The following is a 67066-nucleotide window of genomic DNA, read 5'->3' as shown; positions in this document are numbered from 1 at the left end:
AAGATGTCAACCTTATACGAGTCCTCGCGGAGATAATACCAATTTAGATAACCTTAAAATGCAAAACATTATCTGCATACAAAATTTCATCAAAAGAATTGGTCGCTTAATGTAATAAGATATGTTTCCGAACTATTTTGGAGGGAATTTTAAAATAAAATAAATTTTATAATTCCGGTGGGAAAAGCCCAACTTTTTTTTTTGGTGATGCACCCTAATTTACGAACATATATATGTACATATATATGTACTCATAGTATACTCGCACTTTCAAATGAACAAATGGAAAATTGGACAAACATTTGGCAATAAATGAACCCAACACATTCATGCATACACAACTGAAAGGAGTTCGAGGTGGTCAACGGCGGAAGTGGGTGGCAACGGTTTGTTGTTTTTCTTACATCTTACAACTATCTCGGTCTACCCGACGTACATTGGTTGCCTTTGGAGCTGTCAACTGAGCATGTATACAACTATCCCCGTAGGGACATCATTAGACTGTCTAGTACAGACCGCTTAAACCGAATGTTTAGAAGTGCATAATACCACAAGGTGGGACCTAGATTCGACCTATTCCGAGCAATGTCTAAAATCTAAGGGGTTTTTTTCCAACAACAGTCGCTGCTAGGTATCCAGACGCACCCAAAAAATTGGATGGAGGAGCTCGGCCAAGTAAACTCTGGCTTGAGACAAATTTGCTCGACAAAAACAACAAGTGTGGTCTAGCAGGTCATATATGTCCCAGACAGACAACAGAATCCACGCTCTTATACAATTGGCACGCTCCCAATTTTGGCTGGTAATAGGGATCAAAATAGGATACCGCCATGCGGGAATGTACGCTAGAAGAATGGGTTGTCTTGCGAATGACTACTGTCGTAGCTGTCGAAGAAATCGTGAAGTTGAGAGCTTCGAATAATTCCTTTTCCACTGGCCAAGTGTGGCTAAAAAAGGGAGGCTAAAAGCTTTTTCGACTCTCTGTCGAATTCAATGTGTGAGCACTCCACAAAATGAGCTCTAACCAGTGTTATGGCTAGAAAAGATAGTGTCAGTATCAGAGAATCAGGGTGTTAAAAACGAGGTGATTATCAACGAATTGCGAGTAGGAAACGCGATAGACTAGTATATGGAAGCCAGCACTGAGCTGAACAGTAACGTACAAGTGCGATTCACATCCAGAAGAAAATGGAAAATATATCGAGTGACCGATAAAAAGGCTATCTCTATCTACACGGACGGATTCAAGATGGACTGCAGTGTAGGAGCGGAAGTCTACTCTGAGGAAACCGGTATCGCTCTGCCCTTACGCCTGCGGAGTTTATGTTTTTCTTTGAATTCTATAAAATCTAAGGTAATAGAGTCGCGAATAAAGATAAAGCAACAATGGGTTTCCGGTCGAAGATATATTTGGATGAATTTGAAGCGATGCACTGGTCTGCACTCTTGGAATAACTAAAAGAGAAGTGAATCATCTCCTTAGACTGGCGGAACTTCGGCCTGACTACAACAGTACGAATATCAATGACAGAAGTAGTCAGACTTGAGCAACCGACACGGCACACTGGCGCCTAGGCAAAGATACGGCTAGAATCTGACTTCTTTACAATATAAGTTGTTGCAAAAGTTAGCTAGAAGTAAGCGAAGAAAGTGGTCGGTATTTTCTGTGTTAATGCTCAACCTTTATGAATACAATTCTAGGAAGACACAAACTAACACAACTAACGGGATCTATTAGGAGCTCGTTCCATAGGCAAGCTGGTAAATCCATCAGAGAATCTAGATCAATCAATAATCACGATGTTGGTGTAAGTTTTTGTTCCAGCAAGCGAAGTATGTGGGAGTCACACTGGATCCTAAGCTAAGTTGGACAATAAATATTAAAGGGAGAGTAAAGAAAGCTAGCATTGCCTGTTACTCATATAAGCAGTATTTTGAGGAGTTATTGGGTCTTAATCCAAAATTGGTACTCTGGATGTACACAGCGGTTGTACGTCCGATATTATGCTACAGTTATCTAGTTAACTAGTTAACTAGGCAGAGTTCAGAGGGCAGCTTGTATCGGGACCACGAGGGCAATGAGAACTTGCCCTACAGACACCCTTAATAATATTACATACCTATTTCCTACACTGAGCCAAAAGCACAACGGTTTTTTCAACCAAGTTATGGTTTGATTTTTTCATGGCAAATAAGCCGATTATAAGAAAAATGTGATTTAAGTTGAACATTTGAGTACAAATTCGTATGTATGGCAGTGGCTGAACGAGCAGAGGTGCTTGCTGTTATTTGTTGGCTTACAGCAGTACCAATGCCGTCAGCGCGATAAATATTTAATTTTTTTTGTTTTTAGTTTTTCTTAATTACGAAAAAGCCTCTGTGAAGTGCAGAACCAAATCAAACGACAAAGAAAATTGATTCAATTTGCACATTTGAAGACACATTTATAAAGCGGCTGTAGCAGAGTGTGTAGAGATGCTTGCTGTTAGTTGCTAATCCCGTCAGAGGCAATATGTTAAAATGATAATAAAATTTTTTGTTTTGTATCTCTGAATTTAGAAAAAGCATCTGTGACGTGCAGAACATAAATCTATTTAAACGAAAAATCTCCAACCAAAAGTTTGGTTAATGTAAACAAATTTGTGGTTAATATTACCAAATCATTGTTGAAAATACCAGCCAACAATTGTTAATATTATCCAAAAATCACGTTGATTCCTTTTCAAGTTTGAATATGGAAATATTAACCAATTTTTGGTTGATTTTTCTCTCGAGTGTATAGACCTCCACACACCGTATCACTATCGGTTACAAGACTCAAAGAACTGGGTATATGTAAAGAAATAACGATCGGGCATAGCAGTCTAATTTCCCAAATGTCATCTAGGAAGAGGCTGGCTACTGACTACACACGATCTGAAGTAGAGTTTCACAAGCCTTTCGGGGTCATTCGGGACCTTCTCTGCCTGAATACATCATATGTACGCCGATGGCTTCAAAATGGAATGCGGTATTGGAGCAAGCGTTTACTCTGAATCCCTGGGATAAAGAAGATCAATATATCTCCCCGAATTTGTAAGAGTTTTCCAGGCAGGAGTATTCGCTATAGCTGAAAGTTGCCGTCTCTTAGAACGTAGTGGTTTACATCACGGCGAGCGCAAAGCCATTTTCTCAGATAGCCAGGCAGCCATTAAGGCCTTGGCATCTTTTATAACAAGGTCGAAACTAATAAAGAGCCCTACACTCTTTTAAACTCAGCAAGTAGTCAGCTCGACCTACATTTAGTTTGGATCCCTGCAGACAAGTTATTCCGAAAGGGTTACACATTGGTCTCTACAAAAGATCGGATACCAAACCCAAATTAGAGAAAAAATTATAGAGAGCTGGGATGAACTAACAAATTCAATAGAAACTTTCAAATAAAGTTTGGTAATAGCTCAAATTTCCTGCAGGGCTATGCAATGATTTAGTGTTGGTATGTTTATGTCCGGTTTTTGGTCCTGCAACCACATAAATTATGTTAATACTCTCGGCATTCAGCACGCCCACAAACTGTACGTGGCGATTTGATGACTGGACAAAAGGACATGTGTGATAGTCTACAAATGTCTAGCAATTTCTTAGAGCAAAGGAATATGTGTACATATATTTATTTAGTACGTACATACATACGTACATATGTTTGTAAATTCATTTGAATGTGCATATGTATGTATGTTCATTTAAGCAAATACAAAACCTATTGGTTTGATTGGGCATTGTTATTGTCTGTGAAAAAAGGATTTTAAAGCCAGCGACAAATAGGGAAGGAAAAACCTTTCTAAAATAAATCCAGCGAAAAATATATTTTCGGCGTGTGTGCTTATAAAAAAAAATAGTATACTACTTATATTGGCGAAATAGCTAAAAATCAAGCACACTTAATGGTACAGGATACCCCTCAAACCGGATTTTAGGACAAACTAGTTGTGCCCAGGCTAAACTAGTTCTATCTATCTACATGTCATTGGATAAACTGGTGTAGCCTGAACCAAACTGTTCAGGCCTAAGCTCGATAGGAGAAATCAGAGTTTGACTGATGAGGGTTATTTTTTTGCAGCTCACATAAGTATAAACATTCAGGGTAGGTTTAAGTGGTTTTTACTAGGGGCTAAACAAAGTAAAACTGCGTTTTAGTTTTCCACTTTGAAGTCTGGATTTCTTAAAGGACTTTGAAATTTCCAAGATATCATTAATTAAAAAAAAATAATATATAAAAAATTTTGTGCAATGTAGAAAAGCAATATGAGTACCAAATGAAATATAAAATTCTGCTGAATACAAAAAAAAACTTTTTTTGGGTCGCAAGGACGAATAGGTATTGAAAAGGCCCTTTTAACTATTTTATTTCATTTTTTAAGGAGGTTGTATATATGGGTAATTGACATGTAATTTCTTAAAAATAAGTATTGCAAATTTTCAAGAATGTTCAATGATAAAATTTTTAAAGGACATTTCCTATACTTATTCGTGTTTCTGCACCAAAAAATGTATCTTTTTCATTTTAGCAGACTATTCTCTTTTATTTGATACCCATCTTGTTATTCTATAGTGCACTACATTTTTTTTTAATAATTTATTCAATTAATCATCTCTTTGAATATTCCAAGTCCTTTAAAAAATCCGGACGTTAGAGAGAAAAACTAAAAAAGCTGTTTTCCTATACCTGGCCTTTAGTTTTGCGAATATATTTATTTCTTGTGTGTAAAATTTACTGCCGGTAACGGTAACGATAATGGTAATAGTAATGGCGATTGCGAGGGTGATCTTAATAATGATCGCAATGGTAATAGTATAAAGCATGTGGTATTTGTACCAGTAATAGGATTTATTTAATAGTAATGGTGATTGTAATGGTAATGGTAATTGTAATGATGGTGGTAGTGGTAATGGTATTGGAACTAAGGCTGTGAGTTCTTTCCGGGCTGTTTGAATATCCGGATAGTTCGAATATTTGAATGGAAAATCCGTACATACGGATATTCGAATCTAAAATTTAGCAATAAAATAAAAATTGGTTTTGTTTTAATGAGAAGTTCAAATACCGTTAAGAATATCCGAATATCCGGTTAACCAAATGAACGAATATTAACCGGATAACAAAATGAACGAATACTAACCGTATATACATACTATTCAGTTTTTATCCGTATACACGAATGTCCGAACGGATATACGAATAGTCCAAGCGCCAATGGGAATCAGTAGAAGGAATAGCAATGGTAAAAGAGATGTTAATTGTAATGACAGTGTAATGGTATTGGTACCAATACTGGCAATGGTAATGATAATTGTAATGGTAAAGGCATTCGTGATGGCAAAGCAAGTGGTAATAATATTAATGTTGGTAATGTCAATAGCAATGGGTATGGTAATAATGTTGATGGTAACACTAGCGATTATGGTATTGGTACTGTAGAGATAATTATAATGATAATAGATATACCCTGGTAACAGGAGGAATATTTATTCTTGATCGGAATTTACTTAGCAGCCTTTACTAAAAAGATCTCAGATACCACAAAACAGTATTTATGCTTTCGATTTAGAGCTAAAATAAGGCTAATCCTCACAAGCTTTTTATTAAAAAAAAAAAAAAACGATATACTGCATGCAACGAAAGCAAATGAGACTTGCTGTACCAAAAACAAAGAAGCTTCATTCATACCAAGGCCACTTGCCAAAATAGCATCAGGCCAACGTATGTATAATCTTCGGTGCCCATTTTGTTGCTTCCAACTATCAAAGTCTATGGCGAGCACAATAGTTTCTGCGGACGTGTACAATACATTCAAATGTATGGATATGTATCGCAGCGTTAGTTGACAACGCAGGACATTGCAAATTAAATCCATAAAATGGTTTTGCCTATAAAGTTGTTAACTGCTGTTATGCGGTCGAAAAGTGAACTGAAAAGATGGAGGCAAAGATTCATTTAAGCCGGCAGCCAATTTCAAGTGGGTGTGGGTGGGTGCGCTGGTCAGCACAAACTGTCATTGTCATTGTTGTCGGGATTTTTATTGTCCGCTTTTGATTATTGTCTGTCCGTAAATGTCGTTTCGGCTTGCTACTGATTCATTGTTGTAGTTGTTATTAAAGTCATTTTGCCATTTTGTTGTTGCCTGTTTGTATGGGTAATAAAGCTATTGTGCTGATTATGCTTATCCTGTTACAGTTGGACACTCCCTGTAATCCGCTGGCGTTCTTTGCCTGACAGAGCAGCAGCATTTAACTTATTTTAACATATGCTGGTACGACTAATACATTCATACACTCGTAGGTGTAGTACACATTTTTGTATTGTGCGTTTAAGCATAAAAAATAAAGATAAGCAAAGTCGAAACGAAATAATTGAAACCAAACAATAAAGAGCATGCGGAAAGTTTTTTATTATTCCTAGGATGGTATTTATTGTACCAACGTGTTTGATGCACTTATTTCATAAATGGAGACATGCACCTACTTGCGCTCAAAATTTTCATTCACGGCGCTGACATAATATATGCTCTTAGGATTTAGGAGGGAAGATAAACATGGACAAGTAAGTTTTAAAGGAGGGCGTCAGTAGTGTTTAACAGAGACATAACAATTATAAGAGAAAAGAATAAAAGTCAATCAATTATTATTATATCAAGATAAACATTTTTCAAGTCATCTATAATTATTATTCAAGGACTTATATTTTAAAAGTCCTTCATAATAATATTTTTAAGTCTTCAAAGACGTTTATTTTGAGACTTATATTATAAAAGTCGTTTCATAATAATTATGAGTGCGAAAAAAATGTTTAAGTCTTAAAAGACGGGGCTTGCTCAGGACCATTTCGGGATTAGTTGAAGACCAGCTCGGGGCTAGTTGGGACCAGTTTGGGACTATTTGGGGAGTAGTTTGGGGCAAGTTGGGGTTTAGTTTGGGATTAGTTTGGGACTATATATATACTACACCCCAACTAGTACCAAACTGATCCCCAACTAGACCCGAACTGAGCCCCAACTAGACCCGAACTAAACCCGAAATGGGCCCGAAATAATAATAAAATCCAGTTTGAAAAGGCCCGGTTGGCTACTTGGGTATCTAAAAAGATAGCTATAAAGGCGTCCTTCAAACACTTTTCAATGTTTAATTTTGCGTTAAAATTGCGACTGTTTCAGCCTGGAACACCGTTGGCTAATTGCCAATAGGAATTGCAAGTTTGGTGCTAGGTCCAAAAATACTTGCACCTGCTCTGTCCTCCAGCCTTGAACCGTCTGTGTACTAGTTCATCCGGGATTAAGTGCGGGGAGCCCATTTGCCCAATCTTCGCGATCGGGGTTTATCACTTGGAATTTTCTGTCAAAGCAAACCTCTTTAGCCATGAAATCAGAGGTTCCACTTATCTACAATCCTGGTATCTTCCCAAGAATACTTCCGTTTTAGTGAAGCTGTTGCTGTTTCCTGGATAAAAATATGGAGAGGAATCCATCCCAGAATCGACTCTAGAGCCGCAGTTGAGCACCTTCTTATAGATCCAGTGAGGGATAGACATGCCAATCACAACAGTTTGTTAAGGTGAAGTACTATGTATGCATAAGACACAATCGGACGGACGATCATACGGTAGAGTCATTCTATCAGTCTTGAGCTCAATTTCCATGTTCTTATAAAAGGTCTTATCTAACGTAATCCCCAGATATTTGACCTCATCGAAGTATTCAAGCACTGTAAACGGTACACAAACAGCCTTCCGAGAATTTATGCAGAGGCTCTCATTGGCACACCAGTTTGACACCACGCAAAGAACTGCACCAGTAACCTTCGAGATAAAACACTGATCAGACGATCGACTGTGCTCTGTACTGACAAAAAATGATGTGATTGAAGCGAGAGATTACGAAAAAACGGCCGGAATGAGCAACCAGACAGGAGTCCTTGATCTTCCACCATGACAATGCTCGGCGCATGTCGCACAAGTGGCCAAAACTTATCTCGGTAGTACCGGATGGGAAGTTCTAATCCACCCACCTTATAGCCAAGAACTTTTACCCTCAGATTACCATACGTTCTGGTCGATGCAGAAGGACCTTACTCCTGGTACGCTTCACTTCAGTTAAAGGCATCAAAAATTCGCTTGATACTTTCTTGCTCTCCAAAGACGAGCAGTTTTAGTGGCGCGGAATCCATGCAAAACCCCAGAAAAATGGGGTAAAGTTATAGCTAGCGATGGGCAATACTTGCAATAAAATTCATTTTACCAATTTTGCACAAATAAAGTTGTGGAAATGGAGAAAAATCTCCTTTAAAACTTACTAGTAAAAAAACTTTAACCACTTATCGGTGTGTGGTAGAAAAAATGTCCCTGCTCAGAAAAAAACTCAGCTTTGCCTCAACTTTTTCCAGTAGGTAGTTAAGCCGATGTTGGTCTTTACCCTAACAGTAACGATAGCTACGTTTTGTTTAGATTGTTTAGTTTATAGGAGTTTCAAGACCTTATCACCTTGTCTCTTAAGGATTTCACCCAGCGTTCGCTGAATTAATCCAACCCCATCTGCCCAGAATAAGACCACACAGGGGAAAATGAAACCTCTAAATTACAATCAGACAATGATCAGTTAAGAGAGATATGATTTGTTTAGCTTTAAGAGCTATCCAGACCCCTTCCCATCATTCGCGGAGCAAAGTAGACGCTCATCTGCAGACCACAGCAGCAGACCACATGTGGCCAATAGAGCCGCTAGATTCTTTTTACCTAGCGGCAACTTCTCAAGAGTACCCTGTCTTGCCAGCTCACCGACCATGCAAAATCGCTTTGGTCTGAAACCTGCTTGCGCTTGATTTGTAGTGAAGTTTTCTGGTAATGTGAGGCGGCAGTCGCTACTGACAATTTTCTAACATATCATCATATCAATGTCGATTGGTTATAAGAATATACATAATTTCGTGTCCTTGAATGGTACTATATCTACTGGTAAGCATCCAATCCACTGCATCTTTTATGGCTGCTGCCTTCATTTGGAAACCACTGCAGTGATTCATTTCGGTACCGGGATACCGTATCATACAGGGCAACTTAACGGCTGAGGAGATGGCCTGAAATGGGAAGGCACAGTATATTTCAGGGGCAAGAAGTTTTTAGTTTCAGGCGGTTGAATATTAAGAATTCAGAGTTTTCAACGAAGTTCGGGCACATATCCCTGAACACAATGACCTACAATCGGGTTGAGCGAACTCCACTTAATGGGATGTCCCTGCTCAACTTCATTGAATGGATGCGCTGCTCCACTCTGTCGCAACAAATTTGTCATAAAGTATACGATAAATAAATCAGACCAGATTGGCCTCGACGTCCACTTAATTTAATTAGCTTACGATTACCTTAGCTAAACAATTAAAAATTGTAGCAGATTTATCATTCAATTAGGCCGTAAAAATCGTTGGAGATTTCCTTACTTTTTTCTACATAAGTTCCATTCATCCCACCCGCCATAAAATCCCGCTGAAAATGTTGCACAGTTGCAACTTAATCAGCAATCCCATTCTTTTCAAACAATTTTTATTTTGTTATTATTTAATCAAATGAAGTAACATTTAATAAAGTCAACAAACATTCAAGTCCATCTAGCACCAAAATAAGCAATCAATTCATTTGTAAATTTGCACCGTAAATCTGTTTGGCTTGCACAAAAACCAACACTTGCATGCTTTATTATTGGCATATTTTTTTCTTTCTCTCAAACCGTCTCTACCGTCGCACTTGTGGCATATGCAAAATGCACGCAACATCTTGTCGAACATTTCCTGAACAACCTCAAAAGGGCTAAACCCACCCACCAACCATGTATCGTATCATAGCGTCCGTCATACGATTCGAATTGCAGTCAGGACAACAGGTGGCCAGTGGGCTTTTGTCAACAACTCCGTACCAACTCGAGCTGTCCATTCAGCTGCAGCGTCGTTGGTTAACAGCCTATCGATGTCGCAAAATGTCCACAATGAAGTGAAATGCATACAGCAGTGGGCGGAAAAAAAGATGAAAAAATATGAAACTGACAAAACGTCAAAAAAAATTGCTTTATTGTTTGCTCAATATGCTTTTTATTGTTGCAGATGGAACCTTTTTTCGTGTCATTGACAATCAATGTTGCTGTTTTTTTGTTTTTCGATATGTTGCGTCTAACCAACTCACTAAATGGCGACAGTCCTAATTTTTACTGGATTTTTGTACATACATACGTATGTATTAAAAATTTTGCTGCAAATTTCGGCATTGTTCCTCAGTATGGTGGTGGGTACTCTTTTATCTGATGCAAACGTCAAGAACTGGCAACATCACCGTTATCGCGTACAACATTTCTAAACTTTCTATTTATAATGTTCTATTTGTATTAGGCGATACTCCAATACTGATATATATTGTTTTTTTTTTTTGTTTTTGACATTCTGCGATAGGCACACAGCCGTTTGGTTTATGAAGGATTTCATTTAGTCGAAACAAATTTTGATTTTTTGATAGCCAAATGTGTGTAAAAAAAAAATAGTAGGTTTTACCTCAGTTTTTTAAATCCGTACGGACAGAATAGAAATGGGTATTGATCAAAAATTTATATTTTTATTTGCAGGAATCGGAGAACGAGTCGTTTTAGTTAGTCTTATTTTGAAGAGCAACCAACTTTGGAGCAAGGTGGTAGAAACAAATGATAAGACCATGACTTACCTAGTTTTGGCGCGGCTTTTTACTAAACCCGATGAAAAAAATAATCTGCAGACTTTATTGATTAAATTGAACAGGCCCATATTCATTTTACTCACGAACTATGTGTCCTCAATTGTGACTCGTCCCCCTCCCCCTCCCGTCACAAGCTAAAAGAGTTTTTTTTTTTTTAATTTGCAAATATAATAGTGCCATCGAAGCATAAAATTTACCTTAACATTCCATTAACTACATGCATGAAAGGCGCCATGAAATAAATATTTTTAGTTTGTCTAAAATTGGACTTTATTGGTTTCGTATTAAACCGATATCTGACTGCATGTGCTGACAGTTTGAAAGTTGTAAAATTACTTAAAGTTTGAGCAAAAATGTGTTAAAATGTTCCAACCGTTTCGTTGCGATGCCCCATATACTTATGACTTAGACCAGTGCTGACGAATTTCGTGTTTGGCAAACAAAATGGCAGTTTGCGACACATATAGCCCAAGCCTAATATTAGGTACGATTCAATATTCGGCCGAACACCGAAGCCGAAGCCGAAGCCGAACATGATAATTAAGTTTCAAAAATACTAAGTCTGTGATTTTTTATTTCGTAACAAAGTGAGGTTTCATATCTGTGTTCGTATGGAAAAGTAGCTTATTTATGTCGAAAGGCTTTATACGATATTTCCACCATTCGTAATTCGCTCTCTAAGTAATTCGTGAATTACCCTGTTTCCACGACACACGTTAGTAATTCGTTTCCAAAATTGCCCATGTTTCTACAAAATCACAGCAAAACGCAATTGTATCACTTTTATGTATTTTTTTAACCGACTTCCAAAAAAGGAGGAGGTTATCAGTTCGTCGGAATATATATTTTTTTTTTTTTATGAATGTTATCGCATAACTATGGACCACGTCAACCGATTTCGATAATTGTTTTTGCATCGGAAAGATAGTGTCTCAGAGGTGGTCCTGGTAATCTGGTTAAGATCCGATCAGTGGATCATGAGATATATATATATATATATATTTTATATGAGAGTTGAAGTCGGTTTTTTTTTTGCTAAAAATTACTTGTTAATATAAAGAGTTCTTACATATTCAAAAGTGTTACGTAGAGATACGAAACAACAACAAAATTTTAACAAAACACCTTGTGAATTGCCTAATGGTTCGACATTTGCGGCCGATGGGCGAAAAATCAGCCGAATAGGCCGAATACCGGAAACCAGGCCGAACCTTCGGTCGGACACTAGTTCGCACTTATAAGTACTTTTGGTAAATGCTGCTCGATGAATAAAAGTTAATGTTTTTCTCATTCATGTGGTGTTTAACAAATTTTCTTTTAAATAAATGTGCACACAAGAATAACAGTTCGCGTAAACGTGTTTTGTTCATATGTTAAATGATTCTACCTACGAATTAGAGCTTGCTATAAATGTAGACTTTTGGCCGTCTACGCAAGTTTTCAGTACTCAGAACACCATGAGAGTTAAACTCCATCTACGACTATCTACATAGTATTAATAGTTTAAATAATTTATATTGAAGCACTTAACGGGTAAAAAGTTTTAGTAATTCGACCTAACCCAAATTGAAAATAAAATAAAGAACAAAATAAATAAAAAAAGAACACATTTCTCTAAGCGTTACGAACATTGATTTACAAACGGTTTTTTCATTGTTCAGCCATAAAGTTTAAATGAGATAAAAAATATGCTTTTCCGTTGAATGTAAAATGTAAATAAAAAAAATCTTCGTAGTAACTTATTCTACGAAAGGCCCCGGCGAGATTCGAACTCACGATCTCCTGTTTACTAGACAGGCGCTTTAACCAACTAAGCCACGGCGCCACGGTGACGACCGCTAGCTGAAGTATCAAGCATGTTTGCTCATGAGGCGGAAAAGAATATACACAAATGTGAAACATAAATAAGTAAATAGGACGTAAATGAAATGAAGAAACTACCGAGATATTTAAAACTAAAGTTCGGTATAATGTATACGAAAATATGTGGAAAGATATGTGCTAAAAATTTGATACAAAATTAGAAAATTCTAAATATGATAAGAAATGGCATGCATTGATTTTTATTTGCTATCAATCGATAGGCAAGACAATTTTGTTGTTGGCAAGAATGGGTGTACAGACATGTACCGGTATCTAATATCCCTTACCTCGGGTGGGAGGTGATACAAGACAGACAACAAGTTTGTTCTGTACAAATAAGAATCTAATTTAATTCTGACAGGATTTATGTTTTACAGCTCCTTATATACTAAATCTTAGGACTAAAATGAAGTTTGTATATGTATATATATTTACATGTATGTGTATGTATGTTGTGGTTATTTATTTAGGTGTGCATATCGATATTGCTGCATTGTTGCACTTACATATGTACATACATACATATATGTGTACCTTTTCTGCTGAGATAAGGAATGCAGCTCATGTCTTTTCATGTTTGCTGTTTAGAGTAGTTTTATCTACTACAATTAATATATTTATTTTGGTACGTGCATATGTATGTCTATATGTATGTGCACATATATGTTTACATGTGGATTTGTATTTACATATATTAGCCTGTTCAAATATATTTTGAACAATGGGTAAAAATAGTAAAATTATGTTGAGACTCGCCAAATGAATTTGATACATTTATTGATGCCCAATCGATGTTTTTCCGCCGGAATTATAAAATTTCTTAAAATTAAGGCTTCCATAAAAATAATTCGGATAAATCTTGATATTAACGTGAACTGGAGCGATTCGAAAATAACTCCAAAAATCCATTTTATTTATAAATAAAATTAGTTTTTCGGAAAAAAAACATTTTAATTGATAAAAGGTCTGCATAAAAATGTTTAAAAATTGTATCAACGGAATCGAAATAATGCGAGTTTATTATATTTTGTTGGAAGTCTTAAATTATAATAAATTTTATATTTCCTATATATAAATATGAGGCACCCTAGTACATAACTAAATAGTACATCAATCAACATTCCAGGCAGTGTCGCTAACTTATTTTGGTGCACTCTCCAATTTTGCTGAGAAAACTCAGATTTTTCATAAAATTCGCCGCTCAAAATTGGTTCCAAAATAAATTAAGGTATATATATTACTTTCTTCTTCTTCTTTTATGCACAACAACAATGCATGCCGGAATCACCAGTATTCGAGAGCTGCCGGCCAAAACGGCAACAAATTCCAGCAAGGTAGGCGCATTCGGAGGAGTGGATGTACATGGATTTGGTCCCGTCGAACAATTTGGCCATGGTCAGGAAAAATACTGAACGCACCTGGACCTCCATGCAGCAGGAAAGGCTCAAATATTGCAATCCAAATCTTCTGGGTTATTAGGAAGGTCATCAGGCTCCAGAGGACCGAGGAACGCTATTGTCAAGCTCTGAGTTTCTCGGTCCTATCGCCGATATCAAAATAGTTATCAACTATGGATTCAATATGGCAGCCCTCAAAGTTTTCGAATGGGTGGTCAAAGGGGAAGGCCTTTCGCCACCGGAGGCGGCGAGAAAAAGCCCATATTTTTTTACAACAACTACAATAGACAAAATTAGGGGGAAAGAGATCCTCATGACCGTGGAGGTGGACTTGCCCTGTTCTTATTGTAGCGGCATTACTGTTGACAAGCTCATCTAACGGTAGGCTGTTTCAATAGGGTCGGACCAAAGGGAGAAGGGTGTTAGCTCAGTGGGATTAAGCTGGCATTTGAAAAGGTGTCAGGGGTCATACGGGGACACTCATGCCGGACACTCATTACGGATATTGGGGCCGAGTCTGGACGAGTAGCTGTTTTTTTTTCTAGTATCCAGCTCGTAACTGGGCCAGGGTAACGCGGGTCTCTCTTGGCAGTTGAAGCTCCGTCTCTGCTTCGCTGTATAGGTGGTTCTCAGGCAACATCCGAAGGCACCCTGTCACTGTCCGAAGTGCTGTCATTCCCACGACAGCCGGTTCTACGTACCGGAATGACGCGGGTTTTACCCGATCAAGGGCTGTTGTTTCAGCCACCAAACCCCCTTTAGATCGGTGATACCCATCAATCATTTTACGTGGACTTTCTCTCGGACCTATCGCTATCGACTTATATTTTTAAAATAGAGACTCTCAGGGTATTTTTTGGTATGCCTTCTGCATAGGCCCAATTTCCGTTGACTCACATTGTCTTATTGCTTTTGTTTGCTTTTTGTTATAGTTGCTCTTGGTGACTGGGAAGCACACCGATACGAGCAGACCAACAACAAATTGAGTGGTTTACATCGTCTTAAATAAGTAGTTGAGTGATATTATTAAAATTATTATAAACCCAATTGGGGATTTTTCTTATACATATGTACATACATATATGTATGTATATCTACAACTACAACTTAGGCTCGCATTAATATTCCCCTTATGAGAAGAAGAAAATTTACGATATAAAAGAATGCAGCGAATGCAATTGCAGAAACAGTCGAAGAAAAGTCAGCAAAGGTAGAACTTCAAAAAATAAACAATTCATCTAATTTATGTATAAGAATAATTAAAAACTTTCGCTTAAAAATGGATATTAATGGTGTCAGCTCGCCAAATCCAATTGGTGGAAATGATATTCGTGTGCAGGCATCCAAAACATTCGGTGATGAAAAGGCCAATGCGACAGTAGGCGCCTTTGCTGACGGCAGCACTTTGGGCGGCCCAGTGGTGACGGGCACTTTTGCGCAGGCAAGTGCGTAAGTGATAAAACAAAAAATATTGTATTTAATACTCAGTGTAAGAACTTATATATTTTGCATAATAGCAACGGCCATGGCTTATCGGTGCAACGCGCGCATACGCCCGGCATTGGCAGCACCTTATCTGCTGGTGCTCATGCAAATCTCTTTAAGAATGATACACATGCCGTCAGCGCTACTGCTATGCACTCTCGAACACAATTGCAAAATGATTTGAAATTCGATCGTTCCAGCATCGGTGTGGGCTATAATCACGCACAGGGTCATGCCGCCACAGTGACCGCTTCTCGGATACCACAATTCAATATGACTACCATCGATGCGACTGCTAAGGCAAATTTGTGGGCCTCGCCGAGTCGTGCGACCACATTGGATATGACTGGCAACGCCACGCATCACTTGAGCGGACCATTGGCAGGAAAGAATAATTTTTGTGGCGCTTTGGGGTTTACGCATCGTTTTTGAATGCCAAGCTCTTTGGCCTTGAAATGTTTGTGAATTTTAAATGATCTGTGGTGGGGCAGTGGTCACGATTCGGGGCTTTTTCATACAATATTTAAAATTTGTTTTTTTTTTTGTAATGGGTTTTAAAAGGGTTGCCACCTGTTGAAAAATGTAATCCTATAAGTACAATAAAGTTTTACAATATGGATGTCAATCGAAAGAGTTATAAGAAAGCTTTGTTTCGAAATAATTTTTAAACCGAGTTGCCACCTGTTAAAAGGTTAAATTAAATTTAATCAATAAATAGAATGCAATATTTCAAAAAGATCTCGAGTCAAACAAAAAATTTTTATTTAGAAATTGTTTTCAAAGATATTAGCACCTGTCTAGATGTGTAACAAAATTTAATCTGTTACTTGAAAAAAGCTTTATTGCGTAAACAGTTTTGGAGAGCGTGTCACTTGTTTAAAAAATAAAATTAAACTAAATGAACATTTGCAAAATAGACAGCAACGATAAATAAAATATAAGAAGGAAATGAAAAGTGTTGTTTTGACAGCAGCCGAAAACAACGGTTATTTTTTCGATGTTATGAAAGTCTGGGGCAGAATATTGTTGTAGAAAAAAGCTATCAATGTTGCTTTAATCTTCGGACCTCCTAGACCAGAATCCTCTCTTATTTTTATTTTTCGAAATTTGTCCAAATATTTTTTTAAGCTCGAAATAAAAGTCGTTTCCTAATATTAAACATACCCTTATCCCAATTAAACATATTTGTCATAAAATGAAAGAGGACAGAAATATCTAAAGGAAGATTCAATACAAAAAAATTCATATACAAGGTTTTTTTGTTACACAAGATGTTTAGTTACACACATTTGATACACAATTTGTTTAATTTGGTTAGGCGGCTTGTTTATTATTAAAAAGGACTTTTATTCCGGCCATAAAAAATACTTAGCCAAGTTGAACTGTTATTACTGGACTAAAAAAATAAACGTCCGGGTTGAACGATTTTTTTATTTTAATTAAAATAAAAGTACAAAAATAACTTTTTTCTAGCGATTTTTATTATTAAAATTATAAAAGTCCACGCTCCTGTTTTTTTTAGTCAGACACTTTTTTTAAGTATGGCCAATTAATGGAAATTCGTCTTGTTGTATAACTTCCTGACAATAAGGACTATCAGCCTTTTTCTAATTTTGACATACTTAAACCCAAGTTAGATATGATTACCTTCTTACTATACTTTGTAGTAGATTTTGTCTGAAATACTAAATATTTACATCTATACATATACAAAACTTCAGTTAGTCTAGACTTAACTTAATTAAACGTACCGTAAGATATCATCAATGATTACCCAGAGGCGGAAATGTTTTGTTTCACAGAAACTCAATCGGGGAACTATTTTGGGATTGTAAAGATTTTCGGGATTCTCGGGTCTTATCGATATAATAATCGAAATTTTTATCGGTTTTGTTATCGGTTTTGATACCAATATTTTTATCGATTATTCTATCGAAATCTTTATGGAATTTGTTATCGATTATTTATCGATTTTGTTATCGATGATATTTATCGATTTTGTTACCGATTTTGTTATTGATATTTTTATCGATTTTCCAATAAATCTTTCATCGATTTTTATCGATTTTGTTATCGATATTTTTATCGATTTTCTATTCGATTTTGCTACCAATATGATTGTCGATTTTGTTATCGATATTTTTATCGGTTATGTTGGATGTTACCATCGATTTTGTTATCGATAGAGTATAAAGATAAGTTTCACTTCTCCAGTGTAGCACAGGCGCACTTACTTTTTTGTTTCTATTTTCTGTTTGACAGTTTGCCGCCTAAAATGTCACATCCAAAAAAAAATCATGCAAAAAAATATGTTCGCGTTCATTGAGAAATACAAAAAAGAAAACCTGGCGAGCCTGATTCTTTCACCGCTACCAATTTCCGTAAGGCCATAACTTAAGATTCTAAAATCTACAGGTTCTTAAGTTGCATACGGTAAGTTAAGTTTTAACTAACCGCCAACATAGTTTCTCAGTCAACAGGTTGGCCAAAATATTAAGTTAAGTTACGGAAATCAAGTTTAGACTAACAGAGCTTTAAGTATTGCTATATGCATACCAGCAATCATAAAAAAAATATTTGCATAACAAAGCAATTTACACACTAATAAACGTTTAGACTTGTCATGGATGCAGGGATAAGAAAAATTGCGAATAAAAATAAACCACCAAAGTTCACAGTTTCCGCCAAAGATAACCACCAGAGAAAATTGTCCGACACGACAAGTTGATTATGACCATAATTACATGACATAAAGACGCGATTATCTGCGACCAAAGAAAAAGTATAAAGGAAAGAAATTTGCATAAGAACTATAAGAGACAATACTTAAGACGTGCACGACAGAGAAAAACAACGCAGATTTAAATACTGCAAATGTGTAGTAAATGTGGGTATGAAAGAAGGCAAGAGATGGACAAGAAGGATGTAAGGAATGGATTTGCGCTTTTTAAGCCTAAATATCAACAAAAATCTTCAGCTATTGAGTTGTATTGAAAGGACGCACTATTATTTAACTGTAAAGTATGCGCGCACCTCTCGACTGCTTTAGCTACTTTTCAGCTGAGTTCTGTAAAGGAATGTAAGCAATAACGTGCGTAGTATGTGTAAATATATTAAACAAGCGGCTGAACGGTTTGTATTAAAAAGCTCCTTTCTAGCCCTCTTAACGTGTATTAACTGTTTTTATTGACTTTTAAGATTTCACACAAAAAGGTAAATAAAAATACCCTTCACACCGATCCATTGAAAAAACCCTCAAATTGTGTTGGATTACATTGAGCTTACGCCAGCTGACATGACTTTCACGAAATTCTCTGATTAAGTTATTTCAACTCCAGGCGGGCTAAGTCAACACCAACACAACACCTTTTGCAGTTGTTGGCAGTGTTTACATATTTTGCTCACCTTAAAGTGACGCGTAATTTTTTATGGCTTAGTACATACATAAAAAGCAGTACATAGCACTAAGACGCTACAATCAAACACAACTATGTACCTCACTTTTGGCTTTCTTCATTCAGCAGCCAGCCACTAAGCTATAAATTACTTCGTATTTTTTGTTATTGGAAAGCAGAAGAAAATTATTATTACAATCTGCAGCTAGCCAATTTGGGCATGAATGGCGTTGAAATCCTTAACATAAAATTAATAACGTCGATGAATTTTCATGATGCGCATTATTATTGCCAAATTATACACCTTACGAGCCACAAAAAATGATACATATCCTCCAAATAGCTGAGGTGTCTCGTATCTGTAACCGTAGCACTCATATTTCATAACGTTGTTCAGCTTGACTGCCAGTTTGCAAGTGACTTGCGGTATAAATACATAAAAGGACATTTTCAGCAAATTTTATGGGGTCGTACTTACACACATACATATATACATCTATTCTTCCTTCTTCGCTTATATGTACTTAATTTTTTTTCAACTTGTAGTTGCATTTTTTATGCAAAGCAATTTATTTTGAATTATTTTTATGGCACTTAACGTCTCGATGCGTAAGCATATTATGATACACAGGCCAATTTGAGTGGCACCAAATCTAGCAGGAATGCATAGACATTCACTCAATTCACGTACATACATACATATGTACTATGTACATACATACCCTGCAGGAAACGGGGCTAGTACATAGCTAATTTTTAACTACCCAGCAGTCAACTAGTTCTAATTTTTTATTACAAATTTCCTTCTACTACTACTACTATTTTTAAATATTTTTGAAGCGCGATGCACAGTGACTCAAAACTGGGCGCCCCGAAACGAAAAAAAAGTCACAAAAAATACCAAATTTTTTTATTTTTTTCTTTTGGGAAAACCCTACAATTGTTTTCAACTAGTTTTTATTACGTAACATTTATTAGCCGTAGCAGGAGAATCGAGTTTCATCAAAATTGCTACTTTTTCTGCACTTTGCACTAAAAAAATAAAACAAACAAACAAAAATTCAAAAATCGGGCTCAACTGGTCTGTTGGAAATTTTATTAGCTTTCATTAAAAAAAAATAATAATGAAATTGAGTGAAAAGTGAAGGCTTCAGTAAATTGTGAACACAAAATGCTAATCTTGAACCACTGTGCAATGACCGCAATAAAGAGAGAACTGGTTTCCTCTGCATTATATGCCAACTAACTTATAACTAACTACTTTTGGACTTGAAGTACCAACAAGAAAGATGTTTTTAAATTTTTTCCACTTTTATTTATCTTATTACTACATTTAACGAGCAATACTTGTATATAAATGTATGTATATCGATAGGTTTCTCGGAAACAGTTTTGATGAAATTTCGTATACAGATAATGTTTTGCATTTAGGGTTATCTAAAGAGGTATTGTAACCGAGGATACTCGTATAAGGTTGCCCCCTATTCGAAATTTTTACAAATTAAATAAAACATTAAAATATGGGTATCTAATGGAAGCAATTTTAAAGACCCCAATTCAAAAATATTTTTGAATGGGGTTGACGCCTATTTTGAATCGTATTTTTGTTTAGAAAATAAAGGGACAATATAACTTCATGCTTATATAACAAGTGTTTCAAAATTTTACTAAACATCGCAATATGGATATCAAATGAAAATTTTTTTTTAAAACTTTAGTCCTTAAATATTTTCGATGAGAGTTGCAACGTTTTTTATAATACAAATTTGTATTTGGTTAATTTCCATAAGCTTTATTTTGTATGTGTACACATCCGCTTAAGAACTGCACTATTTCATTTGAAGTCGACATCTCTGCTTAAAAAATTGTAACAACTTCCGTTTGAGAGACCGTAGCCAAATTATCTCAAGCAGTAAAGCATCTGTAGATGACATTCAACTCCAGTTTATATTCCAGTCTTGAAGCTGTCGGTATACAAATTTTACCGACAAATTTTAGGAAAGCTATCGACTTACGGAATACAGACATTAGTTTATCAGTTGGGCTAAAAACAAAATTTTGATCATCCTGTCATAATCCCAAGAAAGCGGTTTACACATTGTCTCCATTGCCTTCTCTTATATTGCTAAATCCTGAGGTAACAAATCCAGCAGAGTATTAAGGACCAGTCTTGGCGTTTTACTCATGATGTCCGTATTGCCTAACTATTATACACACAGTCCTTTGTAGCTTATGGTCTTTACCCTCGGAATAAGCCATAATTTTTCTTCTGACTACAGCTATATATGTATGTGTGTATATCCAATATATTATAGCCGGTCTTGAATTCCCTGAGGCTGAATGTAGGTGTAATACCAGCACTGAAACCGGACTCACGCATTGTCGAATGTTCCCTAATAGCTCCAAAACTGACTATGGATCTGGGATTTACATCCAAGTTAATGGGGATAAGCTTCACTTTTCTCTTGGAGAGTATGCTTCGGCCTTCCCGGCTGAGGTATTTGAAATCCTCACAGCTATGAACTACGTGGTGGAAAATAGGTGGAGGGGAAGGCGTTTACGTGTCTGCAGTGACAGCCAAGCTGCACTTAAGGCAATGACCAGCCCTCTAACTACTTCCAAACTAGTTCGGCAATGCAAGTCTTAACTAAATTATGTTGGCAAACATAACGAGCTTGCTTTACTCTGTGTGCCAGGTCACTCGGGAGTACCTGGTAATGAAACATCTGAATACTTGACCAGGGTTGCTGTGGTTGACAGCTCTGTACATGGAGTCAAAGTAACGTAGTAAAATGCCTACTCAACGTCAGCAAAGGTTCCATTCCAGCTTGAAGATCACCCGAAGAATAACTCATGCCAACAGATGCTATTTTTGGTGCGGTAGGTAATTGAAAAACTGAGTCGTCTCCCGAAGAACAAAACTCACGCTCTACAAAGCTCTCATCTACAAATCTGTCATCCTACGCGATGACAAACAAAGGTGACAAGGCTTTGAGTGCTTTCAATAGCACTTTCTATGTAAGATCTATGGCCTTGTTTGCGTGTGCGACATAGTCAGCGCATAAAAAATAACAACGATTGCGATAAACAACTGGCGCAAATCAGCAATGGAGAGAGGCAATTGGCGTGATTTTTTGGCCTCGGCCCAAACCAAGTGACATATACATAAGAAGAAGAATTCCTTTGAAGCGCTGTTTTCCATGAGTTAATAATTTTGAGGTAATTTTCGATTCTTAAGAATTTTGCAATAACTCGGCTATTACTTGACGTATCTTGTCCGTCAATTGCAACAAATTTTGTTGAATTATTCGCACAAATTCAGACTTTGGCATAGCTCAACAAAATCAGTTCCAAAGGCGTTAAATCGCAGGATCTTAGTGACCAAGCCACGTCACCAAATTACGAAATTACGACTCTTGTAAATATCTCGAAAAAAGAGCCCTGTTTAGGCTTTGTTGAAACCACATTTCGTGTAGATCAAAATCTTAAATTTCAAGCCAAAACAATGTCATCGATCCGAGCGGAATAACGCTGAGGTGGCTCCTTCGTCGTTCTCGAAGAAATATGTCCCAATGACGATGCCGATGGTGCAGTGAACCCCAAAGAGTCCCTCAATAACTCACCTCTTCAGCTCCGAAAAATGTGCCTATTAACAAAACCGCCAAGCGTGAAATGTGTCTCATCACTGAAGAAGACTTTCTTCGAAATGAGCGAAATCCATCCACCGAAGATTCATCATTTTGGTAATACATAATATCATCGTCTTGTTCAGCCGTAAAACGTTTAGCTATTCAAATACCTTTTTGGATGCCAATAACATTTCACTAATGTCAAACTTCTTTTTATCTGTAAAAATTTTAAATATTCGTCCATTTATTTATCATTCATCATTCATTCCCAAACACCGGCTTTGTTAGCGAAAAGTTACCCTGGCAACCAACTCGTTAACCGTTTCCCAAAACTATGTATTTATTTACTTTACGTAAATAAGTTTCTCTACTAGTTAGACAATTTAATCCGAGCCGAAAAGTAGAAACATTTTTTAATTAACACAAAACGCAAAAACAATGAATTTCTCATACGTCGAGTTCCCCTTTACTGTCGATGCAAACACCTTTAAGCCATATTTCAATGCAAGCAACGTAATACTACCACGACAGCGCGACAAATCCCTGCTTGTCAGCGATGGCCAGCGTGCAACAGATAAGGAGGGCCGGCAGCAGCAGTCAAATCAACCGGAATCACTGCGTCATTTGGCGCTCGATGCCATCATTGCCAATTGGAATGGTAATAATTTCATTACGAATACTACAAGCAACATATTTAAATGCAAATAATATATCGCCAACGTACTTGTATACGCTTCCTGCCAGACAATCCCATCTTCGAGGAGTTGACACGACAAGAGGATCGCAACTACCTACTCGCACACCTGGACACACAATTGCCACTCACGCTGCTCAGCGAACGCATACGTGACAACTTCTTTTGGCGCCGTTGTTGTCAGCAACGCTGGAAGCCCCACCACCACACCAATAGCTTGACACAGGCACAGCCATGGATTAGCATCTACATGCAGCGACATCTGCAGGAGTTCATCGAATGCATGGAGACGTGCGATTACGAACAGGAACAGACGCAAGCGGAGTTGGACATTTGTGCGGCATATGTAAATCAACTGGAGATAAAGTGTTTGCAACCTGCCGCCGATGGACGTAATGGTGAGTGGGAGATACGAATATACAATGTACGACCATTTATATGTGGGTAGGTTGAAAAAGAAAAACAGATGGCAAGTGTATTAATATTGGCACGCATGTCGACCAATTTCTTGCTTTTTGTCTTAACAATACAGATCACATTCCACTCGATTTCATATTGAGCAACTTGCCCGAACTGCAAACGCTACGCTTGACTTACGCCACCAAGACGGTGGGCAGTAACTTTTGTCTGGGCAGTAATACACTTTCGCAGAAGGACGTAATAACGTTGTCACGCGGCCTGAGTCAATGTCATGAGTTAGTTACATTCTGGTAGGTCGCCAGGCAAGGGGTGGCAACACAGCTCGCCTTCTCACGATGGGGTTGAATGTGGTTAGCTCTGCTGATATTTTCATTTTCTCTGCGCTTTTCTTATGGCAGTTTGCATAGCACCAAACTTGAATCATATCAGCTTCCGTTTCTGGCGCGAGCTCTGGATAAAGGCTGTCACAAACTGACTTCGTTGTCTATAATTCACTGCACTATTCGCGATGCTGGGATTAAGGAATTTTTGAGTACATGCAACAAGGAATCCTTCGGTACACTGGAAGTGCTCGATCTAACGGATAATAGAATCAGTGAGTGTCACAGTTTAAGCTCCTCTCTCTTTAATTCTTCTAATTGCCTTCTTTTCAGCCTCCGAGGGCGCTTACGTACTTAGCCGCACCATTAAAGGCCTTTCGTTGCGCAAGCTAATTCTACGCCTGAATCCAATTGAGAGTGATGGTGTTGCCGCAATTTTCTCGCTCATGCAACGCATGCCAGTGGAAGCGCTCGACATTAGCGGCTGTTCCGTATGTCCGTCGATAACAAAACTATTCATGCAATTGCTTATTCAAAATAAGTCACTTGTGAACATCGATATTTCAAATAACGAATTAGGCGAGGTAAACTCGGGATCTGGTAAACTTCTGTAATACCTTATTAAATATTTTTTCTTTCAGGAATTCGGCAAGCAACTACATAAAATTATTGGTTTCAATAAAGTTCTACAGCATTTGGATTTGCGCAACACTGGCATGAATTTGGAATTACGTACCAAAATAAAAGAGGTTCTCAAAAGTAATAGACCGAAGCCAAAAGCATATCTGAAGGCAATATTAAAAAAATAAGAAAAATAAATTACATTTTTAACTAAGTATTAGTATTGCTTAAAAGCGTGAAGAGATAGTAAGTATATGAATTTAGAAGACGAATTAACAGTTAGTTAAATAATTGGGTTTAGCAACACAAGGAAGTTAATCGGTTGTGACCAGTTATAAACCTTTGATCTCAGTTCTACTCCTATTTAATAAAATAATATACATTCCGCCGAAGGATAACCAAACAGTATGGCCCTGCTAAGGACGCGGCCACAATGAGCGGTGGAGCGGTGAGCGGCTGAAGATTAAAGCATATTAAATACTTATTGAAGTGGCCCCAGGTAGGTCAAATGAGGAAAACTTGTCAACACACAGCAGTCATTACAAAAAACTTATGTACCAAACAAGGTCTCTAAGTTGTTATGGCCACCGTAAGATTGGAAAAAATGCGGAAAACTCACGATACGAGTCTTCCCCGCAGAAAGTACCGTAATGAGATTGAGAATATGTAAATCAATTAACCACTTTATGTATTCAAATTTTATGGGCATGAGAATTTTTTGACAGCCAGAGAACGCTGACGTTTTTGTTCACTTATGACAGTAAGTGTCAAGGCAGTGGGGGGCTTCGGATAAAATTTTCCAACTGATTACTTTCTTATCTTGGACTTGCATTAGTATTGAAGTACGATTTTAGATAAATACTCCAACTGTCAGATCCACTGGACTTATTATAAACACTTCTGGATTTGGATGGATTTCTTCAAAGGCGGTTTTTCTCTTGTGACAATTTTCGCGTACAGAAGCCAGAATGGTTCTGGAGTTGAAAAGATTTTATGGAAAGTGACTCAAGCTGAGCGGTAAGAGGTGCGTGCTATCACCTGGTAGGTCAGAGGTTGTATTGCAGCTCAGCGGAATACTTATTTGAAATTTCGTTTTCAATGGCGACGGCTATTAGCTAACAAATTTCTGATTGTGTTTCTGTGACAAAAAATCATTTTATAAAAGATCATCTGCCATGACGGGTTATGTAGAACTGTAATACATCGAGAGCATATTTCAATTTTTGGAGATCTCTATACATATGGCAGATATGTGTATTGGTTTTTTTTTCAGAAATTTTACCGAAGAGAAAGTACTTCCTTATATTACTATAATATTACCATAATGAATTATCTACATGAAAACCTGTCTTAAACAAATTTAAAAGTAGACACCACTCTCCTCAAATTAGTATATGTTACATACAAAACCGTGCGAACTTGCCTCAAAAGCTCACCTCTCCCACCCTTCTTAATAAAATTTGTGGAAAAAATGAAATAATCCCATTACGATTGCGGCCAAAGTGAATGCTCTCTTTAATCTCAAAAATCACTACAACATTTTTTTTTTACACTGCCTAAAAACCATATTTGACGTTCTTGGCGCCAGCTTTTTTCTAATTAGATTCCACAACACTTTTAACCCTCTTAAAGCCATTAACAAAGAAAAACACCTTTTCCCTACTCTTACTCGAAGGTCTTAGCTGGAAAAAGGAGAAAAATGTTTACAAAAACAACATCTAAAAATAAAAGTACAAAAGTAAAACAATAACAAATTTTCAAATAACAACAACAAAAAGAGTGCTAAGAATAACAAAACATCAGCAACTTTTCGTTGAAGTGGACAACCGCTTTCACTTAGCAGAGCTACTTAATGTGTTTAGGCACTGTGTGTCCGTTTGCTGGGGGGTGGTGATGCTTTTTTAAGGCATTTAAGAACTACCATTAAAAAGGATACAATACATACATACATATTTGAGGGAACGCCCAAGTATAGGGTATGCGTTGGAAAAGGTAACCGTAGGGTGCAGAAAAAAAAACGAATTGTTGAAAAAAGTTAAGTGCACCCAAGTCAGCAGCTAAAACAAATCGACGCTACAAACGCATCTGACAAAATGTTGTTTTTGCTTCTTTCTTCTTTTTCGTCTTTCGCTTAATGGTTGTTATACAAATTGCTGTAGGGATCTGAACTTTGGTCATCAGTTTTAATTGTTGTTGCAGCGCAAAGTTTTAGAGGAAAAGGTGTGTAAAATTTGCAGATTAGATTTGAGTTTTAAATTTGTGGATATTTGATGATAGGAAATTAAGCAGGAATGCTATTAATTTTTGTTGCTGTTTTTTACTCAGAATAAGCTTCGTCAAAGTTGACATATGCGCACATATGTACATTCATAAGTACATATATGCCTTAAATTAGTAAATATTTGATTTGATTTTTATAGTTTTATTAAAAAAAAATGGATCACCACAAGTTGTAGGGTGTTGAACATTGACTTCTCCTTCAAGATTTTAAAGACATCAATGAGGGACAATGCATCCAGTAGCATTTGTCAAATTAACTTTTTAGGTACCTAAACTGTCAAATATTCAAAAGTTGTTTCATATTTTTTTCAAAGCTAAAAAACCTAAAACAATTGTAGCAAAATACAAAAGAGCTTTTTGAGATTAAAAAGAAAACTATGAAAATTTTTGTATCTTTGCTTCGGAGTCTGACTCAGTCGCCCATAATGACCAGAATGTTATGCTCTTCAGTAGAAATGTTGGACGCCACTATTTACAGTTCTTCTGAAGTGATGTAAATATAGGGTCATACAAGGGTACGGTGACCATCCGTCCTTTATTTTAAAGGACAGTCCTTTATTTTAACCCCCTGTCCTTTATAATTTTTTCTTCTTTCTTCCTTTACTGGCATTTAGAGTTCGTAATTCAATTGAGGCTTCATTACAACGTTTTTTTTTACGTTTTACAGTATTTGCAAGAGACCAGTTGAGCCTGATTTCTGATTTTTATTTGATAATAGGGGTATTCTCTGAGTCTTGCAAAGCCCTTGCACGGTGCACGGATTGCACGGTTTGCAAAGCTGTCCCATACGAAAACCGGTTTTTATCATGCAATCCGTGCAATATGAGCACCATGCAAGGCCTTTGCAAGACTCAGAGAATACCCCTAATATTAAATTTTTTAGTGCATAATGCAGAAAAAGTAGCAATTTTGAAGAAAATGTATTCTCCTGTTCCAGTTATTAAATGTTACATAACAAAAATTACTTGAAAACAATTGTATGGTTCTTCCAAAACAAAAAATTACACAAAAAAAAAATTTGAAATGTTATAAAAAAATTTTCACCAAAATAAACATTCTTTTTTGGTTTTTAGTAAAAATTGGTGTTGAAAAATGAAGGCTCCGGTGCATTATGAAAATTCAATTCCAATTTTGAACCACTGTGTGCTGGCTTCGTCGTGCAGTATGAAATATGGTAAAAGCATTTTGGTAGCAAAAAATGGCGAAGTCCTTGAAAAGGATTTGGCTTCAGCAGGGGAACTTGTACAATTAAGTAATATAATTTACTGGTAAATATTTGATTTCAATTACGATATGGGTAAGGTACTCTTATAATACAAGTTGTATGTACGTATTCCCAAATCATTTTGAAAAAAAATGTCCTTTATTTTACGTTGGTTAATATGGTCACCGTATACAAGGGTGGTGTAGATTTATGGCCGCGATTGTTTGTGATAAGTTGATGTTTTTTTAAGGCAATTGGTACTATAGGTTTTGACAACCTTAGTCATGGAGCGATACTTACAGCGTTTTCTTTTCTCGAAAAAAGGCCGCACTTATTCTGCCTTGTGTTACCGCTGTCAAATATTCATGTTCTTTTCTCAGCCCTTTCACAAGGCGTCGTGTTCTTTTCTCAGCAGGTTGCGCTCTGATCCGGCACAAGTGCTGCCTTTTCAGCCCTCAAATAAACGTGAGGGTGAGAGTTGCACGGTTGATTTTTAATTTACACTTGTAAAAATACAATTATTTTAGTGTGTTTTGCTTTAAAATTACTAAAGACTTACAGGCCAAGTGAATAATTCAGCTTGATTAAGTTCTATAAATAATAGCGTTTTCTTTTCTCAAAAAAAGTTCTATATGGGAACTCTTGCTTTGCGTTGCCCTGAAACCTGAGAAAATGTTGCGTTCTTTATATGAGAATGAAACAGAAAATATACTACTCCAGCACAATTTATTTATAGAACTTAATAAAGCTGAATTATTCACTTGGCCTGTTAGTCTTTAACAATTTTAAAGCAAAACACTTATTTCTGATAGGGAAAATAATTGCATTTTTACAAGATTAAATTAAAAATCAACCATGCAACTCGAACCCTCACGTTTATTTGAGGGCAGAAAAGGCAGCACTTTCGCCGGATCAGAGCGCAACCTACTGAGAAAAGAACACGACGCCTTGTGAAAGGGCTGAGAAAAGAACATGAAAATGTGACAGCGCTAACACAAGGCAGAATAAGTGCAGCCTTTTTTCGAGAAAAGAAAACGCTATAAATTTTGATGGAGTACTATAATTTCTGTTTCATGCGGATACGTTAACAAGAAAAACTAAAACCACTGTAAGCAGAAGCTATCGATGCACCCACGACAAGGTACTGTTTGGTGTGGTTTTTAGGCTATCCGACTTATCGGACCGTACCTCGTCGGAAATGATGCCGGCAACGCTGTTACGGTGAAGGTTATCTTTGACATGATAAAATACCTTGTATGGCCTGAATTATATGACATGCACTTGGCTAATATGTGGTTTCAACACTTGCCACACAGCGCATGAAACAATGGCCCTATTGCGAACATTTGCGCTCCTATTGAATCCCCGATATTTAAGTAAAATCCTAAATTGCAAACATTTATGACAGTGTCATGTTGAACTAACGACATCCAAAGTTTTAACATCGTTCTGGCAAAGTAAACTGGTAATTGATAAGGCGTTGGGTCTGTCACCCGTAGAAATCTTATAGGAATTCACCTCTGTGATAAGATCAATTATCAGCTATGCTGCTGTGGTGTGCTGTATCAGACTCTCAATCAAATGCTTGAAATACAACGGTGAACGGCAAACTTCGCCGAATTGGGCGATGCTGTCTTTCACCGTTCGCCCAGCTATTTCGCCCACTTAAACAGAATTAGAGCGGTAGCGAAAACAACAACAATACAACAAAGTAGAACCCCACTAATATCTTTGCTAAATACCAAAGAGCTAAATAAAGATGATATTTGTAGATGTAGCATTTGACCCCCATTTGGGGCGTAGATTGGAACTTACGCCAGAAAAAAATAGTCAACTTCAAAAGATCGGAAAACGTCCTCCTCAACAAATCGGAAAAAACTATTTTGGTATTAAAGGAGACAGCGGAAATATTAGTTCAACGTCCAGGTTTTACAAACGAAGTTGCTGCCGACTGTTTGCAAACAAAAAATTATCGCATTAGGAAGAGCTATTGATGAACTTTTGGAATTTTTATAAAGAATGGATAAACCTCAAAACTGTTGAGGCTCAACCGAGTCGCCCAAAGCCGCCTTCAAGAAGATGAAGATAAACTCTAGTACGGGCATTCAAAAAGAAGGTCCTTCGCAGAACAATATTTCAAAACCAAGCGAAAAGAGTACATGATTGTGCTAGGTCGGATCCCATAGGAGGGGTCAGGCCCTAAAGAAATTATCAGTATAACAATCAGCATTGAAAAACATGCGAGCGGGTTACGGTGGAAATCTGCTTTAACAGTCTTATCTGTGAATGATGATAAAGCTTTACTCAGTACAAAACGACTTCGCATAGAATGGGTATCATGGCGAGTTAGAGAGCTCCAACATGAAAGGCGCAATTTTTAATGCTCAAAAGTGTGCAGAGCCGTGGACCGTTCTGCGTTCTGCAGAGAGTGTATCTAATCAAAGCGAGCCCATGAAAATATTACAATTGAACCTAGATCAATGCGAACCGGCACAAGACCTGCCAAACCAGAATTTCTATGAATGCGACTATGCGATTGCACTGTTACTCGAACAATATAAGATCAGATACTCCTTGGTCTGCGACTAATTTTAGCATTTCCATATTCGGCAATCGTAGGCAACGTCGAATGCGGGCTTAAGGCATCGAGGAGCTTCCGTTGGACAAAACTTATGTCGCCCTCAGTCACAGAAAGTCTAGCTAAGTGTTTGTTTTCATTGTGCAGATAGCAATACACAACAACTTGCGAGAATTTTCGACTAGTTAGTAGCTTCCCTTGCCCTTCCTCCATTGGGTGTGTTAGTTGAGTGGATTTAACAGAGCAAATGAAGAGGTGCCAATCGTGTGCGTTGCTTTCATAAGCCGTACATGTGTTGGGAATGTCGGGGTCGCGTCAGAATAGGAAGAGAGGTCTGCTACCTTATCCAGATCTTAGTTGTGCTAGAATTAGGCGAGTCTGAAGCTCTTCATTTGCTATCGGTGGCGGTTTAACACTGATAAATTACGGCGTGCCTCGGGTGAGAATTTGTGAAGAATGGGGTGATTTCGTTTATGGCTTCTCGGTATTCGGTATCGGGACCAGTGGATATTCTGGGCCATGCTCCTTGTAACATTTTCTTAAACTTTACTAATAAAATAGATTTTGTAAATAAAAATGATCGCAGAAACTGGACGCCTCTCGGTTTTTTATTGTCCATATTTCAAGCTTAAGTTATTACCTGACCGCAGTGTTGCCGTTGTGCTACTAAAGGGGCCCTTGGCCCTACTTTCTAAAAATTTTGATTTTTTTACTCTTTTCCAAAATTATATGACTTTTGCACCTTCTGTTTTAGAAAATGTTAAAAGAACTATGCTATTAAAAAATATTTCCTCCCGTAAGTACGAAAAAATTCACCACTTAAAACTTGTATAGCAAATGCAACTCTTTTCCTTGCAGCAATTCGATTTCTATGTTTTCTTTAAAGCTTGTCCCGCTTTTTTCTTCTTAAATTTAACAGCGGAATATTCTGACAACGAAAAGACTTTATAATACATGTAAATTTGACTTTCACTTTGGATCTCAGATTTATTTATAATTTGGTGGCCCTTTTTTTCGTCAATTACCCCTTTTTTGCGACTTTTTAAAAATTCTCAACGGCAACACTGCCTGACAGTAACGTTCTGACAAGATATCCACTTATCACTTGAATAAATTCACCTCTCATAAGCTCAATACATACAATATTCCTCATTCTCAATCTCTACATAAAATATTGGACGGACAAAAAAAATTTTCCGCGTATGCTATTTTTCAATTAAAATCAAATTGTTTTCTTGTCTGGCTTGTGTTGAGTGTTGTTTTTCTTTTGCTGCGACTTTTGTTTATTTAGGATGCTCACAACAATACTTTGCCAAATGTTTAAATGTGAGGAAAAATGGGAAAAGTGCTAGAGGAAAAGTGTATACGTACATACATTCGTTTATTTGTACATACATACGTAGGTACGTGTGAACACGTGTGCATGTTTTTATACAAACCAAACACATTACACGAAGAATACATTAGTAACAAGTACCTGCGAGTGAAAATATTTATTTCAATTTTTCCAACGTATAAAAGTGTTAAATTGAATTTAAAATAAAAGCTTGCAAAAATAATAGACAAAAATCAACATTCTGCTGCAGCAGAGGTACTCAAACTACGTATAATGAAATGTTATGAGGGTACGAGTATGTTTTTTGAGGAGATATGGTAAGCGCCATTACCGCTGCGTTATGTCAGTCCTTGCAGTGAGTAGTTTTCTGCTTTTGTGTTCGGATCAACTTCCTTCCGCATGTCACCACTGCTCTCGGTTAGTTCCTTGAACATTGTTGGACTGTGGCTGGTTGGATATTTAGCACCACATAAATCTTTCACGGATTCGCAATGTGATTTATGTCGATGTAAAGTTTTTGCACAAAAATATGCAAAAATACTTAGGCTAGGAATTTTTGTATGTACAGTGAGTCATAAGAGTTATTTGCATAGTTTTTTTTTTTAGAATATTCAAAATGTTTTTTCGTGGAAACATTTTTTTTTTGTTACGACTGTCTATAAAAATATAGCTCATTCTACAACAAAAATATGTAAATTAAAATTTGAAACTTTGGAGAAAAGTTCAAAAATTTTCATCGAAATTTAAAAAATTGTAATCAGATTTTTTTTACAAAAAATTCGAGTATGTAGTTTATAGCCGATTCAGTTTTATAACGATTGTTTTTTTTGTGCTCAACACCGTAAAAAAAATTTTTAGAAATGAACAGGATTTTTCAGCAAATTCAAATTTTGTTATATTACACACTATATAACAGGCTATAAAGCTGCATGCTATTTTTTTCTTTGCAAAAAACCTGATTAAAAACTTAAAGTTCTTAATTTTCTCCAATGTTTCAAATTGTGTTTAACATGGTTTTTGTTGTCAGTGTGCTATATTTTTATCAAAAATTAATGAAAAGCATTTACCATCACAAACAATTTGAATATCAAAACAAAAACTAAATACTTCTGTGAGACACTGTATATACAGTGGGGAGCAGTGGTGAGTATAATATATATGGAAATTTTTTTTTTTAATATTTTCAAGGTTTTTAGAGTTAGAATATTTTTTGTTATTTATTCATAAAAATATGGTGTATGCTTTAACGAAAACTAAGTAAATCAAGCTTTTAAACCTTACACAGAACTTAGAAAAAAATGTAAAAATTTTCATTAAAATTTTGAACTTTTTAATCTGATTTTTGGGAAATTTTTTTAGACTGCAGTTTTTTGGCAAATTAAATTTTAGCTAAAGTTACGACCATATTTTTATTAAAAAAAATAACAAAAAAATACTAACTTTAAAAACCTTGCAAATATTTAGCAAAAGAACCTTGTCCTCATCACTGTTCCCCACTGTATGTATTGCGTATAAAGATGTTTTAAAAGTAACGGCACATAAAATCCACACAACAGCGAAATGAGTTATTTTAGCGGCTGTCGAAGCACCTCGAACCTACCACTAAATTCTTAAATGCCCTGTGTCGATCTCTTTTGCAAAATCTATGAATGTTGTCCATACGCAATGCTGTAATTACTGTAATTTATGCCATTTAAGTTAATTGTCAATTTTCGGCACCGCTCTCACAAAACTAAAACAACAAAAAAAACTTCACGAAATCTTATAATCAGCAAAAAAAAACTCCCAGAGTGGGTTAAAGTTAAATGCAATTAAAAACAATCTCGCCCCTAGGCTCACTTTGACGCTGATGGAAGAAAACACAGGCAGCGACAATGACGCTCAATATGCCGCGACGACCATTACCCACTACGTAGTATTTGCTCAAAAAGTTATAATTTTTATTTATGATTCGCATTTAGCCTTTTGCGTGGTGCGTTTCACAGCAGCAAAGGGTTAAACGCATTTAATGACAGGGAAAGTTTATAGCAAAAAAAAAAATAAAATAAAAAAGGACATAACGAGCGCGCCACGAAAGTTTTCAAATTAAATTAAAAATTGTTGATGACTCAAGCATTTTGCTGATATTTTTTTTGTTTTTTGAAGAAAAGGGATTATAAAAATGTCGTTGCTATTAAATGTCAATAAATCAACGATTTTTAAAATGATAAGGGTTAGAAAATATTTATTAATAAAAATCTGAAAGCTTAGGGGAGTGGGTGAATTTTCGACTCACCATTTACTTAATTTAAAGTATTTCTCTGTGATAACATCTGAGTACTGAGAATTCAATGACGTATGTATTTTAAGTTGATTTTGCAAGGCGTTATCTTTACACTTGTGCGTACATACTTGTATTATATAACTGAAAAATAATCAGAAATGCACAACAAAATTTATTTGTTATATTTTTTCTCCAGTTGAATTATTTCTCTCAAGATTAAGAACATTTAAATACTTAAGTACAAAGCTATTACGTATGTATTTAGGAGTTTTCTAAATGCTCAATAGGTATTTAGGAACTGTTAGATACCAATTTAAAAAAATTAAAATATTTAGGAGGCGCTAAATGCTCCTGTCCAAAGTACTTACATACATAGGTACCTTTGAAATGCAAAATACTTTCAAAGTACCAAGGTATTTAGTCAACGGCTAAATACTTTAAACTAAATTCTTTAAGATTTAGGAAAACGTTTTAAAACTAACACCTTCCTTAAACTCACCTAAACATACCTTACCACAACCCACTTCACCTCACCTCAAATCAACTCATCACGCACAAACTCACCACACCTCATTTAATAGCTGAAATACAATGCCGGCGAACGGCGAACTCACCACAGCGAAATTCGCGCTGTCAAAATTAGAACACCCGCAAGCATATGAAATTGAACACAGCCAAAGCGAAATGCGAAGTTCGCTTGGCGGCGTTTCATGGCGATAGATTTATTTCTATCGCTCTGCTGGGCGATGACAGCTGTGCGTGCCAAAGGTGGCCGTATTTGTTTTGTGCTTTCAAAGTTTAAAAAGAAAACAACCTAAACACGATTTTTTTTTTGTGGTTTGAAAAATATAGTTGTGGATTCGTTAAATCTGGCTTGAAACAAATTATTTATAATAATCTTTCTTTGTTTTACATTTATATTTGTCATCATTTCCTCATTTCTAAATATGGTTTAGTTTTTTCTAAATATGGTCACCCAAATTATAAAGGCGACCAAATGGGATCAGCTGTTTTCGCTACCGCTCTAATTCTGTTTAAGTAGGCGAAATAGTTGGGCGAACGGTGACTGACAGCATCGCCCAATTCGGCGAAGTTTGCCGTTCGCCGGTATTGTATTTCAAGCATAAACTTACTACAGCTGATCTTACCACTCCTTAATTCACCAAACCTTAACTCACCAAAGTTGAACTAATCTTACCTGTTCTCGCCACACCCCACCTAAACTCATCACACCCCGATTTGAGAACAATTTCGGGATTTTAGTGATTCGCGGTACTAAATCAGGATTTTCAAGACTCTTTCGGGATTCTTGATACTATCGGTATTTTCGAGACCACTTAGGGACTCACGGGATGATTTCGTCGTTTTCGGATCTATTTGGGAATTTTCGGTTTCGATTTTGATATCGATTTTTTATCCGATATATTTGTTGGAATATATAAATACAAGGTTTGCTTGGGATTTTTTTGAATTTTTTCCGTTTAAGAGAAAGTTTTTGATGAAAATGGGGTAAGTGTCCGCGGCCGCTTATTAGAGTCTCCGGGTATTAGGATGATATTTGTATGGAAAAATTGATGAAATTCTGTATGCACAAAATTTGTCCGACTATTCCACTGTATATGAATATTTGTATCGATATATTTATCGATGTATTTATCGAACTTTTTATCGATTTATTAATCGATGTTTTTATTGGTGTATGAACATATTTATCGATATTTTTATCGGTATACATATGTACATATTTATCGATGCAGATATGTTTATCGGTATATTGTTCTATATTTTTACCGTTATTTTGATCAATATATATGTATATCTTTGTATTTATCGATATTTGTATAATTTTTTATCGATATTTTTATTGATATTTATCGATATATTTAGTCTAGTAAAACTGGAAATAGTTCATAGAATCTTAAAAATCTCGAAGCAGCCTCGAACCTCTCGAGATAGTCCCCACAACCCCAAAGGTTCTAGAAGCCACAAAAAATCCGAAAGTCCTAAAAATTCGAAGTGGTCTCGAAAATCCCGAAATAGTCCCTAAATTACGGAAAATCCTGAAATAGTCCCAAAAACGCCCTGAAAAAGTTGCCCTGAAAATATCGAAATAGAATTTAAGTTTCGATGTAGCCTCGAAAATCCTAGACATCCCAAAGCAGTCTCGAAAATTACGATTTTTTTTATTTTTGCACTGATGAAAAAGCAAGTATTTAAGATTTTATGAAGTCATAAGTACTAAGAGGTTTTTTATCCAGTATTTAGTACAGCCAAATTCTCAAGCCACTTCTGTGCGCAATGTTTCGTTAGGCGAAACCAACTTAGTACTTGTGGACTAAGTATTTAGCGTAAGTGAAAATAAGTAAATACTAGCATACTCGGTATTTAGTGACATCTAAAATACTACTGTACTTCAGTACTTACTATAGCATAAATACCGAAATACTTTTGTACTAAAATTTTGCCAATCACTGACAAGTTATTTATAAAAATGTAAAGCTTTTCTAAAACAAAACCAAGCTAGAAAATTAAATTAGAAAAACTAAAAAAAAAACTTTAAAAAAAGTATCAAACAAAGACTTTAAAAGCAAAACCGAACTGGAGATGCGGGGCATCGATCCCCGTACCTCTCACATGCTAAGCGAGCGCTCTACCATCTGAGCTACATCCCCTGTTGACGCACCGCCGCCAATTTCGGCACATCAGCGCTGAGGTAACAACAAAAATTGGCAACGAAAGCAGTGCACATTTCAAATATACATATATGTAAAAAGGTAGTACGTATCTATATATGTATGTACATTTGTAAGTGCTTAAGTACCAAGGCGTATAGTTTTCAGGTAAAAAAAATAACCAAAATATGGCAGCAAGATCTTGTGTATGCGCACCGCGCACAGAAATTTGCTTTCGTTTTTGTTTTCATGGCTAAACCAGTTTCAGTTGATAAATAGCATAAATTTTTGATATCGAATACTTGAATAAGACCGTACATATTACAAACATACTTACATACATATGTATGTAGGTATATTCATCAGGAAAAAGAAAAAAAAACTTTTTAAAATTTGAACCAATTTTACATCTTACAAAAATATTGTTTTAGTTACCTATAAAAACCTGTATTAGTTATCGAATATGAATGTTGTGATGCATGCTATGGCAACTGTTAATGTTCAAGGTCAATGTCATACCATTGAAAAAAAAAACGAAAGCAAAATAAAAAAATATGTTTAATCATTCGACACAAGTAAGCTAAGGCCGCTATCTGTTATTAGCCATTCAACTCCGACCACTCTTCAAGCGGCTCAATGGTCTAGGGGTATGATTCTCGCTTTGGGTGCGAGAGGTCCCGGGTTCAAATCCCGGTTGAGCCCGAGCGAACTTTTTTTAAAAGAAGGAGTTTTTCAATTTCTCCAAGAAAATTAAAATATTTGAAAAAAATTAATATGTATCAAGTAAAAGTAAAGGAAGTAGGTGAATTTAAAAAAGCTAAAACGAAAGTGATTTTAAGGCTGTCATATTTTATTACATCAGCGTTACCGCATGAATTCACGCAAAATAAACAGAAGAACAGGCAATAAAAGTGATTTGATTTACATAGAAAATTTACAGTCAGATACCGCACATGTTATGCTATGTGATTAGGGAATATCACAATTTGGGGGGCATACAGTTCTGCCGACATGCGACAGGCGTCTCTGCAGTCATATATAAATACAATAAATAAGAGTACCAACAACAACAACTACATCACGAGAGCAATAATATGGCGCTTTAGCACAACAAATATTTATTCATGTTTTCCTGCGCATTATCATATAAATAAATACATATAACAACAACAAAGAAACAATAAGCAACTGACAATGTTATTTTATTGCCGCCCAAACTACATACATATGTATGTATGTATGTAGGTACGCCAGAGTAAACGAGTAAAAGCGTATAAGAAAATATGTGAAATTTTGCATATAAAAATTCAATTCAGGATTTTGTCGTTGCCATTGACATTTTTTATGATTATTTTACTCCTTTTCCTATTGCCGTTTTACCAGTTAAGGCGCTGCTTAAGCGTAGAGTTAGTGGCTTTATGAGGCGTTGCTGGCTCATGTTGACTTTTTTCACGTCCAGGGATGGCGTTTGGATCTAAATAGATCCAATTGGGTACATTTTTAGAAGAATTTTTGCGGGATACTTATTTTTTCCGGTCAGTATAAAAGTGGATACTTTTTAAAATAGGCCAAAATTTTATATTTCCTATAAAGTTTTTTTCGTTCAAAAATCGATTTTCATTAAAGATGGTAGAAAGCATTACGTTTTCTAAACGTATAAAGAATCGCTACTTAAGCGTGAAATTAAAGCATTTTATTTTTTGTGAACGAAGCAATGAACATATGAAGAGATCTCACCAAAATAGGTATAAGCGCAATTGCTTTAATTAGCTTAAAAGGATGCTTTAAGCAAGATCTTAATATACATACATATCGTCGTTTAAAGTACAAAACCGCAACAAAATGCAAAACCGCGTATCAAGAAAATGCAAAACCACGTATGTGAGGTTGCATAAATTATTTTTTAGAGTAAAAACACTTATATTTCAAAATGGTTCTCTTTTTTTATAAAGCAATCGCATTTCTGGCTAGTATATTTCAGGACGAAGCCAAGAGCTTGTGTGAACAAATCCAATTTTCGGCAGCAAATGTCAGTTACGCGGTGTTGCAGAGTGACGATACGCGGTTTTGTACTTTAAACGACGATATATGTAAAGTAAATTATACTCTTTCTGTAGTAATCTCTTTCATATCACATATTTTCATTTGTTAATTTAAAAAGAAAGAAGATTTCAATGTAGTTTAAAAAACTAAATTTGATTTATTTAAGGAAACTTTTATGAATTTTACTGAAAAGACTTTAAATACACTCTAAAAAATTTTGTTTATTTGCGCATATGGAGAGAGGTAACCAGTTTCCTCTTTTAATGTATATTTAATTGTAAATTTGCAAGCCGTGTAATAAAATTAATCATTGCCTATTTACTTTTACACATAAAATGTTTAAAATAAAGTAATGTTTATTATTAGTAGGAAATGTATTTGTAGTTTGAAAATTTTTGCAATTTTAAACATTCTATATATGTATTTTTATGTGTATATTTTAAAGATCTCAAGTTCAAAATCAAATACTGAACATCCTATACGTATATTTATACAGATTCTTGTTGAAAAATAGATACTTTTCAGTAGTAGTTTTACATGCTCTTTTTAGAGTGTACTTGCTATTTATTATATTTACTTTGCAAAATACTTATGCACAAAAAATGTACTTTATAAATTGAAATTACAAATGTTTGATTTTATGCACATGTATTCCAAGTCCGTAGCATGGGTTAAATTATGTCTTTTTCATGAAAATGGTTGGTTTTCTTACAAGTTATGAGATGTATATGTAAAAAAAGAAAATTGGATACATTTGGATACATTTTTGGCTTGGTCAGGGATACATTTTCTTGAGACAGCGCGGCAACACTGTTCACGTCCCAGGCTCAATTGATTTACATATTCTTCATCTTCCAAACACTCTTTGCATATCCACAATTTGGTTTGATACATACATACATATGTATGTATGAGAATCTTGGGAATACAAAAAGTCGGAAGGTATAAAATAAACAAATATTGAATTGACTTGTAGCTAGTCGCCTGGAAGACAAGCAATAACAATAAAAACAATAAACATACACACACAGGAAAGTGTTAAGCAAAATTCCAATCAAATGACGTGAGAATTGCTACTATTCGCTTATATGGCCGCTAAGGGAATTCCCTTGATGCTAAGTTGGGTGCTTGTAACAGCCCTGCAGGAAAATTCAATCGTTCCGAATTAAAGTGCTCGTGAACTTGGAACTACATATGACTAGTGATGTGCGATTCTGAGTATTTAAAGAACCAGGAATTTGAACCGGTTCTGGTTCTCAAAAAAGTGGCAACGGATATAGGCCCTATCAAAATAGCTAAAAAAATGCATTTTATAAAGTTTTTACAAAAATTCAATTTCTTTTTATAATTTTGTTATAAAATAAAGCAAAAAAAATAGAGAAATTTATGAAACTGATTCCTTAGTTGATATTTGTGTGAGAAAAATTTTATAAAAAAGGACATGAAATAAAATTTAGGTGCATACGCGTTTTCCACGTTAAAGCTTAGAATCCAGCTCTCAAGAAAAATCACAAGAAATATGTTTCATTAATTCTGTTGCAAATCGCAATCCTCAAATATGTGGAAGAAAACTAGCATTATATTAAGTTCGTAGACAAACCGAATTACACGTCGATAGCAATAAAAACAACGAAGTTGATGTAAGTCGGCCAGAGCGGGTATATGTCGGATATATGATATAGTGTCTTGAACCGAACAGATTTTGATAGGTCAATTTAGAACTATGGAATACATATCTAAATCGAATTTCGAACGGATATCTTCATATTTATACTTTATGCCATTAAAATCAATTATTTGCTTATAGGGCAATGTGCGCTCCGGCCGATTTTCGGTTCTGAAGCGGAAGCGTTTTCGATTTTGAAATGGTTTTTCAGTTCTTTGGAGTTATTTTTCGCTTCTTCTAAGACCAATTTTAGTTTTTTCCGGAACCATTTTTCGGAACTATTAAAATCAAGCTCAATTCTGGAACCGTTTTTAGGTGTTTTGGAATCGAGTTTCGATTCATGTGGCACCGTTTCTGGGGCCTTTTGGAATCGACTCTCTGACCAGCTTTTCGGTTCTTGTAAGAAGCGGACCAATCGGTTATCGAAAGAACCCGTTTCTCCGGTTCCGGCTCCTCGGTTCTGTGCATTACTGATTATGACATCCAAATTCTTCATCCCTTTTCACGATAACCTAAGATCGTTACAGGGCATCACTTTTCCGTTTTTATTGGTATTTTCTGCTTTTCCTCACTATCTCAAAGGAAAGGTTCCCAGAAATATGAATCTCATTTTCGAGGTACAATCAATTCTGATTTCCACTTCAGCCATAAGAGTTCCGTTCTGTCCCGCTTTGACTTTGACCAAAAACGGCTGAATTTTTATCAAATATTTTGCATTAAAATGGTATGTATATTGTTTGAAATTTTACTATGAATGCGAAGATAAATACGAAGACGAATAAAAAAAAGATGAAAACGAAGACAAATACGAACACGAATGTGAAGCGGGAGAGGAATACGGAGACGATAACGAGGTCGAGGTCGAATACGAATACGGATAGGAAGAAGAATTCGGAGACGAACTGGAATGCGGCGACGAAGAGGCAAACGGAGACTAATAAGAAGGAGAATACGAAGACAGTGACTAAAATGAAAACGAGGTGACGAAGAAAAATGCGAATATGAAGAGGATCCGAAGACGAAAACAAACACGAGGACTAATACGAAGACGAATACGTATACGAAGTCATCAACTTAAGCGAAGACGGAAAAATCTTCGGCACCTTAAAAAAAAACTAGAGAGTTGTTTCGGCACTAACTCACACTCCTTATGTAGAAAAAACATTTATTCTGTGGTCGGGAGTTTTTTGAGGACAGGTGCTTCTAAAGATATATGAACGCAAATTACTGCACCGACTACACCACTTAGAGTTCTGCCACTTCAACGTCACTTCTTCAAGATGATACTCCTAAAAATTACTTTTCGACTGAGAATTTTATTGCATAAAATATTTTTGCTAAATAAAAATANCGTGTTAAGTAAAATTCCAATCAAATGACGTGAGAATTGCTACTATTCGCTTATATAGCCGCTAAGGGAATTCCCCTGATGCTAAGTTGGGTGCTTGTAATAGCCCTGCAGGAAAATTCAATCGTTCGGAATTAAAGTGCTCGTGAACTTGGAACTACATATTACTAGTGATGTGCGATTCTGAGTATTTAAAGAACCAGGAATTTGAACCGGTTCTTGTTCTCATAAAAGTGGCAACGGATATAGGCCCTATCAAAATAGCAAAACAAAGGATTGTATAAAGTTTTTACAAAAATTCAATTTCTTTTTATAATTTTGTTATAAAATAAAGCAAAGAAAATAGAGAAATTTATTAAATTGATTCCTTAGTTGATATTGTGTGACAAAAATTTTATAAAAAAGGACATGAAATAAAATTTAAGTGCATACGCGTTTTCCACGTTAAAGCTTAGAATCCAGCTCTCAAGAAAAATCACAGACAGAAGATAGTTTCTTTTCAATTTCTTGTACGGCATTTAATATGAATTTTCCGTTTTTTCGATGTTATCGCTGCTCTTTCGACATATTCAAATCGCAGATGACAGCGATTTGAAAGCGTCAAAGATGAAGAAGAAAACTAGCATAATATTAAATTCAAAGAAAAACATTTTGTAGGCCAACTTAAAACTTCATAATACGTACACAAACCGAATTTTAGGTCTATAGCAACAAAAAAAACGAAGTTAATGTAAATCGGCCAGAGCAGGTATATGTCGGATATATGATAAAAAGAATTTGGTAGGTCAATGCAGAACTCTGTAATACATGTCTAAACCGAATTTCGGACGGATATCTTCATATTTATACTTTATGCCATAAAAATCAATTATTTTTCTATAGGGCAATGTGCGCTTCGGGCCGATTTTTGTTTCTGTTGGAAGCGTTTTCGGTTTTGAAATGGTTTTTCAGTTCTTGGAACTTATTTTTTCGCTTCTTCTGAGACCATTTTTAGTTTCTTCCGGCACCGTTTTTTCGGAACTTTTAAAATCGAGCTTCGGTTCTTCTGCAATCGTTTTTCAAGCCTAAGATCGTTACACGTCATCACTTTTTCGTTTTTATTGGTATTTTCTGTACTTTTCCTCACTATCTCAAAGGAAAGGTTCCCAGAATCTCATTTTCGAGGTACAATCAAATCTGATTTCCACTTCAGCCATAAGTGTTCCGTTCTGTCTCGCTTTGACTTTGACCAAAAACGGCTGAATTTTAATCAAATATTTTGCATTAAAATGGTATGTACATATATTGTTTGAAATTTTACTACCTATGAATATTTTTTGATGCCGATGGTAGAAAAAAAAAGCAAACGAGAACCATTTCTAATAACTGAAATGCAACAAAACAAAAAAATAAGAAGAGACAAAACTCTAGTCGCACTACTCCGATCTGACGATGGTTTGCGAATTCGAAGCCGAAAACAAATACCAGAAAAAGACAAATACGAATACGTAAATAAATACGAAGAGCTACTGAAGACCAATTCGAAGACCAATAACACGATTCGGAAGACAAACACGAATACGAACAAGAATGCAAAGACGAGTAGGAAGGCTATTACGAAAACGAATGCGAAGATAAATACGAAGACCAATATGAATACGAAGACGAATAAAAAGGCGAAGGCGAGGTCGATGTTGAATACGAATACGTAGAGCAAACGAAGAAGAATAGGAAGACGAATTTGGAGATTCCAGTTCACGAAAATGAATACGAAGAGGAAAACGGAGACTAATACGAAGGAGAATACGAAGATAGCTACTAAAATGAAAACGAGGTGAATGCTTAGAATATTACGAAGAAAAATGCGAATATGAAGAGGATCCGAAGACAAAAACAAACACGAAAACGAATACAACGACGGATTCGACGATGAATTTGACAACGAATATGAATACGAATACATTCCGAAAATGAATGTGAAGACCGCGACTAAAACGAACACGAAGCTGAGTGCGAAGACTAATACGGAGACGAATACGTATATGAAGCCACCAACTTAAGGAAAAATCTTCGGCACCCTAGAAAAAAACTAGAAAGTTGTTTCTGCGGTAACTCACACTCCTTGTGTAGAAAAAAAAAAATACTGTGGTCGGGAGTCTTTGAGGACAGGTGCTTCTTTAGATATATGACCGCAAACTACTGCAACGACTACACCACCTAGAGTTCTGCCACTTCAACGTCACTCCTTCAAGATGATACCCCTAAAAATTATTTTTCGACTGAGAATTTTATTGCATAAAATATTTTTGCTAAATAAAAATATTAAACTTGTTCAGCCTAGAACATGAGAGGTTACTATAACTTTTTCCTGAAATTTGAAAAACTCAAAGGGGCACCCCGAAAATCTCGCCCATGAGCACAACTTATCCGAAAGCCGGCGCTGTGGACCGGTATACTACAATATTTTTCCCACAGGGATTATGGAGCATTCATACACATGCACGTACATGCGTTTATGATCTCATAAGAAGCAAGTGATGTGTTAGTGCAATAAAATATAATCGTTTGATATGCCCATATTTTCGCAGTTTTTGCATTTTATGGCCGAACTTGTATGGTAATAATCCTTGTACTAGTTGTATGTATGTTAGTTTAATATCGATGAGTGACGATTATTCGACTACATAGGCGGAGCCAGAATGAAACTTAGGGGGTGTATTAGGGTATTAAGCTAGTATTTCAGGGTACTATATTTATATATATATATGAGGAAAACTTGGAAGTAAAGGGAGAAGGGGGCTCCAGCCCCAATGCCCCTACCTGGCTACACCCATGTTCGAGTACCCTATTGTGTTATTCATTTTAAGTTTTCGAAATTGTAGCGTTGTAATTTATCAGAGGCCCAATTTTAATTGTCAAACCCAACGTGATTTTTAGTCAATCTGTTTTTACGAAAGTGGATCGCTAAACCAAAATCAATGCGCCAATAATGGAAAAACTAATTTATAATTCTAATTTCGCATCTTAAGAAAATATTAAGGGTCACATAGGTACGTTTTTTTCGAATTAAAATAAAAAAACGCGTCCAAGAAACAGCACTCAGACTATCGTCCATTATACTGTTTTCGTGATCCATTTTAAGCTGTTTTAAATCTACAAGCTCTACGCATAAATCGGAGCATATTGTTGGATGTTAAAGGGTTAAAGTCTTCATCTCTCAACACATCGCTGTCAAAAGCCTCAAACCAAATCTTTGTAAAGGCACGGTAGTTAGAAGCACAAACAGTGTTCCGCACACTCATTAACTTTGAAGACAGGAATGTACATGATGTATGCCCATCTGCGTAGCCAGAATGAAATTTAGGGGGGGAGGGCTCGACCCTATTAACGAGGCATTTCAGAGTACTATTTTATATATATATAAGGAAAATTTTAAAGTTAGGGGGGGGGGGGCTCGAGCACCCCACTGCCCCTACCTGGCTACGCCCATGTGTATGCCTGTCTTGATATCTTGGTTACTCACTTGACGGATGCTTTTTCAGAACGAACGCGATTATTTTAATATGCGCGTAATTGAATTGAATATTTGCCAATATACATACAGTACTTTAATTGACGTTTATAGTAAGATCAATTACGTTTCTGATTGATTTTAATATTTTTTCCACTCAGTGTAGTAAAAAGTCTTTCGTAAGACAAATTAAAGCGGTGACAAGTTAGTTTGAAAGGCTTTTGATATTCTAGCACAAAAGACTTAGAAAAAAAGGTTTTACCACTCACCATTCGTGGTGAAAATCTATTTTGGGAGAAGGCATTCGAATATCATTTAGCGGAAATTTTTTTATTTAATTCTTTTTTCATTAACATTTTTTTCTTTTAAATTTAATATTCTTTTAATTTTTAGATTTTATTGTTTTAAAAAGAAAAATATATTTTTAAGTTAATTTAATTTTTAGAAACTTATTTTATGTACATATTTTTTTCTTTTTTAATTTAATTTCTTTTTAATTTTTGGATGATATTCTTTTAAAAAGAAGAATACTTTTTTTCACATGACTTTTAAGATCTTATTTTATCTTTTCTTTTTTGAATAACTATTTTTTTCTTCAGTTTAATTTTATTTTAATTTTTAGATTTTATTTTTTACAAAAGAAAATTATTTTGGTTTATTACCTTTAATTTTTAGTAACTTATTTTACTTACTTTTTTTTCCTTTTTTAATGTAATTTGTTTTTCGTTTTCGTCATTAATTTTTTTTAATACTTAGGTTTTGTTTTAAAAATAGAAATATTTTTTTTCATAATTTTTAAGTGCTAGAAACTTTCTTCTTTTTTAAATTAATTTTTCAATAACACTAAGACCGCTTCGTTAGAAAATTTTTCAGTTAGTCTTTGGAAAGACAGAAAATTGATTTCAAGATAGTTGCCAGAATTGACTTGTAAGCGTGATTCCACCTTCTTCGTCTAGAAAAAGTCGAAGGCGAAAATAGCGGTGTCTGCCTATATAAGATTTTTTTTTAATCGTCTGAGCTGGATATTCAATTCAGCGACGGTTTATGACCTCCCCTGAGATAGCCCACATAGTTATTAATAGAAAGTAGAACCATTTCAATTTCTTCAAAAAAATCGCTTAAAAAGTGTTATGGGATTTTTTAAATATGCAATTTTCAAATACCCCACAGTACATGTTACTAAATACTCCTTGCTAAGTATGAAATTGTTTAATAAAATATTTTTATCAAGCTTCGTATTCACGCCTGCCTCGTCTTCTTTTTTGCTGCATATTAATCAAGCTTTTTCGAAGCAATACGCCAACAACCTGCCAATATTTGCCAATCAATTGCCACAAACACAAATTGTCCATTTTCCTGTCCGGAAAGGAATTTTAAAATTCAAATATAAAATAAAGTTCCAATTGAAATCCGACACACAAATACGCACGAACGGCAAAACGACGAAAGCTGCCACTGTCAATCGCAGCGAACCCAAAGAACTCTACATAAATTCGACCAACCGAACCCAATTGAGCTGCGGGAGCGCTTTGTGACCCCCACCCAACACTGAAATGGCAATGCCAATATATACCAATGCGCCAGCTAAGTGTGAATATACAGATAAAAAGCGATGGGTAGATTAAAAGGTAAGCGCGCCAAGTGTACGTAGGAGAAGCCGATAGCCGCCGAAGGAAGCTGATGCGGATGTAGCTGATTTTTCAACCGCATTTTCATTTTGATTTTATAAGACAATGGGAAAAATTTACACTCGTACATACATACATACATATGCCATATAGTATTTAAATATAGTAGACCGCACTTGAGCGCCGATTGGAGCATAATGAAAATTCTACATAAATAGAATGGAAATGAAAGTGAAAATTAAAATGAAGTGGCAAGGCCTGGGCTGCTCAACGATGAAGTAAATGTGAGAATGGAGGAGTAGGAGTTGCAAGGGGAGGGGACGAACAAGCGACAAGCTGGAGCAATGCTGGTGTGGCATGGCAACAATGACGAAGACAGTAATGGCGGTAAGTCTAAATTGTTCAAATAAACTGTCACAGATTTTAATTTTAAACCATTTGAATATAAAATTGCTTGCAATAAGAGAACGGGCTGGTCGGACAGCTGTTAGCTGGCAAATGGTGAATGGCCGAGCGGCTGCGACGGTTAGCATGGTTGCTCAGCGGAAGTTGAGGTGACAACGGAAAGTCATTTTATTAGAAACTTCGACAAATGGACTTTGAGGAATTCGATGATAAAAAAACACATCGATGAGAATGGAATGCGAAGCGAATTGCGAGTGACAAGCGCAACTCATTAGTGGTTTTGTGCGGAAGCTTATAAATATGCAATGATTTGCCAGGCTTGAGGAAAAATTTAGATAAAAAGAATTATACATGTGTATGTAATGCAATACAATATCGTACGAGTGTGCGTACATACAGACATACATGCATACGGTGGCGAAAATATAAATAGGGACGCCACATTTTAACAAGTTTTGTAGTTTATTAAATTTTAATATAATAAAGTGCAAGTTTGAAGATACTACAAAATATCGTTGATTTTTACGGTTTACGAAATTTTCTCCATATAAAGGTGTGCTAAGTCAATTTTTCCAAAAAATTTCAAAAAATCAGTTTAAGCTACTTAAAACTTGCACTTTATTGCACTTGTATTTCTAACGAATCTAATTAAAATGCAGGAAATTTTTATAAAATTCGATTCGATTTTCGTATTTTTGTACAAAGTTTGAAATTCAGACTGATATGGTTTTTTTAGCTAACAAGCTGCACTTTCATAATAAATAATAACATTAAATAAACAAAATAAGAATACCCAAAACTTGTAAAAATGTCGCGTCCATATTTATATTTACACCACAATAAAATATGGGGAATTTATTTTCTTTTAATTTTTAGTAATAACCAGATAACCATCGACAAATTTTATTTATTTTTTTTTTATCGATAAGGTAATCGATATTTTTGTAACTCTTATTTGTATTATCGAGTTTTTTGTGTAAGTATTGCGTTTATTAGAGTGTTTTCGGTATATTTTTTGTTTCATTATCGAAGAAATTGTAGGCAGTTATCACTATTCTCGATATCGTTTTTCGCTTATTTATCGGTACAATCGGTATGTGTATATATTATTATTATTTGTCGCCATTATCTTCGATGTACGCTCTATATTTATTGATACAGTATGCAGTTATCCGACTGTTTTCGATATCGTTCTTTGCTTGTTTATCAACATCACTATCAATATGTAAGTACGCGTAAATAGTCATCGAAATTGTTTCCATATAATTATCGATATTAAGTTGGATTAGACTTCAGAGGTCGTCTCTGGGTAGAATAACACCTGATATTATAGAGGCTATCCTCTGTGACAGCACATGATTTGGAATGGTAACCAGTACTCAATCGATGAAACGCCGCACGGAGTTACGAAACAGCGACAGTGAGAATCAGATGTGATTTTCGATCTGCTCTGATCGAGTGACCTGTCAGAACCCCCATCAAAAGCGGGAGCTGCCGGTTTGCAAACTTTAGTAGTTCGAGGGACATATTTTGGAACTAATTTTCACCATATCTTGCCAATTTTAGTTGGAAGACAAACCGGTTTCGCCGGAGTGCTATCTTCAATGCAGTTTTTCGTTCTGAAAAAAGTGACACTGAAGAGGGTACACTCCGAATCCGGTTTGACGCAAATTTGTACTTGTACTCCTAGCCTGTCGGAAACATCAGTAAAACAAAACTTTAGTAGCTCCGTTAACTGCCTCCGATCCACCTTGGATCAAAAGGACCTTACAGATTTCGCTGAGCTGACATGGAACCCATCTGGCGAAGAGTAAACTACGGGTGGTCAGTTACACTACCACCCCCGCTCCCCGCATGGTGGCATATTTTCAAATGCGCGATTCATCACTAACTCTTCATCTCTCTCGTTTTCCGCAATGTCACTGTAGGTACCACCCACAAACATAAGACTACATAGAAAATATACCGACGATTAAGAGGGAGGTCAGGCACTCCTTGACCGATTTCGAGCGCACCACTAATGAAATCACCGCCTTGACTATTAGAATAGATGCTTAACTAAAATTTGATGTTGATTGAGGGCTCATGGCAGGAGACCCATCAATAATCCTTCCATCCTACCAGCAACCTTGTCCAACCTAATAATGACTTTAAAGAATGTGTGTAAATGAAGAGTTGGTTGAAGGTATTGCAGAGACGTATGGCGTTAAATGTCTGCATAGGAATGATCCATAATGCACCAACAATATCAATGAGGATAGGCCGTTTTATGCGCTCTAGCTACCTGAGTTGTGAAGCACTCTCTAGCGAATTCCAACGGACGAGAACCCAATAAAAAATAATAGGCTTAATTATGGCGTCATAGAGCCTTAGGACAGAGACCCCATCTCTTACCAATAGCTACCCAGCATAAATATGAGGCAGCCGCTGCCTTATTTCCTCTTTTCACAATATTAGGCTTTCACGACAGGTTTCTGCCTCAAATCGAAGAACTTGACTCTGTCAGAATGCTGTAGGCGAGCTCCCCGACTTGAGGGAAGAGTTGCGTACTATATTTCCTAGTGAATAATACCAGTTCTGACTTACTAGGATTGACGGCGAGGAGCCCATTTAGTCATCAGGTTTAGGTAAACTTGGATCACATCTAGCAATCTACCTTAACCGTAATCACTCAGCTTCTATAGCAGTTTGCTTACAACCCAGAGCAGAGATGAGAAGACACCACTTGGCACATACCGCAAATGTGAGTGAATAGCTATACCTCATTAGCACAAAATCGAGATTGAAATTGTCACAGTCACTGTCATGAAAGATGTCCAGGCGGCATAAATCAAATGTTCATTTCAGATTAAAAAAAAATCAAAACCAAATGGTCAAGTATCACATTTCACAAATTTGCAAATTACACATTAGCGCAGACGAGAAAAAGGCAAATAAAAAGGAAAAAAATAAAAAATTCCACAACAAATAATGAAAAAAGTGCAACTTATGCAGAGACAATAATTCAGCATCAGCGCAAAGGGGGCTATAACAAACATACAGAATTATTAGCATTATCATATTCTGCACAGCATGCGTTGTATTAACTCAAACCCTGATTATCCCAGGCTTTCGACCGCCCATCACTTCCACCTAGCTACATACATAAAGCATACCATAAATGGCTAAGGCGAACCGAAAATCCACTGTGAAAATATACAAATGATTCGCAACATTACCATTACCATAAGACTCATCAAGGGACATCAGCTGAGGTCTCTTGTATGGCTCAGCAAGTGAAAGCGTTTTATTAAATCCACTGCACGCCAACACTACTTAGTAGACTTGTAAGTTTACGCTCTCCATGGCCGTTTGTCCATTCTATTTTTGCAGCCCGACTGTTGGCACTGATAAAAATGTGATACAAGTCCACAGTGGTATGCCACATACTAAGTGGACAAATCTACCGCAAATACAAGTAAATACAACTGAAATCACCCTCATTACAGATTAACATTTTCGCCCATGTCTACAATCTTCTAAAAATAAGCAGACAAATGCAATGGCTCGCTGTGTTGACCAACTAGACGGGACAAGGCGAGAAATTGTCTACACAAAAAAAAGGGACGATACCAAAAAAACATTCGGCCTGTCGTCAGCCTAGCCGACCGCTGTCAGCAGTTTTAACACCAAAATGCTTGTAGGCGTTGCTGAGCTGGCGTTGAAGTGACACTGTAGTGGGATAATGAGGTAAGCTATGTAAGTGATGCAGAGAGTGAATGGTGTGCGTGGGTTTTGATGTTAGAAATCTGTGTATTATTTAGTAAGCTGTAAAGGAAAATGCGCGTATGATTTTAATATTTTAAATTTTTTTGGAGCTGTGTATGGAGGCATAATTGGTAACGATTTTGGAGTTGAGCTGGAAAAATTTGAAAAAGACTTGCGTAAGGAAGCCGAAACACAGAGATTAACTTTTTCAAACCGCTAATTTTATGTGCCACCTCTTAGGGCCAATTTCACGGTGCGTAGTTAACTCAGAATCGGCAGTTAACCACAGATTTTTGTACTGAAAATCTTTAGTTAACTGCCGATTCTGAGTTAACTACGCACCGTGAAATTGGCCTTTAGAAAAAGTTTGAAAGCTAGATGAAAATTTGTTAATTTTTTTTTGCTTTCTACAAAGTTTTCGAAATGGGTTCATATGAGATTTATTAGAGAATGAACTGTTTTTTAATTGAAAATTCTTAAAAATAAATAAATAAACATAAGTGGCAAACAATATCACCTTCAAGTGGGGTGTTATTAATCGTATTCAAAATATGTCTAGCAGCTGTCTTGAGAGAGTAACACAATTTGAATTTTTCTTTTTGAAGCAATAAAAACTAAAAACTAAAAATTTAATAAATTAATAAAAAAATATATATATAAAATATATTATTAAAAATTAAATTGAATTAAAAAAACATGTTTCTTTTTAAAAAATCTATAAATCAAGACAATATTAAATTAAAAGGGAGAAAAAATTTATTTAGAAAATTGCATAAAATAAGTTCTTAAAATTAATATTAAATTAAAAATATAATCTAGAAATTAAAAAATTAACTTAATAAAAAATCAACAATAAATAAATTTACAATTAGATGAAATAAAAAAAAATATTTTTCTTTTTGAAGCAATAAGATCTAAAAATTAAATTAAAAAAGAAAAAAGAAAAATAAGAAAACAAAATAAATATATTTTTCTTTTTAAATCCATAAAATCTTAAATAAATAAAAAAATTAAATAAGATAAGGTTTTAAAAATTTAATTTAATTAAAAAATATATTTGGGCTTCTGGTCTCTAAAGTGTCAAAATAGTATTTTTTAATCATAATATGCCACTTTAGATATAAAAACAAATTTGAAAAAATTCAATTATAAAAAATATATATTTTTGCGACTGTCTTTCTAAGTATTTTATTTTTGCTGTAGCAGCATGTCAATCCATCCTTTGCAAGGCCAATAATTAGCGTTTGTGCCCCTGAGTTAAGCGAACGTTCCATAATATGGGTTTCAATCGCTTCTTTTAAACAAACAAACTTTCACATGAAAAAACATCTTGGCAATTTAGAATTTTTGTGAAGAAATAATACATAATATCTGACACTTTAAGAGACCAAATAATTAAAAAATCAAATCAGCTGATCTAGTGATACTACCTGTTTAATATGCCATGCTTTTTGCCAAAAGAGCTTTTCCCCATGAAAGTTGGCAAGAGAGCTTATTTGTGAGACTTTCGTGTCAGAATAAAAGAAAGCTTTCAAACTATCTTGCTTGCTGTATTTGAATTGTCTTACAAAAGACTTTCAACTATCTTAGCCAGTATTGCCCTGTTAGTTGAACTTCTTGGTGGATCCATGGACAGGTGATGGAAATTTCAAAAGTTAACAACTGTTTATTCTGAAAATAATATTTTCAGAGTTACATAAATAAAAGAACTGAAAAATAAATAATTCAACTGTAAATCATTGAAAATAAATTACTTTTACCAGCATAATATTTTCTTATTTTAACAGCAGCTTACAAACTTTGACTAATGTTCCGGCGCATTTAACCACACACCTATTAAGAGGCTTCGCTTTTGTCACCAATGCCATATCGGCACAAACACCAACAGCTATGCATTCTTCTCTGCAACTACGGGGCGCTTAAGTGAGCCATTTATCTTAGTGCTACCTCAAGCGACAACATATCAGGCGCCAATGCCGCTGGCATGACACGTCTTTAGTCAAACAAAAATCCACCAGTCACCAGCCAAACCACCGACAAGCTAATACCCAATCGATGCAATCGGCCAACCCACCAAGCAACTAACTAACCATTCTCCCCACTCTCCCTCACATGTCGGTGTCTTAATACAAAACGATTTATATTCCGATTTCCACATTACAACAAAGTTCAAGTAAAAACAAGACATTTCACAGGATTTCGATTACGCAGGCGATATCCTTAAACATCAATACTACAAGTGATTTACAAAAAAAATACCAACACGCGATGGAAATGGAGGAAATTGCAGCGGCCAGCTGTTGAGGTGTGAGTCCTATTTAGCTGGCGCGCAAAATAAAAAGTAAGAAAAAGAAAATAAAATCCGCATAAGAAATCGAAGATTGCTATCTTTGATGGCTGTTGACTGCCGGTTGTGGGGTTGCGGCGCTCGCCATTTTTTTTTTTTTGTGAGTGGTGGGAAGTGGGGAGTCGTAGCTATTATGTATTGGCGTTGAAACAATTTAACAAGGAAAAAAGTAATTGAAGTACATATAAATAAGAGAAAGTAAAAAGAACGAACAATAGAAGTGGCCGTAAAAAGCAGCGAAAACAACAAATGAAAGGAAGTCGTTTAAAAGTACAAACGGACATTATTTATGGCCCAAACCATTAGCCAAACTTCCAAAAATGCCGAAGAAATGCAAACCACTTGTAGGAAGTGGCCGAGGAAGCATACGAAATAAATACAAGTATTGTATTGGAAGAGTCTTTTGCCCGCTTTTGCGTTCTGAGTGCTGACTGAGTAGATGGCGGGGGGGCTGGCGACCAAATCCATGCAATGCTTCAATTGGTATAAGTATTTGTTTTTGTATTTACGCGGCAGCATCTACGACTGATATCGATTGATTTTTACTTAGTTATTTCCGATTTTTGCGTATTTAAACTTAAGAAAGTTTGCATAGACACTTACTCGCCAGCAGCATTAACATACATATGTACACACTCGTACATATGTACATTAGACTGCATCACTCCCCATACAAAAAAAAATCGGTACTATTTTTCCATTGGAATTATAAAATCTACTATATTTTAAGACGTCCACCAAAATATTTCGGAAAAATATTAAGATTTAAGTGAGCTGGACCGATTTGAAAATACCTCCAAAAATGGTTTTTTTATGAATAAAAGTAGTTCCTTAAAGATTTTTTTTGAAAAAATCCCCTCAAATGACAAAACGGTTTAAGATTAAAATATTTGCATAAAAATTATAAAAAAAAAAATTTAAAAAATTTTAACGGAATCGTAATGATGATGCTGTTTTTAACATTTTTCAAAGATTGGTATAAGAAAAACTTGAATAACTGAACCTAAACTCTTCCGATTTAGACTTAGGAGGTGTCATTGGAAAGGTATTTTCTCACTATTTTCATTTATTTGCTAATAAACTTATTCAAAGGATGGAGGAGAAAGGTAGGAGAAACGAACCTCATTCAAAGTTGAATTAAGATGTTTTGGTATTCGAAAAAAAAGATGGGACACGATTGACGTTTCTTTTAGCCAGAAATAAAAACGGTGTGAAAATACTTTTCTACTGAGATCCCTTAAGTTTAAATCAGAACATTTTTGGCCCAGTTATTCAAGTTTTTCGTAAATCAATCTTTGAAAAAAGTAAAAAAACAGCATCAGAAATCCCATTCTTACGATTCCGTTGAAAAGATTTTTAAATATTTTTATGCAGATTTTTTAAGCTTATTCTAATTTGTCATCTGAGGGGACTTTTTTCAAAAAGTTTTTTAAGAAACTATTTTTATTCATAAAAAACTTCATTTTTGGAGGTATTTTCAAATCGGTCCAGCTCACTTAAATCTTAATATTTTTACGAAATATTTTGGTGGACGTCTTAAAATATAATAAATTTAGTAATCCCGGCGGAAAAACCGCAACTTTTTTTGGTGATGCAGTCTAATGTACATAAGTACAGAATATGGTTGCAGTCGAAAAATGCTGAAGAACTTTTCTACGCCAATGATTTTATGAGCGCTATTTTAAGCATGCAAAGTGCACTGACCGGCAATGGAACTAAAGAACCCAATTTAGATGAACTTCGCCTAAAATTGTTAAATTGATCCAATCCAGTCGATCCAATCGCGAAAGGACATGGTGATGGTACCTTAGACTGCATCGTAACTACTCTTGGAAATATGGTGTTTATGGCAGCACACAAAGTTCTGGGCGCAAACCACGGCATGCACAACCGCAAGGTCTTTCTGGGGGAGGATAAACCGGAGACGGTCAAGGTATCTCCTTAGTCTTAAAACACGCAGCTGTCACGGTGAGGTTAAATGTCACTCGGGAATCGGTCAAAGCTGTTTGGAGATGGATGTGGTGGAATCATGTCGACACTTTCACTTGAGTTGTCTAGCTTATGGGAAGCTTCGTTCTCAAAACCTTGCTTCAATGATAGTGTACAACAAGATGTTTCAGTTTGCCAGCAAGACTGCGATGTTTTTCAATCAAGCCTGCCTATCAAACATTATTGTATTTTGTGCAAACCATTTTGAACCCCGTTATGAATTTTTTCATTACGCTATCTGCTGCATTATATATTTCCCGAAAGCATTATGTCTTAACAAAGTCAGATTTGGACACTCGCACAGGCGGGCCCGAGGAAATCTCTTCAAGGGTGTCGTCAGCCACGCTGTTACCCGCAACGTCACTGTGGCCCGGCACCCAAATAAATCTAATTAGGAAGTGCCCCGACGCGGTTGGTAGAGAGTTCAGACATTCCATCATATGGAGAACAACACTCAGTGCTTTTGAGCCACCATATTAGAGTGCTGTAGGTATAAGTTTAGTTTAGTGTTTAGAATGCCTCCCAGATATTTCGCATTGTATGATTGGGGAATTGTCTTACCGCCTACGGATGAAGGTCTAACTTGAGGTATCTTAATCCCATTTGTAAACAGTAATAACTCGGTTTCACTTGGGTTGACGTTGTAAACAGTAATGACTCGGTTTCACTTGGGTTTACATTAAGGCCAGTACATTTAGTCGGTGTGTGTAATCTACCCAATGCTTTCTCTAGAATTCCATGGAGAAGAACTAAATGAATATTTATTTTTGGCGCCGGATAGGAAGCGAAAGAAGAAATGATTGAACAAAAATCCTTCCTCTTTTTATGCATTCATCCTTTAGCTACTGGTTTGTTACAGTGCTTTTTTAACATCATCAACTCTTTAGCGAATTTCTTCACATATGACAACTCGTTATACCACACCTTGCATATTAGAAGTACTTCAGAAAAAGCCATTAGCAGGAAATTGCAATTTCCTAATTTTCTTGCATCTTTTGGTATGACTAGCGAAGCATACAAATTATCGAATCATGTGCGAAACGTCAAAAGAGCCAGTTAAATCCTTTATAAAAATCACACATGTGCATCTATCGGCGCAGCCGAATACCGAAAACGGATATCGAGTTTAAACTAATGAAACCTAGCCGCCTGGGGGTGAAAATAATATTTCACGCGCTAATTTTATAATATGCATGCAAGCAGCAACATCAGCAGCAAGACATCAGTAAATAGTACATAGTGTTGGCTAGAATATATACTCAGCTAGCTATTCTCTTGGTGCGAAATTCCGATGCATACCAAATCAAGCTTCATAGCGCAAGCCAGCCTGAAACGGATATGATGGGTAAGGTACTACTTTGGGGCATAGTTGAAACACCATTTGCATTGCTAAGCAGCGATTTAGCATGGAAAATATTCTCCTAATTGGCTGTGATAGCACCCGAGGGAGTTGTAATGCGAGTGACAGTCCAACCCAGCGAAGCACACAGCCAGCCAGCCAGCCAGCCAGCCGAGCGAAGGAGGAGGTGAAAGGAGTCAGTGGTCATGACGCGTGTATTGGCATGAAATTCGTACAAAACGGCGTGCATGTGTGTGTGTGTCTGTGTGAAATGTTGGTAAGGCGATACGTTAGTCCTTCCTTCCTTGCTTGCTGTTGACCAGTCGACCAGCATTACGTTTGGCTGTCACTTTGTTATGCTCAGTTCAATCCTTTGTTGTTGTTGCTGCTTTTATTTTATAGCCATAAACCGCCCGCATGTCCATTTGCGTGCCCATATCTGTTAACGTTTAACGAACTTTTTTTTTGATCGCATATTTTCCTACAGCGCACAGTGGGCAAAAAAGAGCGGGCAAAAATCGAAAGTTCGTTGTCTGCAATGTGAACGTGTTTGGTATTTTTGTAAAGGTATTTTATCCACTAAAAAGAATTAAACAGAAATTTCCCTATAAAATAAATTATATGCAAATTGCAAAAATACATTCTTTGAAATAAAATGTTGGTTTGACTTTTTTATTTCCATATAGACAGGAATAAAAATTTTGGAATAAAATTAAACACAGGGTGTCTCTGCGGTATTACAGAAGAGCAAATTTTTTTGAATTAAAATTTCAAAAATGGTACATTTTAATGGAATGAACTATTTAAAAATATATGAAAAATATGTTATTTTTTTAGCTTTCGAAGAAAGAATTAATAAAAACCGTTTAAATTTTTGCGCTTTTTGAAGTAATGCGTTTTTTGCTAAAGCATAAAATAATTTTTTCATTTTTTGTCAGTGCCATCAAATCGGCACGATTCGTTCTATTTTCAAAAATTTTGTGTCAGATAAAAAAGTTTGACCTGTAGACAATAGAGGTTTAATTTTTTTAAAGAGTTGCCACCTGTTAAAAATTAAATTCAAATTTTTTAATAAGTTAAATGAATTTTTAAGACATGAGTATCAATCGAAATTTGTATGAAAAGGGTTTATTTCTTAACTTCATACATGTAGAAAGTTGCCACCTATTTAAAAAATCAAATTCCATTTGAATTAAAGGAATTAGGTAATTGAAATAGATAGGTATCACCATATGGGTGTCAGACGAAAGAGGTCTAAGAAGGTTTTACCTTGCAAATATAACGAATAGGGTTGCCACCTGTCTGTAAAGTCAAATTTAGTTAAAGGAAAATAATAATTGTGTCAAACCAATTGTTTACGACATCGTATTTGTTATTGTATTACAAATATAAAAAAACAATGTTTACTGACAGAAAACAACTAGTCGAAAAATCGAAAATGAACAGATAGTCCACAAGTTGTTTGTGAGCGGTTAGTTGAAAAGTCGAAAGGAAACGGTTATTCGATTAAGTGAAGTCGATTATTTTTTGAAACAACTTTTGCTAATCGACTATTCGATTAGTCGACTAGTCGACTAACAAGAGCTCTAATGTAAATGCCACAAGAACCCAAATTTTCAACTCCAATCTGCATTTACAGTGAAAGTATGAAAGTTATCAAAAAAAATTGCATTATTGAATTTAGCGTCCGCAATTTTACTAAGAAACGAAATTTCATTTAAATCCGTCCATAATTCTATTTTTGCACACATTTTATATGGAAGCGAAGCACTGTGCAGCGTCTGCTACGTTGGCGTTGGCATTTGTCGGACGCGGCTATCAACGACTTTCAGTATCATTATCAGCACAATCATCGTTTTATTGTACGAGTATTTGTTAGTTGGTTAAACAGCTTTGCCATTTCGCTACATCGCAGTGAAAAGGGTCCTGGTCTCGGTCTCTTAAAGGATGATCCCTTTACTTCTATGAATGCAGTGGATATCTCAGCACTGCCGCTTTACTCTGTTCATCCAGTTGAGTTCCTTGAAAAGCATTTTATTCACAAAAATTATCTGTTTGGTTGTGTTTTTTTTGTTTTTATTGTTTTCGGTTGCGTACTTTATTATTTGCGTTTATTTTATTACATTTTTGGGTTACTTTCTGGAATTAGTTGCGCGGTCAGCACGAAATTCTTGCTGTTTTTGCTCTTATCACTGTTGGCTCTCACATGCGTACAAACTCACACAGCTTCTAATCGCTTTTACACGCTTGAATAAAACACAAATTAGCATTTTGTTTGTAGTTAAGTAGAAATATTTGTTGCTGTTGTTTTTTTTGTGATGTTATGTGCTCATTAATATTTCTGGTTCATGTGGTAAACGGCTTGCTTGTTAGCCCCATTTGTGTAAATAAATTAAATAAGTGCGCGCTGATTTAACCTTTGACCTCAAAGGAATATATTGGAAATGAGGGTGGAAAGGTGGGAAGGAGTAGAGTAAATTAATGTAGTTGTTGTTGAAAGCGAGAAAAATTACTCATATTGAAACATTGAAAGCAAATACAAAAACGTAACAAAATTTCAAGAAAATCTTATACAAAATAATCAGTGAACGCGGACTTTTATTTTTTTTTTGTCCAGTAATAACAGTTAAACTTGGCCAAATATTTTTTAAGGCCGAAATAAAAGTTCTTTCCTAATAATAAACAAACCGCTTATCCGAACTAAACAAAATTGGTATCAAATGAATGGGGGCTAAAATAGCTTTTAAACTGAAATATCGAGGAATGACACCTATTGAAAAATATTTCAATTAAAAATGTTATTTAATTACCAAAGGACAAACTTTGGGTCAGGTATATGAATTTCTTTTGTATTAAATTTAAAAATATATAAATAGGTGGAACCTTCGCTTAAATATTTATATTTGAAAGCTATTTCAGTCGTCTTTCATTTGATACCGAAAATTTGAATAAGCGGTTTATTGTTTATTACTTTAATTTCGACCTTAAAAAAATATTAGGCCAAGCTTAACGGTTATTACTGGACTAAAAAAATAAAAGCCCGTATTTTTCAGTTATTATTGGACCTTTTCCTAAAAAGGTCGAAAAATAAAAAGATTCCAGGATTCTTGTCCAGGATGTCCTGAGATCAATGGAACATTGATGGTAACAGGTAACAAGATCAACGGAAATAACGTCAATTGACACTATATCGAATACTGGTGCGAAATAAAGTCAATTGACATTAATACCTTTTCAAACGCGAAATAAAGTAAAAAAAAGTGGAAATAAAGTAAATGATGCTATTTCCTAATTTAAATGGAAAGGTAATAATATCAATTGACTTTATTGAACACCAGTATGCGAAATAGTGTAAATTGGCCTTATTTCCATTGATTTTATTACTTGTCACCAACATTTATGACTTTCGTCTACGCCAATATTTTGCCCCCGGACTTTTATAATATAGAAAAAAATGTTTATTTTCGGTCCCTGCCTAAAACTCCTGAGCAAGGTCCAAAGAACAGCGTTTTCATGCATCTTCTCGGATGCTTTAAGGGCCACCCCAAAACAAAGCGCTAGAACTGCTAACCAATTTACCTGCAGTAAATGTGGTAGGAAAAGACGTGGCCGTCGCTTCGGCGCTCAGACTAAAAAGTATGGCGCTGTGGAAAGATCCGCGCTTCGGCCACGCCTCTATACTCCATACTATGGGTAGTTATAACCAAGATATTGACTACTACGTTCCTAAACCTACCTTCGACAGGCTCTTTAAGGCGAATGTCCCGTCAAGAAGAGAGTGGCAAACACCAGGCGGATGGATCCAAGCTAGACAACAGGATTGGTTACGGATTTTTTCCTAAAGAATTAGAACTGGAATTATCCGCCCGAATATCGGACCACTGCAGCGTTTATCAGGCAGAAGTTCTAACTATAAAATGAGGTGGGTGACCTTAATGCATATGCCGTAATGAAGACTACGATTAATATCTTCTCGAATAGCCCGGCGGCCATCAGATCAATGAACGCGGTAATGCTAAGATCAAAGGTTGCACAGGAATACCTGTCAGCTCTAAATCATATTAGCACCGTCTTCCAAGGACAACCTCATATGGGTACCTGGACTTAGAGATATTGAAGGAGATTGCAGAGTCGATGAGTTAGCCAGGAAAGGTAGCAATCTTCCACTGTGTGAAGGCAGAGGTATGATTGGGTTACCCATGGCAACCTGCAAAATTAGAAATAACATCATTCATGAGGCCAATAGGTCATGGTTAGACGAGGTCACTTGTACCTCAACTAAGCTACTATGGCCGAAGAACTGCTCAGCCTCTCAACGGAGGAGATTTCTATCGTCATTGGCAGTTTGGTAGACAAGATTAGGCATTAGGAATATTTTGTCATAAATATTGCAGAACCTGCAGAGATGAGGAAGAAGAAGAAACAGTTGAGCACCTCTTTAGCTAAGAGCAGAGGGGAGTTTCTAGATAGGCACATTTTCAGTTATCTCACGGAACTATCCAGTGTAGGAATAAAACCAGTCCTACGCGTCAAGAAAGCTTCAAAATGGTTCTATGCAGAATATACACTAAAGTTGCCGTGTGGTGGTATCACAATCAACCTTAGAGGTCTAAGTAAGTTGGCCATTGTACCGACTGCCACATCCTCCTAACCTAACCTAGCCGTGAAAAAGAAATCGACAATTGCCTCTCGCCTTCGCGAAATTACGCAAGTTATTCACACCAAATGTAGACAGCTCCTTCTGCCCTTGGTACTATCATTAAGGGCCGTGCTGATCGTGGTGGCTTACTTGGTTCTATTTCTAGGAAAGCTTATATTCCGAGATAATTTTTAAGTATGAAATTTAGTTAGCGAAGGAAGTTGGAATTGGTGTAGTCTTATTTAAGTAGTGAAGAGAACCATAGCTGTTTTTTCTGGATCGGCGTAGAGGCCGCTCTCCTTTCCATAATATCTAAGACATTTTGTGTAAGTTTAAGGTCATCCGCGCACACATTGTCAAGTTCCATAGGAGAAGAGGGATAGGTATAACTCTTTCACCAAGAATAATACTAATGAATTCCGCTAGATATTCAGAAATTCCTGCAATTGTTAATAGTCTCTCACAATTTGATGGAGTACGCAGACCTTCCTTTCGAGTCTGAAAACATCCTAGGTCTTAGCTTCTGCCGGATGTACGAATCCAATATTCATTGCAGAGAAACAATTTTTTGGCTTATATTAACTAACTATAACTAACTATTATACATTTTTCATTTCATTTTATATTTTATATTTAAGAATTTAAATACAAATATATATAACCATATTTTTTATATATATATCAACAAAGATATATGTATTTAAAAGGTAAAAACACCAACCACTCAACAAACAAAAGTAACAACATTCTTATTTGTTTTACACCAGACACTTCTCAGCAAACAGCATTTTTCGTGAAGTCTCACTATAAAAAAACAAGCCATAAAATAAATACCACACACATGCACACATGTACCCATGTCTGTATGTATGTAAACGAATTTGTACAGGTTCATATACGTAAATATACATACGGATTTTATAAGAAGTTACATATTTAGTCAACTAAAGCTAACATTCCTTTCGACACTTACAGAGTGTGTGGTACTTGTGGCAAAGTATGTAAAAGTGTAGGAGTGGCAGAAATTTTGGCAAAGAAAGTTTACTTGTGTTTACATAAGAAATATTTCTGAAAAGAGCGTTGCCAACAACATATCCCTTACTCTTCTCAATCTACTGGTCGCCTTTGCCTCGTAGCGAATTTTGTTGTAGACGAGAAATTTTCTTAGCATGTGTGTTCAAGATTTATGATGTGTTCATGAGGAAAACTAGGCATATCTATTTGTTTAAGGGAAAAATTTCGCTAATTAATTAATTTGAATACAAAGCTGGGAAAATATAAATAAATGCATTTTTAGCGGTTTACTAATTGCGGTTTAGACTTGTAGGGTGAATATTTATTTTAGATTTTATGTAAATAATACGTATGTAAGTCCTTTCCAAAACTTTGTATATCGAGGCTTTAGCAGACGGCTAGCTGAGCCATGCAGTTTACGGAAATGTCGCTGTGCACTTCGACCCGGATCAGTTTGATTAGTAAGCAATAAGCGCCTGAACTCTCCAGTCAGGAAGTCACCGGCAACTCGAATTCCTCTTTTATAGGCGCAACATTTGGCTGGAATACGTGCAGAAATTCAGCAGCCTAAATATGTGATTTACAGAGAGTTTCTGACAGAACACACCTTTTCCAGCTCGTCCCTCAACTTCGATCTTATCCCATTTACCTCTTAGAGAGATGTGTGAAGGGAAGTTTCCAAACGGAGCCATCCTCAATGCGCACCGATTCGATTCTTCAAGTATGAAGAAAAAGTTTCCAAAAACTTCCGTGGGCTCACTCGCCATGTTGAAACAAGTGCGTTTTAGCTTTATGGCAGATCGGACTGCAGCAGCCTTGAAATAATATTCTAGAAATGGGCGTGGCTATATTAAAACCGTAGTTCAAAAGTTTAGATATTATTGTGGATTTTGCCAGAATATCTATATGGATTGAAACAGTTGTGGAACAAATATTGTTAACGAAGCGATATTCTGCTGACATCCGCAATAAAATCTGCGTTTTGCTAACTTTAGTCCTGCAATTGACACGCCCATTTCTAGGGGTTTGTAGCCTTAAAGAAAAATCTTGCCATGCAAATATTATATCTGGATAGGTATTCTATCGGAATCCGCAATAAAATTTTACTTAATGCAAAAAACCCGATGTTTAACGCCTTTCCAAAAATATATCTCAACATAAAATAAACCATCTCGTCATAAAAAGAAATATTTTAAAAATAGTTCTGGAAAATCGCCCATTTTTTTGAACAACGTTTTTTATAGAAAACCAAACAAGGATTACGATGGTATAATCTTACATCCCTAATTTACTGGTCTTCACTATGCAAATCAATTTCAAAAAGTTCAACTGTTAATAGCTAAGTTAGCTTTAGGACAATCTAGACCATCTCAAATGAAGAAATGTTAAGCCCGTTTCTTTAGATTTAAAACGACGTTAAGATGAAGTCTATACGATGAGCAGGACACGAGATATAACGATTTGAGGAAGTACATTATTAGTCAGAATCACGAAAAAAATGCAAACTTTGACAGATCATATCTCCGAAGAAAAAAATTAAAAAGAAAATTCCTCGAACACTTGTTAGCTTATTTGATGTATAGAACCCACAAAAAAAAATTTGAAGCGAATCGGAGACATGACATACTTTTTTTTTACGAAATCCATCCGACTTAAAAAAGAATGGCTCATTTACAGAAATAGAAATGTCAATGCGACTGCCATATAGCCATAGTTTTTTCCACGTGAGGTTTTTGCATAATTCAGAAAGCCTGGCGGTCTCTCAGCGGGCCGAGTAATTTCGGCAACCATGGCAATGACTGACGTGCTAGCCTTTAATGGTTCAAACCTATATATTACTGAATCAGTAGAGGTTCTCGCACCATTGAACTACATTAAGACCAGATTTCTCGACACTGGCTGAGAATGGTTAATCGAATGTGGTAGGACCTTCGATACAGTTTCTTAACTGGAAAAGGATAACTTTTCTAGGTTCACCGCTATTTTCACACGACACTGGGCCGTAATTTTCTCACAAGTTGTCCCTTATTTATATTTTTTTCAAAGTATATCACACTTTCACATCGATTAAGTTTAAAATCTAAGAAAATACTGTGTGGTCTTACATACTAAATATGCTCTCCAGTTTCTATTCAGTGCATAAATATCCCATTCAGTTCTTTAAGCGCCACTCATACATATTGCCACAAAGTGAAGGAATGACTTCCGTCTATTATTATTATTAATATTATTGCTTTCACCGCAAAAAACTGCAATATGCAAAACTTTTTGTGTTTGTTTTTTTTTTGCTGCAAGTATTTCTTACTCATAATAATACACAGACGTATAAATCAAATAATAAGTACTCTTTATTATTATTATTTGCACTTTACAAAAACAAGAACAATGCCGGCACGCCAATATTTACTTACGACTCAGCGCCATTTGCATGGCATCAGATCTGGCTTATTGAATAAGAACTTTGAGTGCAGCAGCCAAAACAGTAGCACTTGAAAACTTTTGGTTTTTGAATTAGCCACCTTTGAACTCACGATCCGCATACTACATTTTCCCATATGTATTTAATGCCAAAGTTGACTCGGCATGTACGTATGTATGTACGTATGTATGTAGCTATAGCAAAGACGCAACAACATAATTTGCATAAAATTGACGTTAAAAGGTTACATTAGGAATTGCCAAACATTTACATAGGATATATATCTACCACACAGCAGCGCTGAAGAAATTGAAAGCCAGCAGGCCGCCAGTTAAAATTGAATGCATTACGCGACCGCCTACGAAATTTACTTAGCCCATAACCCATTTCAGCTGCCACTGGATTGGATGTTTCTCCATACGCGCGTACATTTGAATGGCCTGCGTAGTGAACCGAAACCACTTGGTGGGCTAACACTCTCACTGGGAGTTTGCTTCATCATATTTTAATAACAGTAAATCAATTTGCTTTTTTCTACGCATTGCTTTCAAAAACATGGGTTAAATTAATTTTTTGCGTTTTGTAAACAAATTATAATTGCACATGAGGAGCGCGTAAGAGTAAAATAAAAGTGTAAAGTAAGTATGTACTTAGTAGTATCACGAGGTACATATCATCCGCATTTCTGCATTAAATACGGTTAAACACGGGCCAAAAAAAAAAAATTATATAAAAACGCATTAATTATAGCCTGCTGTGCAAAACACGACGTGAGCATTTGATAAACATATTTACATATCATGAAGGCACATACATACGTATGTACATACATTTTTGGTAATACTTCTGTAGATTTTTTCCGAGCCCCTTTGCTGCTAATTTCAACATAAAGAATGTCGCTTCAATTGGGCGGAGTGAAAAACGGTTTTGCTAACTTTTTAATCATTGACAACAAAAAACCGCTTCAACCACTCAACAGTAGCTTTTCTGGTACTTAGTATAGGAATAAATGTGAATGCATACATTACATACATATATACGTAATGACTAGAACGATGGGACACAGATACCAATGGCCGATAAACACATTGGCTCATACGTAGTATTGAGACCTGCATTAGTAGGGCACACAGCAAGGTAGACTTCAGTATTACCCAACTACTAACTGGCCATGGCTGCTTCAGATCCTACTTGCAGCGCTTTAACCACACGGACTTCGGCCATTACGAGACTTGTGGTCCAAACTAACCCGAAGACGCGGAGCATCTACTGTTTAGCTGTCCATGTGTCAATGCGGAGAGAGAAGCTTTACGTGAAACATTCGGCGAACGCCCCACCGTACAGAACTTAGTACCCAAAATGATGGAAACCTCAACCAATTGGGGAGCAGTAAGCACTGCCGCAGCATCAATAATCTCTAAATTAATGAAACAGGAGACATTGAGATTGGTTAGACGTAGAGAAGAAAACATTATGGTCGCCGCCCATAGCTGAAGCAGCTTGCTATTGAAGAAGCGCCGAGACATACAAAGACCCCGGAAAACAATACGTACGCACGACCTTAACTCTCGACTTGAATGGGGGGGTGCGGCACCGTACAGTTCGTTGGGAGGGGAGGTTGGGTTAAATGACTCACAGCGAGGGGGCCAAGCAACCAAAACTGCTTATTCACTCAAAATTGATAATTACATTTACCTTTGGTGAAAAATAAGAATATTGTAATTTTTTTTTTAAATGGGAGCCCATGTATATATTTATATCTCGGTAACCGCTTCACCAATTTCTCCTACACTTGACACAGTTATTGGTGCTGGTAAAGCATATCAAACGCTTGAAAATTTTTAAAGTCGTACAATAACCACGCCCACATCCCATATAACGGTAATTTCGATAAATACGAAATCTTCGACGAATCAGTAAATATTAGAGCTAAGTTATTTAAAATTGATAATTGCCATACAACTTAGCAAGAAATACGTTTGCAACCAATTTTTGGAAAATGAGCGTAGCACCGCCCACTTATGAACACATACATACATGTGTGCATCTCGGTAACCCTTCTACCAATTTGTACCAAACTCGGTATGGTTATTG

The 67066-nt window shown here is 36.0% G+C and overlaps 2 protein-coding genes and 3 non-coding genes across 5 annotated transcripts; 3 read left to right on the top strand and 2 right to left on the bottom strand.

Moving 5' to 3' along the window:
- Positions 1–12492: 12492 nt before the first annotated feature.
- On the bottom strand, positions 12493–12566 carry TRNAT-AGU (transfer RNA threonine (anticodon AGU)). Its single transcript has one exon. It is a non-coding gene; the product is annotated as a tRNA-Thr (tRNA).
- Positions 12567–15182: 2616 nt separating this feature from the next.
- LOC108368588 (attacin-A-like) lies at positions 15183–16558 on the top strand. Its single transcript, XM_017623464.1, has 2 exons — positions 15183–15450; positions 15519–16558. The coding sequence occupies exons 1-2, from the start codon at positions 15281–15283 to the stop codon at positions 15916–15918; spliced, it is 570 nt and encodes a 189-aa protein (XP_017478953.1). The 5' UTR covers positions 15183–15280; the 3' UTR covers positions 15919–16558.
- Positions 16559–22948: 6390 nt separating this feature from the next.
- Positions 22949–24703, top strand: LOC108368587 (T-complex-associated testis-expressed protein 1; the record flags this gene model as incomplete). The annotated part of the gene is made up of 6 exons (XM_017623463.1): positions 22949–23168; positions 23255–23602; positions 23737–23914; positions 24023–24219; positions 24278–24528; positions 24586–24703. Coding segments are annotated over exons 1-6 (1312 nt in total), but the record flags the coding sequence as incomplete, so codon positions are not given.
- Positions 24704–36825: 12122 nt separating this feature from the next.
- Positions 36826–36898, bottom strand: TRNAA-AGC (transfer RNA alanine (anticodon AGC)). The gene has a single exon. It is a non-coding gene; the product is annotated as a tRNA-Ala (tRNA).
- Positions 36899–37528: 630 nt separating this feature from the next.
- TRNAP-UGG (transfer RNA proline (anticodon UGG)) lies at positions 37529–37600 on the top strand. The gene has a single exon. It is a non-coding gene; the product is annotated as a tRNA-Pro (tRNA).
- Positions 37601–67066: the final 29466 nt, after the last annotated feature.

This window comes from Rhagoletis zephyria, unplaced genomic scaffold, assembly GCF_001687245.7.
Source record: "Rhagoletis zephyria isolate East Lansing unplaced genomic scaffold, Rhagoletis_zephyria_1.1 Rzeph_scaffold_03202, whole genome shotgun sequence".
Classification (NCBI taxonomy): Eukaryota; Metazoa; Arthropoda; class Insecta; order Diptera; family Tephritidae; genus Rhagoletis; species Rhagoletis zephyria.
This window is presented reverse-complemented; position numbering and strand designations above follow the sequence as displayed.

Coding starts and splice junctions, on each gene's coding strand:
- LOC108368588 (XM_017623464.1), top strand. CDS start 15,281: ATGGATATTAATGGTGTCAGCTCGCCAAATCCAATTGGTGGAAATGAT. Junction 15,451..15,518: donor ACTTTTGCGCAGGCAAGTGC/GTAAGTGATAAA, acceptor TTTGCATAATAG/CAACGGCCATGGCTTATCGG.